This window comes from Seriola dumerili, unplaced genomic scaffold (assembly GCF_002260705.1).
Source record: "Seriola dumerili isolate Sdu_G_001 unplaced genomic scaffold, Sdu_1.0 BDQW01000070.1, whole genome shotgun sequence".
Classification (NCBI taxonomy): Eukaryota; Metazoa; Chordata; class Actinopteri; order Carangiformes; family Carangidae; genus Seriola; species Seriola dumerili.
In genome coordinates, this window is record NW_019174325.1 from 846,392 (window position 1) to 918,480 (window position 72,089).

General features: G+C 43.4%; 3 protein-coding genes across 3 annotated transcripts in view; all 3 read right to left on the minus strand.

The window, feature by feature from the left end:
* The window catches only part of met (MET proto-oncogene, receptor tyrosine kinase), a 67,692-nt gene extending 55,446 nt beyond the window's left edge, over nucleotides 1-12,246 (minus strand). Inside the window, exons 1-2 of the mRNA XM_022743607.1 lie at nucleotides 12,206-12,246; nucleotides 9,375-10,578 (exon numbers count right to left, since the gene is read on the minus strand). Of these exons, the coding sequence (XP_022599328.1) occupies nucleotides 9,375-10,577 (1,203 nt within the window). The 5' untranslated portion in view covers nucleotide 10,578; nucleotides 12,206-12,246. The remainder of the gene's footprint in view (nucleotides 1-9,374; nucleotides 10,579-12,205) is intronic.
* Nucleotides 12,247-22,000: 9,754 nt separating this feature from the next.
* cav1 (caveolin 1) lies at nucleotides 22,001-33,381 on the minus strand. The gene is made up of 3 exons (XM_022743620.1): nucleotides 33,108-33,381; nucleotides 31,984-32,151; nucleotides 22,001-23,998 (listed from the first exon to the last, which is right to left on the minus strand). Exons 1-3 carry the CDS (start codon nucleotides 33,141-33,143, stop codon nucleotides 23,657-23,659), a joined length of 546 nt encoding a protein of 181 aa, XP_022599341.1. The 5' UTR covers nucleotides 33,144-33,381; the 3' UTR covers nucleotides 22,001-23,656.
* A 7,290-nt stretch (nucleotides 33,382-40,671) lies between these two features.
* cav2 (caveolin 2) lies at nucleotides 40,672-43,309 on the minus strand. Its single transcript, XM_022743618.1, has 3 exons — nucleotides 43,068-43,309; nucleotides 42,598-42,785; nucleotides 40,672-40,903 (listed from the first exon to the last, which is right to left on the minus strand). The coding sequence occupies exons 1-3, from the start codon at nucleotides 43,215-43,217 to the stop codon at nucleotides 40,753-40,755; spliced, it is 489 nt and encodes a 162-aa protein (XP_022599339.1). The 5' UTR covers nucleotides 43,218-43,309; the 3' UTR covers nucleotides 40,672-40,752.
* Nucleotides 43,310-72,089: the final 28,780 nt, after the last annotated feature.

The following is a 72,089-nucleotide window of genomic DNA, read 5'->3' on the forward strand; positions in this document are numbered from 1 at the left end:
ACATGGCTGGGCTATAGCTAGCTACAGAAGAGTGTGTTTCCACTGTGAGATCAGTTAGGATATTGCACTCATCATACGCGTGCACAGACGTGTAGGGAACCTGTACTAGCCTATTAGAAACGTACTTTTCTTTCTGAGCATTAAGAGGCAACAGTAGCAAGAAAACAAGCAAATTACAGTGAGACATAGCGGCAGGGCACAGCGAGAGGAGTTCGGTTAGCTCGCTGAAGGAGACGGAGGTGTGCAGCCTGTCGCCTGCAGCTCTTCATCTTCAAACTCATCCGCTGTCAGAAAAATGCCGAAAACGGTTCATCAGCTCTGGTGTTTTTTCCCCGTGTGTGAATGTGCACGTGTGAAGATCTGTGCTAACTGTGTGTGTGTGTGTGTGTGTGTGTGTTAGTGTGTGAGACAGATGCAGCAGATCTAATCCCACACACTCACACGCGGTCTTCTTTATCAAAGAGGGTTACTGAGAGTAAAAGGACGGGGACAGGACGGGACAAGAACGTAGTATTTTCATTCTTTTGTTTATTCCCGTACTACGCTGCTGAAGGACCCGCCCGCCCGCTGAGCACCGCTGGGTTCTGCACCCGGCTTACTGAGGGCATGGGCAGGCTCGGGCATGTGTGACACAATCTGTGACATCTGTGGTAAAAAAAAACAAAAAAACAAAAAAAACACACCCTGCAAAGGGCAGCGGTGCCACTGTGCTATTCTTCATAGTTTACATGCTTATTTTCATCCTGCTTTGGAAGAGATTAGCTTCTTGTGTGGCGTGACACAGACGTAAAATCTGACAGATCATTTCCTCTTATCACATGGGAGCAAATTAAAAAAAAAAAAAAAATGCAGATGTTAAATCAGGGAACAGCTCTTTTTTTTCTTTTCTTTACTCCAAATACTTTTACATTTTGTTGTTTTAGCCACTTAATTACTTGAAATTATAATTATTTTTCTCCATTCTAATCCTACTATTACTGCTTCTCCCTCCTCAGTAAATGTGGCAGCTACTGCCTGCCTGTCTGTCCTGGGAGTGAAGTGGAAAATACTTTGAGAGCTAAATTTTCCACTGAATGGTTGATGCATTTTCTGGCCGCCAATAGCAGCAAATGTTTATATACTGTGTTTCATCATGCAAGTTCCAACTGTCTCGCCTGGTTCAGATTTCCAGAACGAGATAAAAAAAGGTTACAGGACCTAAAACATTATGCAAAAAGCTGCAAAGCGGCAACATAAAAAAAAAAAGACATGTCTTTATTCATCTTCTTCTCTGGGTGTTAGCAGCTTCTTCTTCTTCAAAAAAAAAAGAAATAACTGTAGAAAACGACTTGTATCTGCTGGTGATGATGTTACACGCGCCGGCCCCAGTAAAGCCGAGCCCTCGGTGCATCTGCTTCGTGCAGAGGGGAGAGTACAAGCGAAACAAATACCAGCTAAGTGATGGCATGAGCAGGCTCGGGCATGCGGGGCTCAAAAACCGTGGCATCCACAGCAGAACCCACTGAATCAGCAGCGCTACTAAGAGACTGAGAGTATTAAGTCCATCTATTGTCAGACTGCTGCGGGTCGAATCACACTGAAACTCTCACTGTGTGGAAAACTACAGCAAACGCACTGAATAACAAGAGCACTTGAGCTGATGATGAGTAATCGCGGTTATTACAGGGCGTCTGCTATCGCAGGAGGAGATGCAGGTTTTAAAGCTTTTTACATCGGCTGATGCACGGTCACGCTTATTCATACATTTCATATGACAGTTTCATGCTAAAGCTCACAGTGAAATATAGATTAGAAGAAGATGGTAACAAGTATTCTCTTGATTTGATAACTTTTCATAGTCAGTTAGTTTCGTGTGTTTATGACACTGACCATCTCTTCTTCTTTTCTATCTTTCTTTTTTCTCCCCTTCTTTAAAACTCTTTTGAAAGTTGCTGCTTCTTTTGCGGCTTTTAGGGGAAAGTCCAAGTTTAGATTCAAGTTGTTTTCAGGGAAAGAAAAGTCGCATCGTAATGACAGGTCAAGATGCAGGTCGTGCAGGCACCTGACTGCAGAACGTTAAAAGGGCAAAGCGTCTATGTTAACAGTGTTTCCTTTAAAGGTCCCATTCTGTATAAAGTCAGATTCCCATGTGTTCTGTGATTATAAAGCAGGTCTAAGTTCTATATCAATACTGTGAAAGTATCCAAGCGCTCAATCAGAAATGCAACCGGCCTGTATTCAGAAACTGAGCCTTAAAACGAGGCTCAGCGCCTCCTCTCATCTGATTGGCTCACCGACCTGTTGTTACTAGATCTCCAGAGAGACGCCCGAAAAGACGAGATGTTCTTAAAACCACAAACATATCTTCTTATGGTTCAACACTTTAAATAAAACAATGGAAAAGCGTAAAATATGGAGCTTCAACAAAGCAAGTCTCACTGCAATCACATCTTCAATCAATCACTGCCTTTGTGACAGAACTCTGGCAGGAATCAAGTATCAAATCTTCAGCCAACAACCTGGCACTTTGTCTTTGGCTCTTTTTGACTTTTCAAAACAATTTTATGTACAAGCATCACTCTCTCTGTCCGTGGAGTCTCTGTTTGAATCCGGAAAAACTCCAAAAATCCTTTTAACTGGAAAAAATAAAACTCAGCAAGAACAATAAGGATGGATCGAGTTACAGCATTTGCACACGATTAATTCTTTACCAGCTGCGGCTCTTACAAACAACCACAGACGTGTTGTTAAAGAGCTGCATATACAAGCTGTACATCATGTCATTAAAGCTGTATGAAGAATTGATTGCCCTGGTACAGACCTATAATAAACAAAACATGTGCTGCATTTGCCGTCGCTGCGTTCTTCCACTCGGCGCTGCAGTATGCAAATTTCTGCAAATAAAACGTAACCCGATCTTTCCCCAGTTACCACACAGCTGATGGACAGGAACTTGGAAGTCACATAACAGGATCTATCGTATTTCATAATCAGAAATGATTAGGAGTTCCTTAACAGAGTAACATCAAATCAATGGGCCTCTATGGCTGCTTGTTTGGCATTTCTTCAAGCAACCGTTTAAGGCGTGTTCATTAAAACAGGCGGGCTAATTAAAATGACTGTCGGTCAAAAGCGTCTCCCCAGCTGGAATTATATTACGACACACTATAATCAATCAGGCCGAAGATTCAATTTAAAAGCAATCAGCATTTGGTGGGTTTTCTCGAATCAATGGTAATCCGATGATAATTTTGACCTCGAATGTGGCCGTTCTTTATTTTTAGTCTCAAATGTTCCTGCTCCCTCTATAGACTTATGGGAATGGATGCCAGGCGTGCTGGGGATGCGCCAAATCCCTGCCAAGCCTTTGCACACTACATTACCCAGGAAAATGGTCTGACATGTTTTTGTTAAAGCCATCAAGCGACGGACGGCATTCAGAGGGTCGGATCAATAGTTTACAGAGTGTTTTTGATAACTGTGTATTTCTAACTCTGTATTTCAGCTAATGAAATACAGAAGAAAAAAAACATCACGTTAAATCACATTAAATCTTTTCTCTATTCAGTTCACATTTTGGCATACATGCTTAAAGCTCCAATATTGTATAAAGTGAGATTTCTCTTTTGATTATAGATCAGGTCTAGGTTCTATATTAATACTGTGACAGTATCAAAGCCTCAGTCCACAGAGAAATACACACAGCCTGTATTCAGGAACTGAGCCTTAAAACCAGCCGTCAGGACTTCTGGAACTTTGTGATGTCACAACAAAGCAGTCATCGCTCTCAGCCACGCCCCAAGCCCCGCCCAGATAAAGTGTTAGATGGTGGGTCCAGGTGGGCGGGGCTTGGTGACTGCTTTGTTGTGACATCACAAAGTTCCAGAAGTCCTGACGGCTGGTTTTAAGGCTCAGTTTCTGAATACAGGCTGTGTGCATTTCTCTGTGGACTGAGGCTTTGATACTTTCACAGTATTAATATAGAACATAGACCTGATCTATAATCACACTACACATGGACAGAGACCTTTACACTGTATGGGACCTTTAAAACCACAAATATATCTTCTTATGGAAATCAGAAGTGTAGTAAAAGAATGAGACTGGCTCCTTAAGTAATCAAAAACTTTAGCTGTATTTAATGTGTGCACCCAGATAAATTAAAGGACTGATATGAAGTGAAACTCAGTTTGGCTGTTTGATATCTGCTCAAATCAACAACTCAGTCAACTGAAGACTTTATGAGAGGCACCGCTATTGTATTTAAAATGCCTCTGGTTCTCTAAATACTGATTCATATAAAACTGAAATTATTAGAAAAATATGTTTTAAACTGCAACCTGAACAAAAGCATAATTAAAGAAATCTACTAAACCACAGCAAGCAGTAGTTATGCTCAACGTCTCATCATGAGGAATGGTAATTATTTCTTTAATTTCCTGCTCCTGGTGTAACTGAGGTGCAGCCTGAAGACACAGCAACAGATCTGCACCATCACGTAGACAGCGCCCGAACAGAGAGGCACTCATCATTACAACATTTATCATATCTTGCTGCTTAAACTGGAGTTAAGAGGCACGTCTGAGCTGACAACCGCCTCTTAAAAACTTCAAACATACTCTTACACTCAGCTTCTCAACCTCATGCAGATCCACACTGGCAGTTTTCCACCAGAAATACGCGGTTTGGTGAAGCAGAGGACAAAAATAACCTCCTGCCTGCTCAAGTATGCCTCCTCTGAACATTTACGTTTATGAATTTATGGCCGTGCTTATCTCTCCCAAACCTCATGCTAACAGAGAGTCTACCTGCCATATGCCACTGAATACAGGTCATAAATCTATTAAGCGGTACTATGATTAGCTCCTCCAACTCTCTTTCAGGTGGGCAATTGTTCGACGGTGTGTTGTTGTGATAGTTTTTTTTTTTTTTTTAAACCTGGCAGCTGAGGACAAGAGGATACAAGTAAGACTGTCAGCAATAAAAAAAAAAACTGGAAAACGGCTTCCCGCTTTGCACTGAGATAAAAGCTCTTTTGGCTGCAGCGACTCAGCACTTGACCTGCTGCGTCTGCGTGTTTGGAGACGGAAATATTTTGAAACTGCAGATTTTTTGTGCCATTTGTCTCCGATGACTCCTGCAGAGAAAGAAAATAAGTCAACGCTCTGGTTCTGAGTGGATATGAGTTTGAGTTTGGGGGTACAAAAAAAGGGATCTCTGAGTCTAGATAGTCATGCAGCTGCTAAAGAATGAAGTCAGTCAATCATGTTAAGATCATGTCGGTTGTAGATAAATCAAAAGGGCTACGTTGGAAGTTAGAAACAAAGACCCCGGTGATAATTATACAGCTCAGAGATGCTCCTGCACCTCCAGCTAAACTGATGTCATACTTCACGCCGACCCAGTAATCAAGTGAGTCAACAGGAAGGAATCCGTCTAATAACGGAACAGGACGCTCTCACTCAGGGCGATCAAAACAACAGCTTTCATACCGGCGCTGTCAAAGAGATGCAAGTGAGGAGAGGAGCTCTGCCCGGCGCTCATCGTCCTGCTGTACAATACAGCTCTTGTTAAAACTGTTTGGAACTGGAGAAGCGTGACGCGTTAAAGTTGTTTGATTTGCAGCAGGATGATTTTTTTTTTTTTTGCTCTGGTCCTGTGCACAACAGGCTCTGTGAGTTATCAGTTTACAGGAGAGGAATGCATCTCCGACTTCTGCACATTCCAAAAAACAACCACAAAATTTGTTCACTGTTAAGCGTTATAGCAGGGAAAACGTTCCACAGCTGTTCATCAAAGACGCCAGAAGGACAGACGGTCTGCGATTTGTTCGGCGGTATTCGAACGGCGAGCTACCTTCCATCTTTTTTTTTTTTTTTTTTGCATTGAAATGTGTGGAGGTGAGAGGTGTCTCAGAAGTGATGCAGCAATGTGCGAACAGCCACACAGACCACAGTTCTGTGATATGATCAAATCAAGATCTGACAAAGAATCACCAAATTATCACCGAGCCCGACGTCAACCCATCGAAAAAAGGCTCTTCGGTGCCACTGATGCGACATCCACTTTCCCACAGGTGCTGGTAACAGGTGGGGGGGTCGAGGGGGAGGTTGGGTGGGGGGGGGAGGCGCTTCGCCAGCGTGGCCGGCTGCCACAGCGGCCCGGGGAGGGATCATCTTCCGCCCAGCTGCTGATGCCCTGTTATCCCCGAGCCATTCATCACGGCTCGCTGAGAGTCAGATATTCACTGCCCCCCGAACCCCCCCCCCAAGCTCCCAGCATTCCTCACTTCCCCCTGTGGATCTCCACTGCTGATAGCTGTCAGGGCCGCGCCGATGTGCCCAAACACCTAACCCACCCACCCACCTACCACGCATTTAGAAAGCTGGTTTGAATCTGTTTTAACAGCTTAACCACATGTCACTCTTCATGTCTGTGTGTGTGATCTCTCCACTGCAGCACTGCGCCTTTAAAATCACTACAGCCTGAACTTAAAGGACCAGACAGCGTGTTTGCAAGTTACAGCTCCGTAACTATAAAACATGTCTACTGCACGCTTTTGCCAAAACAATCTGCAATGCACGCCACGCAGTTTTTGATTTTTATACTCTTTGCATGGCCACAGGGGCCGGTTGCTTAAGGTTTATTTTCTCCTTAGCTGAGGGTGTTGCAAAGAATCTCTGAAAAAGTTTTGCAGCAGTGAAAGACGTTTTACAGCGGTAAAATCCTTTAGTTGTTTTTTTCCTTACTTTGGTCTCTAATGTCTTTTGTGCAACGGTTTACCTGACTTTAAGTGATTCCTTAAGTATATGACTAAGACAAGGAGAAAACTTTAAATACTTAAGTGAACATTTTAAGGAAACTTTAAGGGTGTTATTTGTGCACCTGGGCCCTGGTTTCTATATGTTTCTGTTGAATATGAAAATCAATTAGTAAACACTTGAAACTTGTTTATGTTGTACAGTCCATCATAGTGAACATCAGTCGTGTTGTTAAGGGTACATTAATGCAGCTTAAGTGCAGTTTTATTTACGGAGTTACGTCTTTGAATCTCCAGTAACCGATAGTTAAAGGTCCCCTCTGCAGTTTTTGACTGGTAGTGTTGTTGTGGCAGATCCCTGTTTATTTTGTCTCTGGTGTTATGTACCCAAAGATACACAAGTGCAAAGGAGTGATGCAATTTCACTTAGTGCAGGTTGTTTACCAGGAAATAAAGCTATGCACAAAAAAAGGTAGGGAAGAAGAAGATAACTAGTTCATATGAACATGGATAGACACAATATAACTTTCTAAATATTCAAAGACTTGGCTTCGCAAATGTTTTACGTGAAGGTCAGTGTGTTTGTTATGCACACAACAGTCACAGAAACTCAGTGTAAAAGTGGCTGTTTTAGTTTACAAGAAAACTGTGATGGATTATTTTCATACCGTACAAAACTGAATGGAAACCAGTGGATGAAATTTCTCAAACAGCGCAGCCTGGTCTGTGACAGCTGCGATGCAACGTGTGCACGATTTGTAATCAATAATATAAAACATGCAAAACCACTGGTACAACCACGCTGAGATGCTTCACTACCGCACAGTGTTATGGTGCATGATTGTGGTTTGCAGCCGCGCTAATCACAGCAATAAATGCTCCTACTGTGGAGGCACACAGAGTGATGTTTATAGCACGCACACGCACACACACTCACACACACACACACACAATGTTTTGACAGAAGTCTTCCTCAGGAGTGTACTGGGTGTTTGCACACGACTCTTGCATTACTCCTGTATGTTATATATATATATATATATCCAGGAGTAATCCGCTGCCTGCCTGGTGATATACAGTGGTGACTGATGCTGCGGTTAAGTAAAGATGAAGTCACGGGGAGGGAAGCACTGGAACACATATTGACAGGGCGGTCGGCAGTTAACTTCATGTCACTATTGATCAGGTGATTCGGCGGATTGATCGGGGTCGATGTTGATGGATTGGAGGGGGAGCGAGCGCTGGGAAAGGTAACAACTGGCTCACAGCAGCATGGGGGGGGGGGGGCTATTCAGTGCATTGCATAGGAATTGGAGGAATCGCTACGAGGTTTAAGTGGCGACTTTAACATTTACATTCAGAGCAGATGATTTAATATTTGGTGTGAAAAGTGAGTTCTCAAACACAGATCTCGTCCCCCTGTGATGTTCTGCCAGGTCTACACTACATCCAGCTTCACTTTTGGCATCATGTCTTCTTTTTCAGCAAGTGAAACACATGATCAGCTGGACCGAGCTCAGGTAACTGAGTTGGCTAATGAAGAACATTCAGCTGTTTATCTTCCTGTTTGGAAAAATGTATCTACTAACACTGCACTGTATGAAGCCGGCCATTAATCCATGAGCATTAGAAGGGAATATAAAACAGACATTTAGGATCATCATAGTAAACTCACATGTTGCTGAGAGGCAGGTGTGCTGTGTACGATCCTAACTAGAGGGGGTCAGAGGTCAGGGGGACTAAGTTAAGAGCAGGTCATGCTTCAGCGTCCTGCTCAAGGACGCTTAGACAAGGACACAGTCGACGCACTGAGTGGCTGAACTGAGACCACCCAGTTACTGAGACTGAGTGTCTCTGGCCAACAAACCAACCTGCCCGCAGCAGATAAAACAGCCGCGGCCCTGCAGCTCTAGAGGATAAAAAGCAAGCCGTGCACACAGTGCAACAGATGACAGATAGAGGCTTATTTCACGGGACTAAAAGACGTTAGAAAACTGCATCATGATGACGCTCAAACTTGTTTTCTGATCTGCAGATTGTAACGTTGTCTTGACTCCGATTCAGATCAATGAATCGTCAGCAAGTAATGTAAATGTATCGTCAGCAAGTACATTCTTTTGCATCTTTCAAGTTCACTAAAGATTATAACGAACCTTTGAGGAGCCATAAATGTGTTAATTAGCAGTAGCCATTGTAGAAGTTGCCATTAAACATAACTGCAGCCACTTAAACTTGTTTATTCAGTCTTAAATGTAACAAAAATAACAAAAATTAAAACTGAATCAATGTGATTTGGGCTCATTAATTCAGTTTTAATTAAAAGAGGATTCTAGGAACAGATGCAACAAGACTTCTTCGAAAGAATTTGGTCATTTTTGTTAAAAAGAAAAGGTAAAAATTTGAGCAGAAAAGAAGAGAAGTGCAGGATTTATGTCTTCTTTCCATCTTCCTTAAATAAAGTCGTGGGTTTGAAAATTCATTGTGCTTTTTCTTGTTTTAACAGTTGAGCAAACAGCAACATTTGCATTTCCCTCCGACAAAAGCAAATGCAAAGTGGGAGTTCTACAATGGCTACCCCTGCACAGCCCCCCCGCCCCCCACCCACCCACCCACCCGCCCGGCGCCCGGCTCTTACCACATTGTAGCAGGACTTCTTCTCCGACCCAGTGAAGTGATACGGGTCCACCGTGTTGCACCTCTGCATGTACATCTTGAACATGTTGTTGATGTGTTTCAGCGACATGATGCAGACGGCCGAGTTCGGAGTCGGCTCCGGAGAGTTGGGTTTTCCTCTGGCGAAGGCGGCGAACAGCACGTCGTCGTCCTCCTCCACCTTCAGCTGCTTCTGTAGCTCGACATCGCTGCCCACCTTGGCGACGTGGGCCGCCTGCAGGATGTTGAACACTTTCACGTCTTCTGTGGAGCGTCGCCGCCTCTTGTCGGTGCTGATGCATTCGAGGGGCATCTCCACGTAGCGGCGGATCACCAGGTCTGAGGAGCACATGCGAACGATGCGGGTGTGGTAGGCCCGAGAGTCCCTGCTCACCCGCTGCACGGTGAGGAAGTAGGTGAAGGGTCCGCTGTGGAAGGAGTAGACGTAGCGCAGGTAGTACTTTCCGCGGAGAGGCGGAATCAGGTCCATGTACGAGTGGTTGGAGAAGAAAGTGAAGCCATTTTGGCTCGTCTTCATCTTCCGCAGAGAAAGTGTGTGGGGATGCGTTGCGTTCTCCGATACCTTTTCTAAACCGGGGATCTCGGAGTTCCCAACAAAAAACTTGATGACGTTGCTCTCCACATTGAGCACCTGAGAGCCTGAAGGGCTGACCACAACATCCGAGTCGCTGGGTTGACCCCTGCCTTGCCTCACCTTGTCAGCGAAGCAGTACACCTGTTCGTCCACAGTTTTCGGGCTCATGTCTTCATCATCCAGGACGTGACGGCGGCAAACGCCGTTGTCTGCCGAGCCGCAGCTGTACAACCCTTTGTCGTAAATGTTCTCCACCACCAAGGCGATGTTGTGGTTGTCCACCCTGCTGCCGCCCCCCGTGCCGGTCGGTGTCCGGCCGCACGTCTCGTTGGCGAGCAGCGGCCCCGTGTGGTACTCTGAGAGCTTCGTGAGGTTCGGGGCCAAAGCGAAGATTCGGTTCACAGTCCCGACATAGATGATCCCTTCCAGCGTCACCATGTTCTGGATGGGGAAGTCTGCGGTGAACGTCGGGAGCTCGTAAGTCACCGAAAGGTTGAGTTTGCCGGTCTCTGATGATTTATCACACTGACCTCGCGTACTGGGGCACAGGGCCCACAGCAGCGTGACTGCATGAAGCCAACCCAGATTCATCCTGTTCCAGAAACAAGAGACACGAGAAATGAGTTGGTAAAACATCCCAGCAGGAACACAAAGACCTCAAAACATTCATCACAGATACCTCTGAGTAGGTGGCCTTAATCGTCTGGAGTGGAAAAAAGGCACAATCTGTGCTGAATAGGGACTTCAGACAAGAAACAAGAGGGGCATCGAAATCCCTTTTCAGACTCATCAACAGGACTGTGTCGGGGTGTGAAACCAGGGTTTACTCACTTCACCACAAGCAGTGAAACCAGTCATACTGAAGTGACTGCAGGCTTTATGGTGACACAGAGCTTTAATATCAGCCTCCTAATCATCAGCGCCTCTACCCCTGAATCCACTGACCCTAGAAAAACCAGCGGCGAGACTCGGCTGAGCACTTCTGTGGCGCTCCAGCTCCTGTTCCCGAGTGACCACAGCGCAGGGCAAAGCAGTGAATCACCCGGAGAGGAGCCCACTGCGCAGGGAGACGCAACCACGGGCCTAAGTTTAGACAGCAAAAGCCCAAGGGAGAAGAGATAAACTCGATTAAAACAAAAAAGGTGGGAGGGAGAAGGCAAGAGGGAGGGAGGGAGGTGGGGGGGGGACCGTCCTGCGAAATGATAAATAACCCCAGCGACTAAATGGTAATCCACTGGGAGATGCTTTTAGTGGAGGGAGGGAGAGGGAAAAAGGGGAGGGGGGGGAGAGAAGAGCAACACCAAAGCATTTGCAAAATGCGTATTTGCATTCCTCCAATTTGGATGCGGTTTCCATACAAACCCAACATATAAAACATAAACCAAAACAAGGCAAAAACATCCAGCACACTGGGCTCAGTCTTTATATTCATGCCCGCGGTGATGCATGAACTCACTCGGATTCCCTGGGTGCATATTTTGACTGATTTATAACTGAAGTCTCCTTGTTTTTTTTGGCATAAATCTGAGGGAGAGAGCTCAGCCTGTCATCCAGCCACAGTGTTTCAGGAAGATTTAAACTAACAGGTGCTTGTAGGTAAAGTTTCACTAATAAGTGGCAAAAGCCATGAGGGTTTGAGGATTAAAGTGATGTAGGAGACAATAAAACCCAAACCAAAAACGCTCTTTAAGGATCTTTGATAGAAGGTTTCTCAATATTAGAGTCAGTTTTCCTTCATTATGGAGGATGGTGAGATGAGTGTCGATTTGTTTTGGTCTAAAATTATAAGAAATAGGAGGCACATTACTGCGCACCTGCACCAAACACATTACATTTACAGCATTGCAGATTTGTTTTTTTTTCCTTTTTCTTTTCTTTCAAAGGACAAAAGGCGGTGGAAAACAGTGAAAATGTTTTCAATTCGAGAGGAAAGTGACTCACAGCGAAAGGTCTCAGAAAACACAGATGGGAAGTTGGTGAAAAGGTGTTAGGAGCCAGTAAAAACATTAGTAAACGCGCTGTGATACTGTAATCAGGAGAAGAAGAAGAAGCGGAGGAGGAGGAGGAGGAGGAGGGAGAAAGGGGTGAGGAGTTTTTCAGTCTCATCTCATCGCCGCGTTTTTACGCATGAAAGTCACAGATCGAAGTTAAACTGCTGAATGAAAAGAGAGAAATGTCGAGAAACTGTGAGAAAAAAAAAAAGAAAAAGAAAAACTCACCTGTTAGCGAGCAACAGTGTTTCGTGTTGGTTCAAATCATATTCCACTGGTCTCTGCAGCAGCGGCACTTTTCTTTTTTTTTTGACTTTCACATCAAGTCCGAACTAATCTTTTTTTTTTTTTTCCTCTTCGCTTCTTAATTCTGGAGATAAAAAAAAAAAGAAGAAAAAACTCAGTCCGATATTGTTTCTTCTTAATGTGACTTCGCCGGTTTCCCACTCAGTTCAACTCTCCAGCTGAGACCTGTGAGGCTCCTCTCTGCCCGACTCACTGACTCACTGGCCGGACGCGTTCAGCACAAACACGCCGCGCGGCTCTCGCATCTCACGGCTCCTCTCGTGGCGCGCGAAGCTCCGCCCCCTTCTCTTCAAACTATACGTGACGTATCCAGGTGCTGCCGCTGCTGAGTGGTCTCCTCTGTGTGTGGAGTTCAGATCAGACAGGAAAACTGAAGCTGACAGTAAATTACAAGTTAGTTAGTGATTATCATGCGGCACAAACCCACCAATTACAACTAAATCACTGATTATCAGAGGAACACAACTTTATTTGTGGGTATTTATACATTATCACATGAGCTACGGCCTCACACAACTTAAATTAGCTTTTGTAAAGTTTGATATCTACTCTCATGCACTAAAGGAAGTTTAAATTAAATGGGGGGTGGCTTGGTTTGGAGGGAAAGAAGGTAAAACAGGCCACATGTAGAAAGAAAGTTCATTCTTCTCCAGCTTCCACCTGACTTCTCCTCCAGCACCCCCAGTGAGTCAGACCACTGGTTGTCATGTTAAAACGGCTCACTCGGCCATAAATAATGATCTAAGTTATAAAGGCTAAACCAACTGTGTGTGTGCCTCAGCCATGAATCACAGCGGGCAGCAGAAGAAAAAAATTCCTTTGTCCCACTTCCTGAAAAGGAGGTACAGTTGGAATGAAGACTGGAAACCCTGATAACAGAGTGTGGATGTAGAATTAATAGGTACAGAGCTGTTAGGAAGAGGCACAGCGGCTGTTTGCACTCACTTTCTGACAGGACACACACACACACACACACACATAGTGACATGTGAGGGTTTAATGAGACAGACAGACAGACAGACAGACAGGGGGCAAGTGTGTTGAAGTGGGCGGATGAGAGATGTGGTGAAGTCTGTGACATCTTCAACTTAGATTTTACTCAGAACACGGATGTAATGAGTGTTTCTGCGAGGTGAAGTGTCATTACAGGGTAATTTTTTCCCTCTCTCTTCCCCTTTTTATCTCTCCATATTTTAACAATACTCCACGAGGCTCATCTGCTTTTACGATCACTCTCAGAATCAAAACTGACCAGACTGACAAAATCCCACAAATTCATCTGCCTTTCTACTTTATAACTTCCCTGATTTCCCAAAGGAAAACACCGTTACCTCTGACACGACACCAGAGAGCCCTTAAACTGTCATGGTGCGCATCATCAACCTTTACTTCACCTTGATTGACTACTGCAGAGGAATCTGAGTCGAGTAACAAAAAAAAAAGAAGAAAACTGAAAGCAGCCAAACTGCATATTAATAATAAATGAAGAATGGAGCAGCTGTATTTGAACAAGATTTGGAGGAGAAGTTATAATATATTAAATAGCTGGGTACACATTTCTTAGAGGGATCCAAATTTAGATGTGAATTCCTGAAATTAGAGCTCAGACACACAGCCTGTTTTCAGAAACTGAGCTTCAAAACGAGCCGTCAGGACTTCCTGTAACTTTGCGATGTCACAACAACAAAAGCAGTGACCTGGACCCAAACGTCCAACTTTGCAAGATTTGGTTTCTCTGAGTGTTTACCTGAAATCTGCTATATTTTTTTCTTCTTGTTTCACTGTATATCAAAACATCCGGTAAAACAAAGAGAAAGTGTGTCCGTGATGTGGGACCTTTAAAGCATAAAGTCTGGAAACAGCCGGCCTGGCTTACACGAGCTTTAAGAAAATAATACAGCAGTTCTTGGTTTTATGGAGGTAATGTGCTGGACTCCTCGACGTTTTCACTCTCACAAGAAGCCACTTTGTTCACAGATGAATTCTGTGCTGTATCTCCTTCATCTGTACGTGATGCTGTTTTATGAAGCGATCGTCAGCTAAAAGCCCCAAAAAGTTCTGTCATAAAAGCTCATTGTTCGAAACTCCCAGACCGTCGACCTAGAAGTTTCATGAAGCACTCCTTCGCTCTGTGTTTGTCAGAGCAGCCGGAGTTTTGCCTTTCCCCAGGGCATTTTCTGACATAGTTGCCAAGGGGTGTGTCTGACACAGGGTGTGTGTCTGTGTCTTACTGTATACCCGAGGGGTGAGTATGTGTGTGTGGCTCCTGTGGTGGTAAACTCTGCAGTACTTTGGCTCTTGTCTTGACAGGGAGCAGCAGCAGCAGCAGCAGAATCAGAAGAAGAAGAAGAAGGAGAAGAGGAAGAAAGGAGAAGAAGAAAGAAAGGTTGGAGTGGTGGTAAGCATCATCACTGCTGGAATGCAGAATGTGGAAACCCCAAAGTGTGACACAAGCTGTAGGAATGATCTGCAACTTGCAACCACAACACCTGCAGCACAACAACAACAACAACAACAACAACAACAACTACACACTCTCTATTTTCTCCTCATGTGCTGCGGAGAGAAAAGATGAAGACTAGTAATTTGGTTGCACTGCATGCATCTGACTTGTTATGGCGCCATCTGCTGGTTCTCCAGTTACTGTTGTTCCCTTGAGACACGACGGGAGCTTCAGGTCCGAGCTATTGAGCAGAAAGTGAGGAGAGTAATCTCACAGACAAAGGTGAGGGATTATCAGAGAGGAGCAGGGCTGCACTCAGTCTTGATTTTACTGTTTCTGTCGACCACTCCCGTTCAGCTAAACCTAGTCCAAAGGAGGTTATTTATCACCTGGGGGGGGCGTCAATACAAACCCTGCTGACCAGGACAGTAAACTCTGATTAATGCTCTTGACCCATCAGAGGCCCCCGGAGCTGGTTTCATTCTGCAGATGGACTCTTTCACCTCTTACTGTTGCTTTAGCTCATGCACAGAGTGGTGATTAAGTGTGCGCCGCCTCCACCACTGTGAGCCGTGTGTCTTCATAGACAGGCTCCTTCAGCTGGATCATTACGGTTCATGACAGATAATGACAGAGAGGCTCATAAAAGGTCACATGAGAACGGGAGGTCGAGGGAGGGATTTTCCAGCCGGTGCTCTCGTTAACTCTTCGCCAGATGAGAGAGGGCTTCTGCTGACGAAGGCTGCTCGCAGGTATAAAGCGTAAAGAGGTATTACAGTTAGTGTCTGGGTTCTACAGTGAAAAAAGCTGCAGTGAGATTTTTCTAGGTGAGAAAAGTTCATGAAAAACTCGTCTGTCTTGATGCGACATTGAATTATGCTCTTGATGTGCAAACTCTGTCTAATTTATGAAAAAGATTGCCAAAAGAAACCACTAAGAAAATGCATCCAGGTGGGCGGGGCTTGTGGCGTGGCTGAGAGCGATGACGGCTTTGTTGTTGTGACATCACAAAGTTCCAGGAAGTCCTGAGGGCTGGTTTTAAGGCTCGGTTTCTGAGTACACAGTATTAATATAGAACCTAGACCTGAAAAAACAAACCTGTTTTAGGTGAATTTGACTTTTCTGTAGGAAATTCTTGTTACTGCAGCTGAAAGTTAAACAGTTGGTGCACCGTGCTGAATGCAAGCTGTTTCCTACCTTGACTGAACCTCTTGCTCACGGCCTCGCCACTGATCAGACCACCGCGCTGCAGCTCCATATTTTCATGCCTGGAGAGATCAGTGCTCCCGTCTTCCGTTACCTGTGTGCTAGATAAAGACACTCCTAATGAAAAAGGAAACCAAAAGATTACAATCTCATGCATCACGGGAAATGGTTACAGCAGCCGGGCGGACGGGAGCGCCGTCAATAAGATTCTGCTGCATGTATCTGCCGATCTGCCGGACCGAGTCACCGCGGCACGGCTCATATCAGGTCCCACTGAAGGCCATCAGTGGATGTTAGGAATATAATGAAGCATCAGCTCAGGTGAGAACACACAAGGCAAAATTCATCCATATCTCCACGGTGAGAAAAGATGTACGTGGTTAAGTTACAGTGTATTAGACAGATTTTTAAGACACTTAATAAATATGCATGTGTCTCAAAGTTTCACAGACCAGATGTCTTTGCTCTCTGGATCTATTAACTGTAAACCTTTCCTCTCCTTTAGTCTTCACTGCTTCCACTGTGCTGGAGCTTTCCTTTTTCCTCCTGTTGTGTCAGTGTCACTGTGTAAAACAGTTTATGTGAAGCCTTCAAGAGCTCTTAAACTCTCCAGTCCCGGGGTCCTGCTTGTTTATCTGAGGAGGCTTTGACTAAAATAAACCACAGTCAAGTGCCAGTGAAATCACAGCACGACATCTGAGCTTTACACTGCACGTACATGTACTTTCTTCTTTTCCTCTCCAGATACATTATTGCTTATCGTCCTCTGCTTGTGTTATTACTTCACTGCAATACAAACTGTAATCTGCTGCAGGTATTTGACACTTTTTTCATGTTCAGTTTGAGATCCAACTATAAGTTCACACTTTCATTTGATATAAATCTGATTTTAATTGTGTGGATCTTTGTAAATCGGAGAGGATGTTTCTGATTCCATTAACAAAAACGTAAGTCAAGACATTTTTCCTGGGTATCATCAGAACAGGCGACATTACTGATATTTTTGGAATAAAGGTTTTTCCACAGTGTCGATAGCACAACATTTGTTATATTGTGTTATATCGTCCCCGACGCGACAGACATGATGACACTGATTTAGTCACAGCCACTTCCTGAGAGTTCATGTATTCGCTGTTCTCTCGCGGGCAGAAAAACGATGTGTTGATGTTTCCAGTTTGTCTCAAAATACACAGAAGAGGAAGCCACTTACAGAGAAGTCAAATTAATCAGCACGGTGTCCCGGGAAAAGACGTCAAGTGTGTTTAACTGACGGGGTGATCTCAGCAATGAAGAGCAACAGAAGCGGGATCAACACATGAAGACGTCGCGGATTCACCCTCTGAGATTTATTGCACTGAGTTGTGGTAGAAGTGACAAAGAGTGCGCTGACTGACGGAGAACCAGGTGTGCTGGAGAGGGATGAACATCTGTAAGGAGGGGTCGGTGTGGTTGGTGGACACTGAGCCGGAGGGGATGGACCTGTGCCAGCAGCCTTCCTCTGGCTTGATGTCATAACACGCTTCATCACCTTCAGTATGCGCTGCTGCAACAGCTGAGAGAGCGAGAGGCCAAAAATGATGCAGATTGTTCCTCTGAAAATGTTGGATGGCGGTGTGTGTGTGTGTGTGTGTGTATGTGTGTGTGTGTGGCCAAAGCAAATTCAACAGACTGGAGTGAGAAGAATATTCTGTACAGGACAACAGAGGAGTAAAACACAGCAACGCATTACACATGTGCAAGAAAAATGAAAATTGATCCTTTTTGCTCAATAGAAATCACCAGAAATATTCATATTTAATCACAATCCCATGATTTACCAAGTGAGGGATTATATTTCTCAATATATTGCGTCACTCCTGGTCTTTTGTTGTATCTTACATATGTTTTGTTTGGCTGCAAGGATCATATCCTCTCAAGGAGCTCTAAAGAAATCAGTTCAAAACAAACTATTTCTCATGAGGAAATGCACGTGGAATTTCTTTCAGCATACCTGAAAAATCACATTAAACAAAACAATAAAAAAAAAAAAAATATATATATATCCATGCACAGTAAACACTATATCTTTTTAACTGATTTCAGTCTTCTGGACAGAAGAATTGAGACACGCTGTCCTGCAGGCAAACAGCCTCAGAGCTCATTGTGTGTGGGGTTTGGGGGCGAACCAGGACAGAAGCAGCTTCCCTGGGGGTTTGTTTATTGAAACCAAATAAAGAGGACATGCTGGAGAACACAGACGGTACTGTGTGTGTGTGTGTGTGTGTGTGTGTGTGTGTGTGTGTGTGATCCAACTCAGAAATGAGTTGTCTGTTAACAGATCAGCAAGGCCAGAGCTCCTCTGCACAGCTGACGAATGCACAGTCATTCAGCGCCCACTGATGGCGGTGAGCCGTCAGCAGCAGGCTGTACTCTGCAACGACACCTCAGACCGATGCACATGAGCACAGTAAACACAAAAGAAGTGAACACAAAACAAAGGATTTCCTCTGACTTTTTTCCGTCCAGGGATCAGGGGCTGAATAAAAGGTTTCACCTGAACAGAGCCTCAACAGAGCTGAGGTGACGTACATGTGAAAGCATCCTCTTAACCACCATGTTCAGGGAAGGTGAATGTCTCTGCTTGACGTATTTTGACAGCAACAAATCAAACAGAATGACTGAGAAGTCTCTGTCTAATCACCGCTGTGTGTGTGTGTGTGTGTGTGTGATCTGTCTGCTGCGAGAGAAAACAGCTGCTGAAGGTGTTTCCCTCCAGGTGGTTAAAAGCCACAGTGTCTATGTCACCTGGTCTCTTGTCTTTCCACTGATGAGCACAGCTGAGTCACTCTGACTGAAGGAGGAGAGAAGAGACTGAACGTCATGTTTGTTGTTGCATCTGTTATCTAGTTGCTGCCTCGCTGTTTTGTTTTGCGCTTGTGCAGCTAACAAAGGGATAGTGTAGTGGCACTTTAGAGAGGAGGTGTGTCCCAGCATGTGATGAGGATTCATCTGAGGTGAGCGGGTAAACCAGTCAGCGCTGACATAGTGCTCTAAAAATGAAAACATCAGTGATGATTTATTTATGTCAAACTGGCAGAACCTCTCTCCTCTGGCAGAGTTATGAGACACAGCACGACAAAGTTACAGTAAGTTAAAGGATTACTCTGTGGTTTCTGTTACTATACTATAACTGACTTCCCATCCTTCCCACGGACAAAGCTGCTGGCATCAGCAAGAAAAAGAAATGATTCTAGATGTGGACACCACCTGTCCATTTACTTTAGTGCACTTTTTGACTAAAGGGTTGTTCGTGGTTTGGTCTGTTTAAGGGAAAAGTAAATGCCGCAGCAGACCCCCCCCCCCCAGGTGCACAAAGCCAGGTTGATAAAAGGGAGGGATGCAGAGTGGAGGCTGTTGCAGAACTGTATTCATGCACACACACATACTAATGTAACGTCTGGCTGTCCACATACTATTGGCCACACAGTGCGCATATGCATTTCTGACGTTATTCCACTAGAGGGAGCTGTCGTATCGTAAGAGCTGTCGTGTATCTGAAAGGTGCAAAGGTTTTGATCCACAGGTAACATTATTCATGTTTTACACCTTTTACTTTCATTTCATTTTCACTGGATGCTGGAAAAAAAACACCTAATGACAGGTTTTACCCCAAACTCAGACTCATCACAGATATCCAGACACTAGTATTCATATTTATTGGTAGTTTAATGTTGACCTGCACATCTGAGACCATGCATTTTTTAATGTATTTTTCCCACTACAGGCTTTTGAAACTTGCTTGAGCTGCATAATCCATCCCAGCAGACATGAAGTCTACGTTAACATTTGTCACCAAGTTACAGAAATCAATGGAAGTCAATGGCAGGTAGGAAAAATACATTCAAAAAAAGCTAAAACACAACAACGATTGATTGTGTGATTAATTCTAGACCCCTCCTCCCAAGTTTCACTGTTTGAGGGGAAAGAGATTTGGACGTGCAGATGATATTAGACAGAACAGATGAACTCGCTGCCACCGCCGCCGCCACCGCCACCACCGCCACCACCGCCACCACCACCGCCACACAGAGGAGCACTGAGCCCAACAGCTTCTGTACCTTCTCGCCCCGGTTGTACCAGGTCACTGCCATTAGCTCACCGTCCAACCCTGTCATCTGTGTGAAGGTAACAGGGCCCGTCTCTGTGTTCTCTCATCCTGCTGTTATGTCTGCTTTTAGTCCTGAGCAGGTTTCTCTCTGCCAGGACCTTCTGCTGCATCCGGCTCTGTTGTGGTCCGGTTAGTCTGCGGTGTAATGAGCGGTCAGACTGTTGAGGTGCTTTCAGTGCTTCAGTTTTTTTTTTTGTTTTTTTTTGGGATGTTCAAAGGATTCCACAACCAGATTTTCCTTCGACTACTTTCTCTATTATCTATATATGGACATTATTTGGTTTTAATAGGCTTTTCATCAGGCGCGGTTTGTAGCTCCCATGAGTTATCTTTACATTACATTACATCAAACCTCTGGACACGTGTCTCCTTGACCAACGCCACTATAATTACAATTAAAATAACATTGATGTACATTAACTTCTTCTGATTCTAAGTATTTTCATCTTTTAACAAGTTTTACAAAAGATTGTCTTTAATGTGCAGCAGGAATATTTTTTTTTTACGACGCAAACTCACTGAACTTGTCTTTGAAGATTGTGGAAATGGCCAAAAGTATGTGGACACTCCACTCTACATTATTGTTGGTTTGAACCTTTTTTGTGGATTAATGTAGGCCCCTTTAGAATACAATGATATTTTAGCTTTTTCAGAAGAGTGAAAGTTGCAGAGAAATACCTGTAGTTTTGGACTGACATGTTTAATCTCACATGAATGTAAACCGTCCAAATACTTTCGGCCAACACGTAGTCTAGCTCTGTGACTCAAATGCTATGATAAAACATGAGAGGCACAAAGTAGGGCCAAGCTGCTGCCAGATTATCCTCATACACTGACACAAAATCCTGGAGTCAGCTTGACTTCTGCACCTTTTCTTTTGTATCCGGTGTTTCCTTGAAAATAACCTTCGAATGATTGAAACAATAAACCATTGTGAAGTCGACTCGACTTCTCAACGCGTTACTGTTACAGTTTATAGAACAGCCCAGGCTTGTATTCAGGCTGCGTAATTACGTGCCTGCTTTTGGTGTAAATTAATTTGAATACAGTCGAGAGACTTGACTCCAGCCTTGTGAGCATTACCCAACACTTTTATTTGTTTCTCACGTAACCATGGAAATGTTGTGCCAGGCTTGGAAAAAAAAACACACACACACACACACAGCTATGAGCAACACTGCAGGCATTAAGGCCTTACTAACACAGGCTCAGATACTGCAGAGGTTTTTGGACGGCACTGCTGCTGGAAATTATATTTCAGCTGCTCCAGCTTCAATATTATGTTTTTTTTTTTTCCACATGTAGCTTCGACTGGCTCGTCCCTGCAGTACACATGAATGAAACCAGTCTCCAAGTATCTACTGAGGATCATTACACAATTAGATTTGCTATGACTCAATATCACAAGTAAGAAAAAAAAACCGAACAAATATTCCTTTGTTAGTATCTGACTTTCATCTAGAGGCACATGCTAGTGATCCATCCTGGTCATGAAACTGTAGGCGAAAAAAACAAAACAAAAACAAATGAACACTGGATTATATTAAATTTTTTTTTAATGTGCACAGCGTTATATTATACAGTAAAAGCAAGGAAGGAAAAAACAAAATCACTTTTATAAAAATATCACCTTTCTGAGCTTAAAATACTCATTTCAAGAAACAGGTGCTATGATATTACCATCCCTGTGAAAAGACAGCAGGTAGACTGAAGGTGACGGAGTCAAAGCGAGCTTAGTGTCTCTATAAAACAGAACCCGCCCCCCCCCACCCACCCACCCCACTCCAACCCCACCCATCACTGGGGAGGGAGGGGTGGGGGGTGTGGGAGGCGTCGGTTTGATGCCTTTCAGCATCGTGTCCACAGTCAAGAAGCAGGGCAGCAGAACAAATCAGGGGAAGTACAAACAAGGGGGGGTGGGGTGGGTGCAAAAACTATGACCAGGTAACAAAACAAAACAAAACAAAACAAAAAATGCATCCAGAATCACACATTCCACCTCACATTGTCTTTATTCCAATGCATTAACCTGCGTAAGTACCACAGTGCCCAAGAAAAATCTCCACACACACACACACACACGCACACACACACACACACGCGCGCGCACACGCTCGTAACTGCACATCTGAAGTGCAAAGTGTGCAAAAGTAGCTGTTAGTACTCTACTACCTTTGCAAAATGAGTTATAGAGATTTTCATTAGTGCTATTCACTTACAATACTTTTCCATAGATTAGTGCACTGGAATGAGGCCATAGCTTGTGAAGCTGTATTTTCTGCACAAACACCCATACAGTACATGTAGGATATCAAAAAAAAAAAAATGGCACTGAAACTAAGCCCTCAAAGTTCTTCATTTTTATAGTGTAGATAAAAATTTTTTTTAAAAAGCATTCACTACGGAGCTGCAATGGTGCGCATCCAAAAGCACTGAGCTTCACTGAAAAATAAAAGGTCTAACGTGGAGTGAAAAAATAATAGTTTTAGTCAAATTCAAATGCTGACATTCTCTGTCACACGCTCATGTGATGATGAGGATGATGGTGATGAAACCTGCACTGAAAGGTTTTTGTTTGAGGCGAAGTAAGAAGCTGAGGCAGAGAGGGAGCGAGCCGAGATGCAAATCGTCGCTGCATCATCGGGCGGCGTGGCAGGCGCAGGCAGGCAGGCAGGCAGGCAGGCAGGCGTGGCGGTGGTGGACGGCGAGTTGCTGGCAAGGTGACGCAGGTGCATGCAGGAACGAGGGCAGGTTCAGTGTGTCAGACTGCTGGGGAAGCAGGGCGAAGGGGGTGGGGAGGGGCGGGAGGTGGGAGGTTGTTTTTTGGTGGCTTGGAGGTCATGTGGGGCCCGAGGGGAGGGGCGTTTGCCGTTGCTGCTCGGCTTGTGGGGTTGTTTTGTTTTGTTTTTTTTTTTTTCCGAGTCAGACAGAATTTGGCAGCGGCCTCTCTCTCTCTCTCTCTCTCTTTCTCTCTCTCTCTCTATGCTTTGACCCTCCCAACTCCAACTCTTGCATCCCACCATCCCGCCCCGCCCAGAGGCTCCAAAAACAACAAACACAAACAAGCGCAAGAGAAGACGGCGATACACTCTGACATCCCCTCTTCACGTGAATCAGTCGAAGTGATGAGCTCTCCACAGAAACAGTAAGAATGGAAGGACTTAACATCATGTGGCAAAACTAACAGAAGACAGATATGGAGCTTGGTTGCCTGCTTGACAATAACAGTGAAGAATAAAAAAAAAAAAACTATCGAACACAAACAAAACAACAACAAAAACCCAGGAGAATGACCCTTTGATTTCCTGTGTCCCCCTCCCCCCTCCCTGCCCCACCCATTTGGTTACGCCAACACTGGTGAGAAAGAACAGTTGGTGGAAAAGGGCGATGGCCACGCCCCTTCACCTCCAAACATGCCCCGCCCAGCTCTGGAAACGCCTCACTTCTCGTTTTCCAGAGGTCCATTTTTTTCTTCTTCCTTTCCGTTCCGACTTTTTGTCATTTGTGTTGCTCGAGCCCTCCCCTCCTCCCTCCCCTCTTTCCGTTAATCCTCCTCCTCCTCTTTTTATTTTGGACGTTACACCTCCTTGGACATGCGGACCCGGATGCTGCTGAAGCACTTGCCCATAGCCTCGAACAGCGGGTCGCAGAAGGTGTGCACGCAGATGGAGTAGACGCGACTGACGCAGTGGATCTCGATCAGGTAGCTCTTGACGCACGGCACCACGGCCCAGATGTGCAGGAAGGACAGGATGGCGAAGAAGATTCCCCAGATCAGCGCCAGGGGGATGCCGACCAGCGCCGTCAGCAGTCGGTAACACCAGTACTTGGTGACGGTGAAGGTGGTGAAGCTGGCTTTCCACACGCCGTCGAAGCTGTAGGTTCCTGCAGGCTCGGCAATCACGTCTTCGAAGTCCACCTGAAGAGGAAGAAAGAGAAACGGTGAGAAAACGACTGAAAGCTCTAGAAACCTATTAACCAATTAGCTTCTTACACTGCATTCATGTGGTGTCGGAATAATTGGAAAAATGTGGTTTCTGACTGAGAAAATTCACGTGAACAACCTCTCAAGTCGGAATAAGAACTCGTAAAGTCAGCGAAAATTTTCATACACAACTTGCCGAGTTGTGTACGTCATACACGCCAAGGTTTCAGCTCCTTTAAAGAGGATATTTGTAAGTTTACTCTGCCATCGAACACAGTTTCCTCCTGGGAGCAGGTGGTCTTTATTGTCACTTGACAAGAGCTTCAGTCATTGTTGTTTTTACAATATAATTGGTTAAAATACGTTCTCTAAGGAGCACTACTATTCCAGGGCAGATTGGAGGCTGCAATGAGTTGCTATTGGAAAGTGACGAGACATGCTGGAGCTAGCTAGTTAGCATGCTAACTTCAGTAGAAGAAAATGTGTGATAAGAGACAAGAGTTAACTTTGGCGTTACTTTCCACCACCGGCGAGTAAAAGAATGAAGTTTGATGCCGAACTCACAAAGTTTCTTCTAAACTGGTAAGTAAACAGCTGTTAATGCTAATGTTAGCTATGTAGCAATAGCAAAACTTAACAAATAGCTCCTTTAAATCTTTTTTATAAAGTCAAGGCTGAACTTGGCAATTAAAATGCAGGTCAAATAACATCTCAATCATTTGATTAATCACATTTCTTGGAATGGCTTTTATGTGACGGTTAGCGGCCCATGACCTCAAACGGCACAAGCACAAAAAGGAGTAAACTGGAGAAATGGCTCCCTGGTGACAAAAAGTATGATGGTCACGGGGGACGAATCAGCCTTTCATTTACAAACAGAAAGCAGGAAGATGCAAAAGCCACTGACAGATTTAATATAAAGTAATTCAGACAACAGTGACATCAGATGTCGGTTAAAGTTATACCTCTGTGGTTAGAAATTAGATTTTCTTCCACATTCACAGTATTGCTTTGAAGTATTTCTACTAAAGACGTAGTCTGAATAATAAAGAAGTGTAACCGTCATAAACAGGAAATAAATGGTACTTTCCAGTAAACAGAAAACACCTCCACATCATTATAACCCCTCAAACGCCTCCATCCATTGCAAACAGTTATTTCCCAACGGTCCTGATGTGGTCCACAGGAAACCATCACGCCAACTCTACAGTCCTTTAAATCTAAATGTATTATTTTCACCATAAATCAGCTGCTTCACTCACTGTAACAGTAACATGTCGGTTCTACCTCTCCCCTCGCAGTGACTGGTACACAGTCTAACTTCCAACATCTGCCCCACCCAAAATACTGATTACCACAAAACGCTATGTCTGGAATCTGTTTCGCTATTTGCAAATCATGTCAAGGATTTTAGTCTCCAGAGTGTCTTGAAAACTTTTCCCTCCACTATAGATAGATAGATAGATAGATAGATAGAGATGGGCCAGATGTAGCCAGTGAAACACTGTGAGGACTGTGGTTGACTGGTGGTTTAAGAGGACCGTGTCACTGTCTGATATATCTAAATAATTATCAGGCTAAATCCAGTTCCTGTAAGCTTTTATAATCGCTGCTCTAAACACTCAGTGTGTGGCACGTCTTTCTTTAGGAAAAAAATCCTGTGATGTGGTTCACATTTTCTGGTTTGCGTGGAGGAAAACTTCCAAGGTCAGTGTGATCATCAGTGATGGTCATCTGGTCCGCTGACAGTGTTTGATCAACAAGTGATCTGTGGGACCCCTCCTCCTCCTCAACATTAAGTTGAACCAGGACATTGTGCTTATCCTCACTGTAAACACATCTCTCAGGCCTTTAATGGGACGATCCCTGCAAGACTCCATGACCTGACCAGCGCAGTTTAAGAAATGGAGCGACAAATGGCAACTCACGCACTGTAAACACAATGCAGCCTCTCCCTCGCTCCCTCTCTCGTCCTCTCCACAGGCTTCGGAGCGCAGGTTCAATATTTATTTTACAGTTACTTAGAGACTGTGTCTTGTCTAACACACCAGTTGGGACTACTGGCTGTTAATGGCTGTAATACCAATAAGTCACGTAGATATTATCCAGTGTCACACTGATGGTCAAATGGAAAAGTGAAGTGCTTCGTCCGAGTGAGACTATCCACTGTTTGGAGGACGTGATGCCCACTTAACACAAACTGACTCCTGACATTCAGAAACAGCACATTATGGTTTATAAGCTCACCATCTTAGATCTTAATCAGTTTCTAATTTGTAATGTCATATAAACACATTTAAATAGAGATTATTCTCATTATTTAAATTGTATAGACTGCAAAGCTCTCCATCTTACTGAGGGAATACTTGCTTCTTTGCTTAAAGTTAGATGAGAAGATTGATGCCACTCTCATATGTGTCTGTTAAATATTAAGCAGGATCCAGCAGCTGGTTAGCTTAGCTTACATTAGCATAAAGACCAGAAGCAAGAGTAAACAGTCATCCTGGCTCTGTGCAAAGGTCAAAAAATCCACCTAGATACCAGCTAATCTGAAGCACAGTGATTAACATGATACATCCTGTTTGTGTTTTTACACTGTCTTGGCATAAAGACTATTTCCAGATTTTATGCTAAACTAAGCTAAGCTAAGATAAACATCTCAGTGTAGCAGTGTAGCATTAACAATAATCATTATATTGAAAACACATATATTTATTTATGTTAAGGCCAAATTGCATTTATAATATATAAAAAACTTTATTCTAACAACCCTTATATGTAATACACTATTTGTGATATAATTTTCACAAATAAGTGTACAACATATCTCAGGGCTTAATTGCATGCTCTTAGTAAACATCATGTTTTCCAACCCTGGATGTTTTACTTTGGAGCAGAGCTCTTCCAATATCCCAGCAGTTACATTTTTTTTTTTTTGCCTTGAAACAGCAGCTTGTAAGTGCAATTCTTTTACTCCCAAGCTGCAGCATAAAGCCTCTCTCACAGCACCGACTGGCGGGACTCACTGCAGCCTTATAATATAAATCTAACTGCAGCCACAAAACCAGTGTGGCGTCCATTTAATTTTTCCACAGCTACAAATTTTAAAGTGGACCCACTCTGCGCCAGTTTCCAGAACTTTGATTGAGACTAAATGAGAGCCTTCTGCAGAGCGGCACAAACACAACCACAGCAGCATGGCGGAGAGTTTCAGACTTCATGAAGTGAAGCTGTTTGTTGCTATTTTCTTTCCAGCGTTTTCAGTTTTCTAAATACTTGTTGGGTAAGTAACATTATGAGGAGACTCCTTTTGTAAAATACTATTTTATTCATTTGGATTTTTACATTACTGTGGTTAAAAAAAACAACAAAAAAAAAAATCACAGAAATCAAAATATACTTTTTATACTTTAACTACAGCAGCTGCGTTATGAGTCAAAGAGTGGACCTCTGTGGTCATATCAGAGGTTTGATATGAAACAATGGAGTCTCGGGGTCGGCATGTGACCAGTCGGCAAGGCAACTGTAGTATTGAGTAAATAAGGCGATGTGCTATTTCTAGAGCTCCATCTCAAGGCTGTCAACTATGCTTGAATAGACAAAGTGGGTCTCTGGAGGAGAAGGTCAGAGTGTGCTGCATTAATGGACTCTTTTGTTGCTTCGAGGGCTTTGGTAGTCAGGGGAAATGTTTGCTTTGGTTCAGGGGAGAGATTAGGATGATTGGCAGCAGAGACATAGATGACCAACGGGAACAGACAAAGGAACGTTTCACTAATTAAAACAGGAGTTGTTTTCCATCTAACACTGTCATCCTCATAAAATATCATATTAAATCTGTGACTCACTGACCTGGTAAACTATTTAAAGGTCCGATATAGTATAAAGGTAGACGTCCATATCTTTTTTTTTTAATTATAAAGCAGGTCTAGGTTCTAAATGATTATTCAGAAAGTATCAAAGCCTCAGTCCACAGAGAAACGCACACAGCCTGTATTCAGAAACTGAGCCTTAAAATGAGCCGTCAGGACTTCCTGTAACTTTGTGATGTCATAACAAAGCAGTCACTGCTCTCAAAAATGCCCCAAGCCCAGCCCATCCGGACCCACCATCCAACCTTGCAAGATTTGGTCTCTCTGAGTGTTTACCTGTCACCGACCTGTTGTTACTAGAGCTCCAGAGAGAAGCCTGAGTTAGGAGGTGTAAAACTACATGGAGATGGTTTTTGGTTCTTAAAGCCACAAATTACAGAGCAGCACTTCAAATAAAACACAGGGAAAGTGTAAAATATGGGACCTTTAAAAAAAATGCAACACAGCTTTGCATATATTTTTGAGATATACATGCATCATCAGTTCTTGTTAAATTTGCATGACATTTGGATGGAAACAAATTTCTCTGCAATGAGTTTCATAAGCACCAGATGTCTCAACCCACAGAGGAATGTATAATCGTTTAGTCCAGATAAAAAGACAGACATCATCAAAACTTTTTTTCACACATTAATAAATCGATAATCAGAAAAACATCCAGAATGAGGCAGCCAAGTAAAAAAAAAAAAGAAATGATTGGCAGTCAACCAATCATAAGCTTTGTAGCCCCAGAGGGAGTGTTTCATTCCTTACAGTTTGACCCTCAGGACCTGCTGGCTCTGATGCTGGAGCTCAAACTTCTCACAACTCCCTCTCAAAAATTTTCTCCAGTGGGGGCATTTTCACTCCACTCTGACTATTGGACTCAAGCTCCTCCTCTCTGCTATATAAAGACCCACGACTCCTCCAGAGGGAAAAAAAAAAACTCTCTTCGCAGGGCTGACGCCACATGCATGTCAGTAATGGAACTTGTTTGATGTGGCCAGGTGATTGAGGCCAGCTGCAGCAGCTACAGGAGAGCAGCTTGTATTCCTTTGATTGTAAGAATGCAGTGCACATGCGTGTGTATGTGTGTGTGCGTGTGCGTGCGCGCGCATCCACTCAATATATAATATTGTCTGAATACACACTACACACATTAACGTGTGAGCACCGTGTGTGGGGGGTGTGTGTGTGTGGTCACGGAGGGATTGCAGGATGAGGATTGCTGGAAGGGATTCCCTCTGCTTGTGCTTTTCATTGGGGCACACCAAACACACGCTTCCACTTGGCAGAACTGTTCCATTGACCTCAAAGCACCTCAAAGCCACTGTATGCAGCACACTGTAAAAACCACAGGATCGTTTGTTCTGAAATCCAGAGGGAGGCCCTGATCTATATGTGTCACAAGCTCCTCAAAATACTGTTGGAGTTTGTTAAGTCTGCACGAGGGGAATTTCTTTAAAAGGAGATATTTGTAAGTTTTGCGATTGCTACACAGCTAGCGTTAGCATTAGCAGCTGTTTGCTTACCAATCTTGGCAAGAGCTTCAGCCATTGTTGCATTTACGACACAAGAGGTTAAAATACACCTTCTGAGGAGCGCTACCTTTTCTGGGAAGCCCGGACGTTACAGTGACTCAGTATCGGAAAGTGACAAGACAGTCCGATCAGGCTAGCTGGTTGGCATGGTAACGTCAGTAGAAGAAAAGAAGTGATAGAAATAGAAGCAAAACATTAGCTTTGCTTTCCACCTCTGGAGACAGCTGTTGGTGGGTAAAAGAATGAAGTTTGATGCTGAACTCGCAACGTTTCTTCTAGACTGGTAAGTAAACAGCTGTTAATGCTAACGTTAGCTATGTAGCAATAGCAAAACCTACAAATGGCTCGTTTAAAGAACTGTCTCGTTTGTGGTATACAGTTATTACAAAGAGCAGTAAATGGAGTATTAAGATTCTATACAATACCACAATGTAAAACCACTCCATGAAACGCAAAGGTACATTTTAATGTAGAAAGTAGGTATCGGAAAGACAAACTTTGAGTATCAAAAGTAAAACTGTTCTTCATGAAGACACAATGGCCCCTGCCAGCTTTATTATGTATTATAATATTGAATTATCATAACTAATCCATTATGATGTAAGTAGCATTTTGATGTTGTAGTGCTTGCTAATGCTATTATTTAATACATATTCAAACCGTATTACTAGTAACTGCAGCTGTCAGATAAATCTTTGGATTGCAGTAGATCAACATTAAGTTAGTTAATAGTTTGCACGTCTTGCAAAATGTACTTAGTAACTTTCCAGCTCTGGTGACAAGTTTAGAGTCTCAGCCTTTCAACGTTTCCTCGCAGCAGTTTTAATTTTTACAGTGCACCCGCATGTGATTTCAGATAATTTCACCAGCGGTCTGTTGAGTTGATTAGAGAGGGGTGGGCCAATCATAAAGCTGCATTCTATTCTGAGACTGGAAGGAGAGTCTGACTCACTGTCACAATGGAGGAGAACGGGGAGGGAGAGAAAGCAGCGAGCGGTGGAAGACGTGGAGAGACAGAGAGAGAGAGAGAGAGAGAGAGAGAGAGAGAGAGAGAGAGAGAGAGAGAGAGAGAGAGGCAGAAGAAAATGGGGAAGTTCATTTTCTTAAAGAGTGCTTAAAAGATAAAATGAAGAAAATGAAAATTTCCACCAAATTCATATTCCCAAAAAGTCTTTGCTTCTGTTCAGGGAGAATAAGATAATCCAAACTCTCCTTTTTAAAACTGTTCATGAGGCAGAGATGGTGACCATTGGCAACACACTTTCCTTTTTTAAATACTACAATACCCAAACTGTACCTTTCATATGTTTATCTCATGTGAAACAATATGTCACATGGGGAAATTTACATATTGGTTTCACATGTGGTTTTCAATCATTGCACCAATGATGTAGGGCATCTCATGTGAAATAGCATTTCACATATGAGGAAGACAGTACACAGTAGGCATGTATGTTTGTAAAATGCATTTACTCGGTTTATGTCTTTATTTTGCCAATAAAGCTTCATTGAACTGAACTGAACTGAATCTCATGACAGGCAGCAGCCTTCTAATCACTCCATCTGCGAGGAGTATCTTTCCAATCAACAAAATCAATAAAGCCAGACTGTCACTTATCATTTGGAAGCGGACAGGGACCAATAGAAAGCAACACATGGATATTTGCTACCCTGACGCAACTACAGGAATGTAGGGAGGAAGGGAGGGAGGGAGCAGAATGGGAGGAAAGAAGGGAGGAGAGATGTGGGGAGTGGTGAGGGATATCCCCTCAGACTAACTAGCAACTTGGGTGTTTCACTGTTTTAATAAGGCAGAGAGTAAAGAGTTCAGGCATTTCAAAGAGCTCACCCTCCTGTCCCACGCGGGGAGCCGTTTGACCCCACTCTGATGTAAAAAACCTGCCCCAGCTGGAGAGGAGGGCGGCCGGGCTCAGACTGCTGCCATGCAGACGCGTCAGGTGGCTTCCAGCGCGCCACTACTCTGCTGCTATAAACTCTCCCCCTGTGTTAACTTTAAACAAAATAAACACTCGGTATTTATGCGGCCGGGCTGCTCTCTTCTGGAAAGAATTCTACTTTCCCAACAGCAAGGCGTGAGCTACAAGGACTGTGGGAAACGTGTGTTCCAACAACAGGAAATTCGTAATGTTTCCTCTGTTGGAGCGAGGATGTTCACGTTTCCAAGTCCGCTGCTCTGACAGACGCACAGACATTTACGCGTGTGAATGTTTGCCATTGTCTCGCCACAGTGAGTTTTAGTACATCTGCAAAACCTCTTCCTAATGGGGGGGGAAAGTAACACAACTGGAAAAGCAGCGCGCAACTTGTGCGCACAGAGAACCGAATGCGCCTCTGACGCGCACAGCCGCACATAACACCAGTTTGACAGCTCATACACTTCGGTGCTCCGTTTATTTCAGTTTACTGTGATTGTGAGGCGAGTCCACTTAGAAACAAATAAAGTGCAAACTCTGCAACAGGTGTTCTGTTGAAGTTACGGTTTCAGGTGCCGCAAAATAGACCGAAAGCTCGCACCTTAACCCCCAAAATTTAAAGCTCAAAAGTTAACAGCCATCCAGGTTTGACTCACCTTGACAACGTCGTCGTTTATGTGCTTGGGGTCCCGGTTGACCAGGTCGATCTCTTTGGTGTGGATATCCTCCATCGTCTTCTCGTTCAGACTGTCGTTGTCCATGTCTTTATTGTTGGGTTTGTATATGTTCCCTTGCTTTCGGATGAACGGCGAATGCAGAAACTCCTGTCAGGATCCGGAGGAGGCAGAAAAAGAAGAGAGTGAGGAGGAGGCGGAGGAGGAGGGATAGTGTGCAGTACGCTGAGAGGGAGAGAGACTGGAGCTGCGAGTTACCAGCCTGCCCTACAAACAGGGATGGGTTTAAATGAATAGAAAGTGAAGCACCACACCCCTCGAACCAGCCGCAAGGGGTCCTCACCACCCAGAAAGAAATCTAATATCCTGACAGTTTATTTAATAACATGTACCTGTGTGCATGGCAACAGTTTTAAGACATGCGTAAAAGCGCATATTCCAAATAAGAACAACTTCTCTCTTTTCTGAATATAAGATATTTTTTGTTATTTATAAACGAATAGAGTTTATCATCTATATTTGTTATCCGACTTGTGAATATATGTTCATATTTAATGCAGAAACATGTTTGGTTTCCGTGTCCATCGCTTTAAAAAGCGTGTGCGTAAAGACTCCTTTGGTCCCCACAGCCCTACATGTGAGTCTTTCACGCGCACTCGTTAATACGCACAACCATATGGCTTCATTAGTCGTTGTTAAAGCACGTGCGTGATTCATGACTGAAATCTTACATGGGAAAAAAGTTTGTGGGTTTATTCTTCTTTGCGCTTTTACGCACGAAAATGTGAAGTCTAATTTGATGCGTAAAACAATAACCGGTTACTGCGTTAAAGACTGTTTTAGCAGGTAAAAGCTCACGCTCCTATGTTAATGCGCACTGAATGGTTCTTCACATTCCCTCACTTGGTGTGGGAGACGCGTTCATGACTAGGTGCCAGAAAAGAAAAAAAAAACAAAAAAAAACAAAGACAGACGCTGGAACAAATATCAAAATTTCCTTCATGGATAGAGATAAGGAGCGAGAACAATCAGCTCCTTGATGAGGACAAATCCGTGTCTGCATTCACCAAAAACTAGGGCCAGCAGTAAAAGGAGTCATACTGTACCTCCTCTGTTTCGCCGTCCTTCAGTCCTCCTGTCATGCTGTTCCTCAAGTTTGAACAGATTACCGCGGTGAAACAAGACTAGAAGACAATATAGGAAGCTGTGTGGGAGGCGTGGAGGCAACACTGAGTGGACCGGGGCTCCTCTCAGGAACCTGCAGTGATCTAATTCCTGCCCTTTTCGGTGAACGTGAGTGGAATTTAATGCCAGAGCAGTGAGGGGAAACCTCCGGTGTTCCCTCTGGTCTCTGGAGCGAGCTCTTCGCAGCCCGGGAGTCACCTGTGAGCTGAGACGGCAGAGCCACAGTTTAACCTGCCCGGCTGGAGGAGAGACTGACGTGATCTCAGACTGAAAGGCTGTTGTAACTTGTGTGGAATTACTTTATTTGGGGATCATGGCAGAGAATAATAACCACAACAAGGTGTGGATCCTTACGTGCTGCACCTTAGTTCCAGTGAGACCAATTAAAGTGGTTATAACGGATTAAAAAAGCCATCAATCAATAAATAAATCAAATTAAAGGAGTTTTCAGGACCAACCAGAATTCATTTGGCTGTTTCAGCAAAGTCCTGCCTATCACCAGCTGCTTAGTCCAAACTAATACTTTAAACCTGGATATGGTTACTGTTGTTTTTAGCTTTATGAGGTTGGGAAGCCATGCTGGTCGTTCTGGTCTGTTTACATTCTTACTCACCTTGGAGTGACACCAGCTGGCACACTCAGCTGATTTTATGCCAGTAGATGCGATAGGTGCAATTTGTGTGTGTGTGTGTGTGTGTGTCTGTGTGTGATGGGTGCGACCCTGAACGTCTGAGAAGGTGTTTTCACTTCTTTTACAGACTGAAAACAATCATTTCATTTGCTTTTTATTCAGTACAAAGAAACATGATCAGGGAGTTTTGGCTCATGTCCAGTTTTTGTTTTCTAATACACTTGAAGTTGACTATTGTGTTAAGTATTTTATGCGTTATGTCAATTTAGGAATAACTCTTAGATGTCTTATGCAAGCTTCTATAGATTCTGTGATAAGATACCCTTTACAAATGCATTATTAGTTGTAATTAATAACTCATAACAGAAAACATAATAGATATAAACTATTAATAAAAACTTTTGTTGCCAGGTTGTGAGAAATCAGTTCGGCTTGGTTCGTTTCCCTTCTTTATTAGGCAATACTGCAGTTATAAATATTGCTAATCCATTATGATTGCTCATGATTTTCTCTGTATCTAATAATGTAATATAATATAATAAACACCAGCCAAAGGGATTTTTTTATGACCTGGTAAGATGTTCTTCATAACAAGTTATAACTGATCCATCAAGAATTGGTAAACGATTTATTAAGAATTAATGAAGTCATTAGGAACCATTCATACGAGCTGATTGTTAGTCCTTTCTGACTCCGACCTTCTATATCTGTGTTACCACACCTTTTCTTTGGAAACTTGCTTCACCTTTCCCATTTCTTTGTTCCTGTTCTATAATAATAATAAATCACTCAACCTGCACAGTGAGGGACGCATTAGCCAAAACATTTGTGCATGATATTCCATTCCTTTCTATAAGTAAATACACAGAAACTGAGGGCACAAGAAGGTTTATTGATTCTGCTGATTCTGATTCAAATATTAGATTAAGTGAAAGTGCAAGTGAATCTTTGCTGTTGCTTCTCTCTTTAACTGACGCTTTGTGCACGTGTGCTCTGGAAAGGTTAAATAAACCTAATCTTCTTTACTTCACTGCGTGTGGCGCTGAACACAGATCAAAATAACCAAATGAGCACCTGTTTCAAACAGATATGCCGCTGTCGAGGCAGCTACATCAGCAGTCCCTGACCTGACATAACTGTAAATATATTGTATAGTATTTGAAATATTGTTTTTGCAATAAATAAACAGCTTCAATGATTCGAAATTTAATGAAAATAAAGATAATCATTTGATACCAAACATCATTGATCCTTGCGTTAACGTCATAAGCAGTCATCATCAAAATCATCATAAGACTTGATGTTGATATAACAACATTGTGAGGTGTCAGGCTACAGGATGTGGAGAGTGCTGCCAACATGAGGCCTTCACCATCACAACACCACATCACTTTAAAATGAGAGTGAATCAAGGCTCCATGGCAGAACAGGATCTGTGGGAACGTTAGGTTGAGGTTTCAGTTTATGATTGGACCAACAGGTTCTAAAACAGCTGATTCTGTCCCCTGTGCCAGCGGAGTTTTCAGTGTGGATGACGCCACTGGAAAAGCTGTAAATGCTCAACATGTGAATGACACTTTTGTGACCTTGGAAAAAAAGATGACTGCTCTTTTAAAACAACCGAAACATCAAATACATTCACATTCAAAAGGGATAATAATGACTTCATGCAGCATGACAAAGGCTGTACGGACTGGATTCATTAAAGGCTTATGATGATGGTTAACTGCAGTTAATTGTGACTAATTTACTGACTGAAACAAACACAATGCAGACAAAGAACTAATTTGCACACAACATGTGATTTAGTATCAGGTGCACATTAACTGACACACAGGATGTGATGCATCTTTTACAGGTGCTATGTTTAGCAAGGGCCTGTCAAGCAGGGAGTGTCTGTATGAACAGCAGTAATTTAGCAGTAGCAAAGGCAGCACTGAGTGATGTATAATAGTGCTGTGTAATAACAGGAGTCATAGTAATTCATTAATTTTGTTGTAGTAGTGATAGGAAACAACAATAAGCAGCTGTTTACCCAATTTAACCACAGGGGCAGTGTTAGCAGGAAGAACTTTAGCCTATAATAGCAGTGAAATAACATTACTACAGCAATAATGGTAAAGACAGTTCAGAAAGTACTTGTAAAAACAAAACATCACTAATAGCAGCAGTAGTAACCATAGTAACAGTAGTTGTAATAGATGTAGTTCTCTGAGCTGCAACAGTATTTGCACTGTGGTGATAGTAGTTTCACTGTGAGCATTGGTAGCATTATAATTTGCATAATTTTATTATTATATTATCCTTACTATTACTACTTTAAGTCCTGCGTGCTTGCCATTCTAAAGGAAGGCCGGAGGTCAAAGGTCAGGGTCAAATGCTGAGCACTTTACAGTATGGACCATTGTTCCCTGAGTTGAGTGTCTCAGGGTGGTACTAGTAGGTCTATTATTGTAATGATAACACGTCTGGAAGTCATAGCAGCAGTAGTTGTAATTATTGTTTTCTTACATGCATTGGGAGAACTTAATAATGTATTAAACCCCCTTCAAACTTAGTAAAATGGTGAAAGACACATTTCATTGAATAATATACAAGTCTAGGTTATAGTATGATTCTCACTCTCTCTCTAATGACTACTGAGAGGCTAAAGGAACAATCCTGGCTTTAATAAGTCGTGGTGATGTTACTACAGAAATATGTGAATTCTTTTATCAATTACTCAGCATATACTGTGAAAAATCCCCCCCACACACATTTTTGCATTAAGGTTCGTTGGCGCGCTTAAACGGTGGAGCTCGTTGAGAAACAAAAACAGTCGCATGGAGTGAGATTGAACCCTACCACGTCTGAAGGAAACACATGCCGTCACACTCATCTGATAAACCGTCCTCAGCGTCGAGCAAATCCTTCCGTGAAGCCCGCTGAGGCTCCTCCCGAGTCCGTGCAGGTGGAGAAGGCGGCTGTCTCTCCCACAATGGCGGCAGCTCAGCTAGCTAATCAAGCTAGCTAATTAGGGGGCGACTGCTGAAGCTCCTCCCGAGTCCGTGCAGGTGGAGAAGGCGGCTGTCTCTCGCACAATGGCGGCAGCTCAGCTAGCTAATCAAGCTAGCTCACTCCACAGTGAAAGAAAAAACATAACTCGTTGACCGCTAACAGTCTCAAAGTCACACACACAGAGGAGCCAGTTAACTAGCAAACTGTCCGCAGTTCAGCATAACAAAATTAATCGGTAAACACTTAATAGTCCGTGTTCGTCATCAGGTGTATCTCCCTCGACCAACTCCTTTTTTCCGTGACCTCCTAGAGGTCAACCGGAAATCACACTCCTTCAGATTAACTCTCCAAATTAAACAAAATTGGTATTAAACCTTCTCAGTAATAAAGTAACATTTTATAAAATATATATTAACTGTGAAGTACATCACTTTCTAAACGACTATGAAAAATCGAATGGTAAATCTTATATAGATGCACAAAAAAATATTTAATAAATCCTAATTTACCTTAACATCAACCAAACAGAAACTGAATCTTATCAATAACTGGCAATAACACCCATTTTCCTTTTAAGATAAATAAAAAAAAACAAAACAAAAAAAACAACAACATGCTTGTCATATATATATATATATAAAACATGCAGCAAAGGGCCTTTGCTTTTCAGACTAAACCTTCATGTTATGTGCTCTGCCTGGTTGAGCCACCGGGGCGCCCCGGTGTAAGTATTTTTGAGTCAGAAGCAGCAATGCAAGTCAGAGCAGCTGAGCTTCACAGTGCAAAAATGACAAAAATGTTTTTTTGTGTTATTTTGTTTTTTATTTTGAAAATGCGAGTCAATAACAGTTCATGCTTTGGTTTGCGGTTTGGACTCAGTTGACCCTCGCAGGCAGCTGCTGCTTGTGTTCTGTGTCTGGCTATTGATGGTTAAAGTGAAGCACTGTTCACATATCGATAAATGAGCAGAAATATACTAAACCTTACTGGGTGGAGGGAAGTGTTAAGTGATAAACTGCAGAGGGGTTAGAGGAGTGTAACAGGTAGAAATGCTGTGCAGGCCTGCAGGTCCAAAAGCAAAGCCTCGGGTCATGTTCCATCGACCCACAGCTCATCTTTGTATAGGAAAGTGTCTTATGCAATCTCAGCAAAGTGATTTACGAGACCTCTCTGGCACTCAGCTGCACGTCCCAACCACACTCATCTTCTCTGACAGAAAGAAGGAACCACGTACAGAAAAATTACCTTGAGGAAAAAAAAAATGTCTTTATTCTGGTCACATCTGGCTTGTTGAAGTAATCCAGAGTCTGAGTAAAGCTACAGCTTAAAAAATGATTGAGTACATAACATGCAGACAAATAAAAGTATTATTTTTAACGGACAGATGCAGGTCACACTATGATTTATTTGTCTAATAAAGATATATGACATTTGAAGGATAGCTGGGCTGAGCGGAGGATGTTTAGTGCTACATGTCATGCTGAGGAGAGAAAAAGCTTTATCCACACACCTGTGTTTTTCCTCTATTGCGCAACAACTACCTCTAATTTCCTCTGGTTGGCTGTCTGGTGGCTTGTCAACAGTTAAACACCAGTGAAAGGATTAAAAAAAAAAAAAAGCTGTGACAGAGCTGCTGGAAACAAAACATCACCTCATGCAGTGTCAGACGTCTGTCTGACTCTCTGCTGTCGAGGTTCAGCTGGGTAGCTTGCAGCAATGTTGAGCAACAGGTTGGAATTATCAAAAATGCAAATATGAGTTGCATGAATTGTGCTCCTTTCTTTCTGGAAAATCTGGATGACAACCCAAAGAGTTATAGGTTCATATGCGCGTTCTGAAACAGTCAACATTTTAGTACAGTGATTTATTTCACCTTTACTTATTGAAATGAAAAGTTAGTCCACTTAATGTTGGAATAGTACAATAACACTTTCTCCAATGATCACAGCTCTTTGTTTTAGTGAGTAAGTGCACAAACAAGCAGATCCGGCCATGACGATTTAACCGTGACCAGTGTTAGCTGTAAGTTTAAAGCTCCACTATCAATCGATATTACTTATATTGGATCAAATACCTACATGTGCTGATGTACGGAAGCTGAGAAAGTCCGTACTAGCAAATGTTTTTTTATCCCAAAGCTTTGTTATGTCGAGATAAGGGAATAATTATCTTGCGATAACAGGACAAAAAAATATTTGCAATATAGCCTTTCTCAGCTCTCGTGTCATCTGTCAATTTTGCAGCCGTACTGTGCTTTTGTTTTTTAGCCCCTTTTAGCTGAATGTTTTGGTTTTACACCATATTTCCAGCACAGTTCAATCTCAACGCTCTCATCAACCCTGAACTGAATGAATGAATATTGGAACGACGACTCTCCATCTCAACAGAAACATGACTCTTAATGAATGATGAAGCTGCTCTGTATCTGCTGGATGTGATATTAGCCAACTGTTTGCTAACATGTTAGCCATAGCGGTTGTCTTTCAGCCTGCACTCAAATAAACGAATGCAGCTTTAAAATATTGATGGTAAGTTTTTATGGCTGCACAGGTTTGCATCCATCACATGAAACATACACATTGGTTCCAATGATTAAAGACAGATACAGTACATGGTATTAGAAATTACAGTATGTGTCTGGTTATCAGAGCTGGGTTTGCACTTGTAAGGACAAAATTAAAGTGCAACTTGGAAAAGCTGAAATCCCACTAGAAAGCACAAACCAGTATAAGCATGCAGCTGACACCTGTTACACTGATTCTCTCTCTATCACCTTCTAGATTTCAGATTGTACAGCTCGTAGCAAGAGGTGAACTGTGCAGGCTTGTACCTAAAACTCAACTTTATCAAATCCACAGCAAGGAAAAGGTAAAGATCATGTCGCTGTCTGATTCCTTCTGGCTGCAGAAATACTCCAAAACCCGGCCCACGACCTCACAGCAGTGCAGCAAACAACAAACACCTCTGAATTAAATATGCATGTACCAAAGTCTCAGTTCTACCGAAGCTTCAACCGAACGCAGCACGAGATGTGACGCGTCTTCGTCGCGCTGCAGTTACTGAAGTGAACGTCTTTGATGTCAGTTACCGCCAAATGTCAGTGTTTCCCAATCAAGAATCGGTCGTTGCATAAATAATAAATTAGGAAGCCGATCAGTAACGTGTGAAAACAGCTCTACTGTAGATGCATATGAAGGCAAATGCCCAGTATTATTGCCAACGCACTGCGAGATCAACACAGCAGATAAAATAAGCCTGCGAATGTGCAACAAGCTGCATCTTAGCATCTCTCTCTGACTATCTACTCTGATTCAGTTCATTACATTCAACTTCTAGCTGAATTCATTGCATTATATACAATATATATATATATATATGTCTAAAAAAAGCAGAAATATTACATCTCTTAGCGGGGTCAGCAGTAAGTTTGCCTTAACAATAAAGTTACACTCCTCCACATCTCCCTCAGCCACAAAGTGATGGAATGACAGGAATTTCTTTTGGTCACAATCAGCAAAACAACTCCATTTTGGGTGGTGCACATGAGCTCCTTATAAAGTCTCAAACTGTTTGTCATAACAGCTTATGTTCCTACGGTGATATTTAGGGTTCATTAACCATAAACATCCACGTGCATGTGTTTCTTTCCGTCTCAAACCTGGTTAAATTTGGTTTTTAAAAAAAGAAAGAAAGACATTTTGTGGCATCTAGGTCACAGGTTACTGTTGTTTCAATATGAATATTCAAATTGAAATAAAGGCAGTATGTAACTCTACACTTGTTTACAGGATTCATCAGAATTTCATATTTGACTTTATAAAAACTCATGTACGTATCCCAGTTGCATCGTTCACTCCTTTTTTTTTTTTTTCTTTTCTTCCAGTGACTCCCATCTGCCCCGTGTTTCCATCTCCTCGGGGGACAGAGAGGCGTCTGCGTCAGTTCTCCGTGGTTCTGACTTGAATGGAGGACAGACTCTTTCCCATGCTGTGGAAGAGCGGTCTGATGAACATGTCCGTCAGACTCCTCCACACCACCTGGATGGACGGCAACAGCATCATGAAGCTGTGGATCAGGGGCATCACCAACCTGGCAGGACAAGGTCAAAAAGGTCACTAAGTAACAGCTGCTAAGAAACAATAAGCTCAATAAATGTTTACTGTTTTCAATGGTTTTGATTTTTGGCTGCATTTCTTTTTTGTCTTTTGCTTGTTTTAATGTTTTTTTAATCATTCCAGGGACACGTGATTGAATTTATGTAGCATCTATTTCACCCCTCGCTTGACCTGTTTAGCTCCTGTGTTGATACCAGTGTTGCTCTAAAAGGTCTGAAAACACTTTGTCTTCACAGTAATTTAGATATTAGAAGAAAAAAACTAGGAGTCAATATATAAATAGGAATCATCCAGAAATGAATATTTATGTTTTGGAGCATTTGCACTAATTTAAAACTCACATTCCTCTCCTATTTTTATCTTATTTTTCTACAACCGCGTTGCAAATTCAAGTCTGATATCTGTGTTATCTTATCAGTAACTGCCACTGCCTCATCCGTCACGTGGTTCCCGTCTGTTTTCTTAAAAGAATTGCATCACATTGTTGCGTTCCTGCTGATTGTTCCGTTCTCTCCAGTGTGTCATATCAAATAAGAGGGTGTGTGGTGAAAGCTGCGTCCTCCTATTGAAGCAGCAGGCAGCACCCACCACCCACCCACCACCAACCCCCACCCCACCCCCACCCCCCCGCCTCTGTGTTGATCTCCCTTCCTGACATTCCAGATGCATTGACCAGCTCAGTGTCGCCGCTCAGTCCTGTATTGATTGAATAACCTAGGGTGGCCTCCTCCCTCAGGACACTTCGCGGTCGAGCTCGAGCTTGTGACCTCACCTACGGGGTGAAAGGTCATGCGAAAGTAACTCAGCATCGCTCCATGTGCATCTGAAGAATGTCCCACTCTGGTCTGAAAATAGGCTTCAATTGCCACTAGAATGCCGGCGATCTGGCAAAGGGCACGGGGCGTTTTTCCATTACTTTTTTTTTTCCACTACACAACTCAACATTCCTCCCAACTTTCCATCGAGCGCTTTGCTTCTGTGGCATAAAATGTTGTTTCATCAAGTTTTTAATAAATGGACTCTTTGGGAAACGTACTGCGTATGCACTGGGAGGCCTGGACGCACCTGGTTCAACTCACAGCAGCTACATTTAACCGACATAAGCATGACATAATTATCCAAATATAAGTACGCTGACAAAATATTTCAATGTTAAACGACATGTGACGTTAACTGTACAAATAGCTTGTGCCAATGTTTTCCTAAAGACTCAGAATGAGTCTGCAGGAAAGGAGCTGTGGCCCCTGACGGAGAGTCACCTCATGTTCCTGTAATGTTGCCACAGGGTTTTTTAACTGTTTCTCTCTGCTCACAACATGGTTTTAATAGAGATGATCGCACTTTAATGAAAATTCATACACAATTTTATATTAATATAATATTTTATAGGTCGATTGGAAGTTATTATGTGCACTTTATATCTTTCAGTGTCACAAAAATACTCCTCCAGTATTATATGTCTATTGTAATTTATAATCTCTTTCATTTTAATGTTTCTTTTCCACATTTTTGTTTATTTTTTGGTCTCGCGGCATCACTGTAATGCTCCTACCTAATGTGATGCTTGGATGCTATTACATAATTATTTCATGTAAAGGGCAACGTTTGGCCAGGCTTCAAACAGCACCAACCAGAGAGACCTGCAGCTCGAGAGGAACCTCTTCCTACCAGATGTGGATGCAGCTGAGCACCCCGAAGACCAGTCCGAGGAGGAAAGCCATGGGCACGGCCAGCAGCGTGGTCAGCAGGCGGTAAAAGATGAATTTGACCAGCTCGAACACGGCGTGGCTTCCTATCCACACTCTGTCGAAGCTGTGCGAGGAGAGGGGCTCCGCGATGACATCTTCAAACCCGACCTGTCAGATCACAACAAGAATATCGGGGGGGAGATTAGGCTTTAAACACATAGTAATGAAACACACACGAAACACTGGCAGGAAGCTGCATGTAGATGATGGGTTGACGCGCAGGCAGCGACTTCCAGGTATTCACACTGCGGGATTACCAATCTTAAAAGTTCATGACACGAAAACAATGAGGTTACACTGGTTGTAACAGTTGATAATTCCTCTTGGCGGCCGCTAACTTGTGTAGTTTCACTTTCAAAGACTCGTTCCGCACGATGCAGCAGACTTTACCTTCAAGTGCGCGTTGATATCGTTTGGATCTCGGTCCGGTTCCGCTGTGTACACCTTCCCCTTCTTCGACAGAATGGGCTCTATCGATCTGTTGAACTCATCCTCGTCCATAATTATACTGGTGTCCGATTTCTCCTTCTCCAGACCCATGTCGTCCGGTCAGACGGTGGCAGACGATGCTGGGAGAGCAGCTGGGTGACGGTGCGCTCTGCGCTCTGTGCGCCGGAGTAAGCGCCACCCCGCCCCGTATGGAAAGCAGCGCAGCGTGCGGCCGAGGAGACACAACAAGCTTTTAAGTCCCTTCCCCGCTGCAGCTCAAGAGCCCGGTGATGACTGACAGTATTGTGCAGCACTGTGCAGCACTGTGCAGCATGCTGTCCTGCAGTCCTGAGCCATGCAGACCCAAGAGTCCTCAGGGTTTAATGCCAGTTGAATCTGCAGCCATGTCATGGGGTGTGATTAGAGCTGTGATAAGAAGCTGCAGGATATTTTCTGTTCATAACTGAAAGATAATCTTTTTTTTTTTAGAAGTTGATGCATTCTTTTTTCTTTCATAAACTGTGATGTTTTGGAAAATGCAGCCACCTGTACTTTTGATTTATGGTGCAGAAAACATCAGTCAACAATCCCCATCCCCTCCAGGCCTCCTGTTGTGGAAAGAAACAGCCACGTTTCTTTCCACAACACTTTTGTAACTATAAAAGCCTGGTTATTATTGTGGCTGTAGCTGAACACACTGTTCTACCTGTTGAGTTGATTTACCACAATTTTTTCCTTCTTTCTTCCTTGGTCCTGGCTGTGTGGATTTATTGCGCTCCGGCTGCTTCATGCTCTGAACACACCAACACGCCAACATTGTTAGAATAACTGCAGGTCTTCAGATGTCTAAACAGGAACCTGAACAGGAAGACATTTTGCTCAGGCAGCTGGTGTTTTCGTCTCTGAGGACAGAGGTTTGACCCGACCCCGCGAACCCTCAGCAACATATATGTTTATGGTGTAAATCAGTCTAACTGAATTTAAATTAAAACAATTTTCATGTATGTGGTGGTGGTTTGTTCCCAACTTAAACCACCATAGGTCACCTGCCCCAGCACGACACTCCTGTTTACATACATAATGTCAAAATGTCTTTATGACATCACACTGTAACAAGGGTGTCCTTCAAGTACCTGTACCTGCAATCTGTATTTACAGGAAGTACATTAAAGCATGTCTATTCATCTTTTATTGGACAAAAGTGAATCGCTTTTTGGGAATTTAATCAGTGCTGTAAGAAAAGAGAGGGGTTGAAAATGTCAGCGTCAGCGGGGATTGGCTCCAGCCCCGACCCGCACAGGATGAGCGTGTCTTGAAGGTGCTACTTGGTGTGTGAAGTGTTTTTTAGAGAGCAAGTTTTTCACCTTCAAGCCACAATGACAGAGAAGAAAAATTTCCTGAAAATACACGACAAGTCAAGAGCACGGACTGCAGTGGCATTTTTATTCATGTCCATCAATCAACCAAACAAACCAGCGGGAACAAAGGAAAAACTTCTTAGAACTTGGATTGTCAGATAAGCTACAAAGCTAAGCTAACTGGCTAGATCACAAGAATGTGAAGGCTGCATTGTCTCAGCTTCCTCCTCTTGTGCCTTTTTTGTCTTTCCTCCTGATCTCCGCTCTGTTATTACGCAACCACATCTGTGGTTTAAGTTTAAATCGACCGGTAAAATGTAAATGTCACCAGAACACCTGCGCCTACTCAAAAAAGGTTTGTCTTACTAAAAGCCCAACCTGACTGCAGCTCTGCACTTTGCATCTCATTTGTTAATGCAGCAGCTCCAGCATCCTGCCCATTGACGGGCAACCTGTAAACAACACGCTCTTTTGTTTAGACACCGGGGACTGGAAATAACACGCAGAGGCGATAAAAGTAGGGCAGGACAGTGAGTGACAGCGAAGCAGAAACACAGCAGACAGAACAGAGGGATACTGGGCATTCAGAGCAATCAGAGCGATCCCTGGCCCTGAGCGCCGCCACCAGACAACGCCACAATCCTCCCGGATTAACGCACACAGGGCGATTCTGACAGACAAGCATTCAGCAGGGGGGGTGGGGGGGTGGGGGTTGGCGACCTGAGGGCGAGGCGGGGTGGGAGGACAGTGTTGACATGAGAGTGTGTGAGTGTGTGAAAGAGAGCGGCAGAGTCGCCTTTGGTTTGTGTTAGAGTTTGGACACCACAGACGTGATGAGACTTTTAGCAGCTGAGCCTAATAAGGATGTGGATGAGTGGTCGGTCACTCTGTCCAAAACTTTCTCCAGAACTTGATATTTAATCAAACGTTGGCCACATTGCCGTGACATTTGGAGCTGATAATAATGGTTACCGCCTGACCCTTTTTTTTTTTTGTCAGAATTTCATGTTCCATGTTCATGGTCCCAGGAGGATGTGTTGGAAAGTTTTGTCGGATCTCTTTCTTTTCCTTTTCGTTTTCCATCCTCAGACCAAAATTTTCCCCCAATACTCAAGAGACATAAGAATAATAATAAGAATAGGAAAAAAAAAGCCTTGAATGACACTAAGCACATTCACGCTCCCCAGAGGATCAGATCTTTCCAATTTGGCGTCTCAGTCTCAGGCCAAAAGCAAGAACAAAAGATTCTTTATATTCAGAGTAGGAGCACTGCAGAGGATCCTCACGCTCCGGACAGGACGAACCCTTCCAATCAATAACCAAGAGTTTTTTCCTCTTTGTTCTCTTCTGTCTCAGGACTAAGTTTAATCTCACTGCTGAGGTTTTAAGGATCGCAAAACCACCACAAAAAACTGTAACTGTTAATGTGTCCGTAACGAGACTTAACACTCGGCAGCTCTTTGTCTGATTATTTCCTGCAATGCAATATAAATCACATTTACCAAATACTGCCGCAGGTGTTACCATACACACTTTACCTCTATCACACCGTCACCTGAAATGCATCATATACTTTTGGCAGTTTGTACTTGTTTACGTTAAATCTTTTACAGGTGTTGTGTTTTGATGTACTTTAATTAATTAACAGATTCTAAAACAATAAAACACCTTTGTACAAAACTGCTTTAATTAAAAGTGTTTGGTGGCGTCCAGCTGATGCTGATGTCACCGGTTACAGCCACAGAGACGTGATAAAATGCACTTTGCATGTTATATTGAGAGCTGTTCACACACACACACACACACACACACACACACACACACACACACACACACATACACACACACCTGATGCTCAGTTCACCTCACTATTCTTTACATGTGTCAGTACACTGGACTGTCGCAGGTATTTACACCTTGAACATCAGAGTCTCACCAGCTGCAGGATTATGTCCCACAGAAATACATCATTAATGACCATTAATGGTGTCCACTGTATGAATAACACCAATCTGAGATGAATGAAATGAAATGATATTGTCTCACTATTATAAATAGAGGTAAAACCATCATAGTATTAGTATCTATTACTACTTATACACTTGTGGATGTGTCTATCTTTATTCGTCTTCTGCTTCTTCTCATTGTTTTATTGTTGTTTTTGTCTCTTGAAGGTTTGATGTGATCTCATGAGTCAGCTGGACAGTTGTGCTGGAGGTTGTACTGAGCAGCTCAGGTCAAGGTCAAGTAGACTTGAGAGTCAAGTTCAAGCAAACTCAAGCTCAAGTAAACTTGAACTTGACCGTGAAAGCTTGAGATAAGTAAACAAAGGTTGAGTTGAGGTTATGAGCTGGTTAGAGGAGACGGAGGAAGCGTTTATCAGATATGATGGTGGAGAATCCACTGTCATTATCTCACTGTTATCTCTCGTTGTATCGTGGACATTGACAGAGAAACAGCAGCTGCTCTGTGACCATTATTTCCCTAAAAGTGTCACAAAGAACAATCATGAATTCAAACAAAGAATAGTCAGTTAAACTGATTCATTTTCCTCCCTTCTGCTTCATTTCAGTAAAATGCACATATGCCAGTGTCGGCGTGCAGGTGTTAAATGTTTCTGCAGTTCCTCTCCAGGCGTCACCGGCTGCCCTTCCTCTGGCCCTGCAGCCCCCCCCCCCCGATCCTGCAGGTTAATATTTAATTAATTCACCAAACAGCCACATTCCAGGACGTTCCGGCCCCGGCGTTCCCTCGAGGACCCGCGTCCTGATGTGGAACGGCGTGGAACGCTTCCCTTCCGCTGACTTCATGAGGGATAAATGTGTATTTTGTCCAGGAGTTTTCCAAGGGGGAACAATGATATCAGTACACCCGCAGTGCACTGGGATTTCCTGTTACACCCAAAGGACCCTCAACCCAATGGTCTGTAACACACTTCACCTTAAGGACGCTGAGGGGAAAGGTGTGTGTGTGTGTGTGTGTGTGTGTGTGTGTGTGTGTGTGTGTGCAGGTGCTGTAAGTGAGTTAAAGGGAAACACCCAAACTTTCCTTCACTCTCTGTCTCAGAACATGTTTTTTCTTTGCAAAACTCAAAACGAATTAAAAGTGTTTCGACTCAAGCTCAGATTCCATCATACAACAGTTTAAAAAGAATAAAAACAAACAAAATAAATAGAACCGAATAAATCAGAATAGAAGCAATTCCACCACAGAGAACAGCAGATCACATCTACATAACCCGCCAATCTACGACACATTTTTAATCTAATCTAAAGTATTAATTCATCAGTTAAAGATGGAAATCGTTTCTACATGTTGATTTATTGATGAAATCACCTCAAATCACTCAAACATCTGCGCCACGATAATTTTGTCTGCAATAAATCACAGATTTGGATCGAGTGAAACCGAGTGATAAATGAGACCCAGACCATCGTGTGTATAACCCCCCCCCCCATAACGCCCCCCCAAAAGAAAAAGAAATTCCACCACTGTGAAAAGCGAGTCAGTTCAGATTTATTTAACTGTGCAGGTTTGTCTTATAGAGCAGCAAACACAGAGTTTGAGTTAAGGTCTGTGTATAAATACATGCGTGTGTGCATGTCTATATTTGTGTGTGGGAGCACACACACACACACACACACACACACACACACACACACACACACACAGTGAATGTGTTCGGCACTATATTTATCTTTATCTTTAGAGTGGATGAGGTTGTCTGTGTGGTGTAAACACAGCGTGCATGTGTTCTCTGTGTGTGTTTATTTCCATCAGTACAGGCTTGTGTGCAGCCTCCTTCTGGCTGTCCTGCACCTTCAGGGTCAAAGGTTAAATAGGATAAATGATATATGCTAAATGCACCAGATCGGCTCCTGAAAGGCTTTTGTTTTGTTGGGCGAGAGGTGTGTGTGTGTGTGTGTGTGTGTGTGTGTGGGGCATCTGGCATATCCAACAAACCATTTTCTCTCTGATGCCGCCGTCTTTGTGAGTGACTCATTCAAAATTCTTTCCAGTAATAATGAATGTTGCTTTCTGGCACAGAGCAGCTGGTAAAGAGAGAAAGAAACGTGTGTGCGTTGCTCACAGCCACAGAGATGCATGATGTACACAAATGCAATAATTAAACTGGAACCACGTGTGCAGGCCTGTTACAACTACACTGACATGCATAGAACATGAGCTCAGTTTATGACTGCTCGGTTTTTCAGCTTCTCCTCTTTTTTCTCGTAAAGTTGAGAAGCAGTGACTGAAGCCGTTCACCTGTCGAGCTGAGTGTCTCCATTAAGAGCAAGGTTAGTGTCTCTATTAAGAGCAAGGGCACTGAGGTCACACACATCACCATGAGAGAGGAGGCGCCGAGCTTTCATCAGCGACATAAATACTGACTGTGCAAGAAAACAGCTGTGAGGATGAGACCGATGGATAAGCTGCAGAAAGATCCTTAAAATAAAATACACTTTGCAGATGTTTTGTCATATTTAAAGACACAAACAGCAACAACAGCCACATCCCCCGACTTCCAGCGCCATTTTGTTGGTGCAAGCACAAAGTTATGAAGCATCTGAGATAAACTGTGAATCGAATTCCACGTAATATTTCATAAGACGTAACACAACGCTGCTGTGTGTTCATGTTGAAATGTGACTGAGCTGCTTCATAAAACCCAGACACTGTCAGCAGCAAGAGCAAGAACATTTTTTTTTTTTTTACCAATTACTATTTATATAGTAAAGTTTTGAAATGGGTTGAATTATTCAGTCTAAGATCAACAGGTTTGAACTTGTATATCTGTGTAAGTCATATAGTTCACGTAGTGATGCTTCGAGCTCTAATACACAAGCTGTGAAAACTCAGGTAAACTAAGCACAAAGCCAATACACAGTGTCAGAAATAGAAGTACATGAAGTAGTTGAAGTGTCGTCTCTTCACCTCTCCTCCGGCTCAGCCCTCAGATGTGGTGGACGGATGGAGATGAGAGCGGGAGAAGGCGGGGGGCGGGGGGAGGAATGTCCTGACAGGCCCCGGCATACTGAGGCACTGACTGTCACATTTGTTCCAAGCTAGTGGAAAAAAAAAATTTCACAACAAGCTTGAAAGCCCCTCAAACCATTTTCCAAAATAGCCCAGATCATGTCTCACAAAGTGCTGGACGCCATCTGTGAACCGTGTCACTGTGAGTCACTGTCGCTCTGATCCCAACCTGCCTGACGCGCACACACACACACACACACACACACACACACTTCTTCTGGCGCTCGACCCCGTACACACTTTGTAGAACGAGCGGTTCGTCTTGAACACAGCCTGATTCATTCTCTCCCGCTATCAGCTTCTGCCTGGATGCTCATGAGATCTCTAGGTGACACCGTTTCCTGTTGTTTTGTAGGAAGTGAGCCGGCACCATCTGCTGCTGCCATGACGAGTGCAAAAACAAACATCATAAAAACTGATGGCAGCAGTTTTCTGTTGCATTCGATGCTGATAAACCTGCATGTGTGTGTGTGTGTGTGTGTGTGTGTGCTGGATGAATTCTGCCGCCCTGCTGCCCCTCAGGGTGGTTTGTTCGTGGTCGTATTGCCGGTAGCCTGAGACAACCAAAACAAATTCACGTACAACCGTCACCGACGAGTCACCCACCTCAGGCCTCGATCATTTGTCTCTCATGTGTTCAGGTGAAGTCTGTTGCTCAGCAGTTTACAGCCAGACATTGTGACCTGTGGCTCAGAGCTTTTCCCCCTGAGAGTTTGGGATGTTTGTTGCAGCTGTTGGCGAACACACCTCTGGTTCTACCTCAGATCATCAGTTTGAGGTTTATGACTTTACTGCGAGAGGTTGAATTGGTCTCATGTGTTATTGTGTCGGTATAAAAATACATCCTAATGCAGCAATAATAAAAACAGCGTCATTTAACAAAAGTTATGTGTCTCTCAAAAGACTGAAGAGTTCAAGTATGAAAGTGTCATATGTCTTATTGTACAGTAACACAGTGGGGCAGAGGTATTTACCTTCATGTTTAACCCTCTACTATGATCATTTCAGTTTCTCCCTAATGTTGTTTTATTCTGTCTCAAAAAAACATCTGTCGCAGTAAGAAACCGTCACGGCGGCGAGTCGAGGAGCCGCACCTGGTTTGAGCCACTGAACGTCCGGCTCATGCACATGGTTTAAAGCCAGAGGTCGGAAGCGAAGAGCTCATGTTCGGCTGAAACGAACTACGCCACAGTCGCATGACTTCAACGCGGTCGATCAGGGGTTAACTTCCCTCTAAACTCCTCCGCTCCGACACCTTATGCATTGTTGTGAATGCAACAATCCACCAAACTGCTCTATAGAAAAGTCAGCATTGTTGCTTTGATCCAATAGGGAACCATTGTTGCGCAGGAAAAGACTTGAATGGCCTTTTGATCACATTGCAGTTCGCCGCCCTTTAGCTGGGAGCATTACCCATTAAACCGACTCTCGCCCTGAAGGGTTAATAACTCCGAAAACTGAGAAATATCACCTCATGCGGAGCAGGAGAACCGCCTGCACCTGCCACTGCGTTTTCTCCTCCACTGAAACACAAACGCTCAGAAGAAGACGACCCCTGGGGGAGGGAAAGAATCGCTCATGTCATTAGCTCTGTGGGTTATTATGCGCTTATTTAGCGAAACTACAAAGTCGCTAATGCAGCACGTATCTCAAGGAGAAAATAGCAACAACATCATTTGCGCTGCGTTCCCTCTAATCTTTTTGGTAACACCCTGTCATCCCGGGACTGATAGACATTTCATGCCTCGTGCCAAAGGGATGTAATTTCCTCTCATGGATGGCAGACAAAGAATTACTCTCTCAAAGTGATGAGTCTTGGCTCCAACCAGGTGGAAGACTCTGATGTTTTTCTCCTTTCCTTGAAAGTGATTTTGTGGCTGCGGATCACGGGGAACGTGAAGGATGACAGCGCTGGAAGGTATGCGGAGCAGCTGTCGGGTCATGCACAGTAACACACTGGTACAATGTTTCTAGTGTTGAGTCAGCCGGAGCCGAAGATCCCGCTGAACAACTGGCAACCCTTCTTTTTTTTTGTTTTTGTTTTTGTTTTGTAGAAAAGCATTTAAGCATGAAAACAAGTACGAGGAGTTCAGGGATCCAGGAAACATGAGATGTTGATCACTCGGTGTTACTTTCAGGAGAGGTAAACCCAAAATGAAAACAGCCTGTTTGGCCTTGAGGCAGCAGTAGCCGAAGAGAAACATCTTAATCCCTAATGAAGTAAAAACTAAGGTGGCTCTTAGAGCTCAACGCACTGCAACTTAAGGAAACTCATGCAAAGAAAACACAAGCAAATTCAGGAAACACAAAACCCCTGGAAACACTCCCGTTGTCGTCCGCGCTCCCTGCAGCTGGTCCTGCTGTCAGTATTTGCAGCTCGTCGAGGTCTGAAGTGAAGTACGTGTGGTGTATGAGGCGTTACACAAATACAATAAAACAAATAACAATCAGCAGTAAAATGTTGATAAATACAAAAACAGAATAGAATAAATAATAATGATGAAAGAAAATGAATTAAGTTTAAATACAAAAACCATAGAATTATAAAACACAAGATAAATCCAGACTGAATTGAAAGCAGTGTAGATAAACACAAAATAACCTGCTTTTCATGAATGTAAAGCTGATGAGCAATAAAACACACCGTTACATGGAAATGCTGCAGCTGCAGCCTCACTGACCAGTACGGTGGCTAGCGTTAGCGCTTGTTAGCAAACGTTGCTGTATGAGGAGCTGTAGCATTTTAAAGTTCTTGTTTTATCAGGTTGTTTAATCAGAACCTCATCGGGCCTCCGGCTCTGATGGAGCTTGTTTTCTAATGGAAAAGCCACGATGCCTCCGACTGTCAGACTTAAACCTTTGTGCAAATTCAGTCAGAGGTGAAACTGTTGTGAAACTGGTCGATAGTGCAGCTGCTCCTTTTCACAATACCAGGGACTTAGACGGACGGTGCCAAGTTTCCTCACTCGTCCTCCATATCACTCGTTATTTACACGTCTGTTGCCAAACGACTCTCTGCACAAGCTCCTCTGCCTCCACTTCGTCCTCGTGTGGCACAAAAACTCTCCTGTGGTGCATGAATTACAACATTTGGTGCGGCGTGTTCATTCAGGACACCACACGGCCTCAGGGCGGGAAATCAACCGGTTACAGGTGAAACAAAACTAACACTAAAAACTTTGTGTGTTAAAAAGATTCATTACACATCGCTTGGCTGTTTTTGTCAAGGTGTGCAGGTTTCATTTCTCCACAGCTGTGCCCACAGCAGTGCTGGTCCTGTTGGACATGGTTTAGCCAAGTGGTTCTCAAATACAGGCAGAGGATTGGTTCAATACAATATTAATATTTATTAAAAGTGTTACTGAAGTTTTCAAAGTAATCAGCCAATCATTGATTATTTAATCAGTCATATTCAAGTGTTAAAGTGTTTCACTCAGACTTCTCTATTTAATTTGTTGTTGTCTTTTAAATATTTTACTGTTTTTAAATCTTTTTATTTAATTTCTACATTTCTATCATTTTTGTTTCTTGTTTAGTCTCGAATTAGAAATTACCAGCACATGACTGTCAGGCTTGTGTAAAGCGCTTTCAGCTGCACTCACTTGTATGAGAGGAGATACCCAAACAAAGTAGATAGCTAACATGAGTAAAGAAAATAAAAACAAAAAAGGCCAAACGTGTTGTGATATCTGAATATATCTAACATTCACTTTAAGTTGTGTATTCGCTGTGCGTTCCTACATTTGGCCAAAGTTTGGAAAATCCTTTGAAACAAGGGAAATGGCTGTGGCCTTAACATGGAGATATTCTTCACATACTCGCCTTAGTGCAACGCGTGGATCCCTCTAGAGGGCGCACCAGAGCGCTCGCACCGTAAGGAAGTGCAGGATTTGCACTTGACTCGACGATGAGAAACGACACTTATATTTCCGAATTTCCACCAGGACGTGTGATGATTTGCTCCGTCGGATTACAACGACACACACACTGAGCCCGTCAGTTCAGCAGACCCAGCTCGCCGTCCCTGCACTGCCCCTAGTGTTCACGTGCGTGTTACATTTTGTGCATGTGTAGCATTCATTTCCGAGGACGCGCACAATCACTGCTCAGAAGGGATGCAGGATACGCAAGGCAGCCATCACGTGCACGTCCGCGTTCACCTGTTTCCGTGTCATGTAACAACAGGGCTGAAATGATGCATGAAGCTCGTTCAACATATCGAGTTTGAGTAAGAAAGAAAAGCTACCTAACGCGCCGCACGGTTTTACACGGCGGTTTTATATGAGCTCCATCGCTCTGGAGGTTCCTGCTTCTTCCGACCATAATGCCTTACTCATGCTTTCAACCCTGACACAAATACGGGCTGGGTCCGACACACCCTGCTGCTCCATGAGAATCAGCACATCCTCCTCAAGACGTACACACACACACGCACACACACATCTGCACCAGCCCACATTTCCCAAACCACAGCAGCTCTTGACTGGAAGCTCTGAATAACTGTTTAAAGATGTCTGCTTTTTTTTTTTCTTCTGTCTTTTTTTTTTTTAGCCCTGTTTGCTCCATCAGCCTCCATCAGGCAGAGGAATGCGAGGGCTCGGCTTTTCGTTGGCAAAAACAAGATTTTGCGAAACTATGTAACAAACAAACATCATCAGAGTCATTTTCTTGACAGCTGTGTTGTCATTCTGCTCGTTTATGCATGAAGTCTGGTGCAGATGCGATAGCCATCATAGAATATCATAGAACGACAAATAAAAGAAGAGCAAAGAATAGACTTGATTTCAGTGCAAAACGTCCCTCTACTGAGAGAGACCACTGCCCAGGGTCTTGACAGGCCGGAGGTTAAGGTCAAGGACTGAAACGTCGCAATAAATTGTTTCCTGCAGGTTACACAGTGTTTGATTGCCACTTTGGTTCCACTCATCCTGTTCCTACGCACCTGCTTCACAAAATAGACGTGCAAAGTTTCCTCCTGCTGTGAGGATGTGAAATCTAAACTCTTTAAGAATTAAGAATGAGGGTGTGTGTGTGGGTTTCTTATGTAATTATCTTGCAGGCTAGAAATGCACCTGGGTGGTAGTTTGAGACCCTTGAGTTAAAACGATAAAAGCTGCAGAAAAACATTGACGCTGTGGGGACAGAGAAGGGATCAGAGTGTCTTACTGGGGCAACGGTGAATCTGATAAACCTTTTCCAAATGCTGACTCTGTTTGTCTTTGTAGGCAACATCACTCCCATGCAGATAAAAAAAAAGTGATATGATAGTGATAATAATAGTGATAAAGTGATCATTTAATGCATATCTTATCAAGCTGACGACCGTTCCTGTTGCATTTGTGACCATTGTGTTGCTGACGACAATGGATCGGAGCGTCTTACTGGGTCAACAAACGCTGGAGACAAACCTTTAAAAACACATTCTTTATTGAGGGTGTAAAGTTCCCTGCTCTCAGTGCGCTGAGGTATTCTCATTCCTGAGGTGCTTCAACACCTGACACACATATGGAGGGTGTGGCGAACTAGAGGAGGCCACGAGCCAATAGGCATGTCGGCTCCCCGGTAGTTTTCCACAGACATCTAAACCCCCGGGATGTGAATGATGCTTTCACACAAAATGGCCACCGCTGGACGGTTTTCAAGACGGCACAAAGCTTTCTTTTAACAAGGAGGGGGGGGAGGGGGGAATCCTCCGGTTTTTTAATGATGCTACTTTGCGGGAGGGTTTCCCCCTCAAGACAGAGCATGCGGCCCAGTCCACTTTCACTAATACAGCGCCGCATTGTCTCCAGCTGACTGCACACACTTGGCCTCTCTGTACTTGACTTTTTTTCTTTTTAATTTTTCTTTTTTGATAGTAGAAACATTCAGAGCTGTTCTGAACTTTGATACTCATCCAGTGGATCCATGTGTCTTGGTGGAATTGATCCAAGGACACATTTCACAGAGCTTTCAATAACATGGTCTGGTAAGAGAGAGAGAGAGAAGAAGAAGAAGGTGGAAAAAGGTTTGAGAGGTTTGATTTCATACAGCAAAATCAATTTGAAAATAATGGACTCATTTTTTGTCCAGATTTGAGTTGCCATATTGCACCTCACAGGTCATGCAATTTAAACGTACAGTGTCTTTTAAGGACGGCGCTGTAACCTGAGAGGGCTGTGCAGGTTACACCGCTTTGCACCATAAACTGGTGTATGTTTCAGTGTGTGGATGTGAGGGACAAACACAACACAACAAGGTCTTATACATGAAAATGAATGGATGGCCTTGATGCTTCTTTTTTTTTTTTTTTTTTTTTTTTAAATTAAACTTTACCAACCAAGGTTTATTCAATACCTCTCTTCACTTATCTTCATCCTAATATCAACACTTGACATCCGAAGGAAAACACTGCGCTTGAGGGTTTGTGTGGATACAGCGGCGATTTTTTAAAAAAAAAAGGAAGTGGGTGAAACGAGAAACTGATGAAACCTCTCATCCTCAAAGTCCCGCGATATGAAGCTGCTGAATGGCACCAAACAAGACGTGGAATTTGATGCTTGACCTTTAAGGACGTGACACGCAGTGAGGCGGCTCCTGCCTCGGTTACGCTGTTTTTACTATCATCTGTATTTACACCTCCTCGGCTCCGGTGCATTTGAATTGGCCTGGGAAGCCCAGTCCGTTGCCCTGGTAACGCCGACGATAAAGACAAGTATCTGGTTTCCATTTAATCCAAATGATACGTTGCGCTGAGGAATCTCCCTGTGGCGGAGAAGTGGAAGGAGTGGTTGCTATGCTGCGAACAGGCGGTTGCCATGTTGGGAAGCAACCGCAGGGCCAGTCAAACAAACATCCCTTCTCTGAGTCATAGGCTGCCTCCCTCCCTCCCTCCCTCCCTCCCCCTCACCCCACCAGTCCATGGAGTTCCCTTTGCTAAAATCGTCCTGACTTGCAGTTAGCCTGTAATTATGCCTGATTTCTCACTCACTCACTTTCAGTTCCTCTCTGACTCTCTCTCTCTCTCTCTCTTCGACCACACCATCCAAGCCCAGACACTGCCCACTCTGTTACCTGCTCCCTCCGCTCACACACACACACACACACACACACACACACACACACACACACACCGTTGGGGCAGGTTTGACAAAACAGCTCCTGGACGATATTTTTAGGGGGTCGAGCCCCCTCCCATTTTCTTTCCACCTTGTTCCACAAACAAGCACTCCACTCCACTTCTGGAGGAGGAAAACTCAATTCGCTCACTCATTACAGGCTCATCTGGCATGCATAGCCGAGCCCGCTGACCAAACGCAGCTGTTTGTTTTGCCTTCTTCGTCAACAGACGACGAGATGAAGAGCAGATCGGAGCAGCGTGGAGCCAGGTTTAAAGAGAATCTGCTGCCGGCCTTTAGGATGGTCCCGTCTCTCTGAGTGTCAGTAACTGAAGAGGGAGATTCAGCAGGAATTTAAGAACTGAGGAGAGCAAAGGTCAACCTGCAATCGAGCATCATGCGTCCGCATCATCTATCACGTGTGATAGAGATATTTCTCCGCTGAGCAACATTTGTGTATTTTATATACTTATGGTTTTTACTGTGTTGCCAGGTTGTCAGACACAAATTTTATGCAAATCTAATGGACAGTAAAGTTTTATCTTATCTTATCTTGGTCAGTCTCTCACGGTGAACTGCTGATGACAAAAAGAAGACAACCAAATGAATGGATCCATGTAACCACCATCTGCTGCATGTTCGGTACATCCAGTGGTAACCCAAGTCAAAAGGTCAAGGGTTAAACTATTTTGCACACAGCCAGTGTTCCACCTCGCTGTCATCAAGCCTTTGTGTTTTGAGGGCGGGGCTGCGTCCTTTCGGGTCTCATTGTTTCGTGAATGTAGCCGAGGAACATTCCTGGAAAAAGAGGAGTGTGAGAGAGAGCTGCTGATATCGGACCACACATTTCCTCCATTTAGGAATGCGACCTGCAGCGCTGGTGGGAGGATGAGCTCGGATCAGAGTTCAAAGGGCGCACCTGGTGACTCCTCACCGAAGGAAAAATAAGGAGAAGAGAGAGAGAGATAGAGAAGGAGGAGGAGAGGGAGCAGGTCCGGGGTGTGTAAGGTGTCCAGAGACAGAAGCTGGAGATAAGAAAGAGACAAAAGGAAAAGTTTGGTTCCAAAATGACACATTTTGTGACACGCTGACGACTAAACTGTACGGAAACCCAAAATAAAAATAAATAAAAGATTAATACTAACAATACTAACAGTAAATCCAACTTAAGAAATAATATATTAAAATTTTGACTTTCAAAATTTTTATTTAAAAGCATTTTGACTTGGTATCTCATGATTGTGCTAGTATTTAAATTTTTGGTCATTTTTAACTTTAATGTTTTTATTTCTTCTGGAAATGTGCTTCCATTAAAGTGATTCACAGTACGACATAGAAAGAGGGAAATAATGTTCTTTTTAAAGGGGCTGTTTGTAAGTTTTCTCTGGCAGCTTGGAGGCTACAGTGAGTCGCTATCGGAAAGCGATGAGACGGGCCGGGGCTAGCTGGTTAGCGCGCTAACTTCAGTAGAAGAAAAGACGTGATAGAGACAAGAGTTAATGTTGGTGTTGTTCTCCACTTCTGGATACAGCTCTTGGCGAGTAAAGGAATGAAATTTCATGCTGGACTCACAACGTTTCTTCAAGACTTCAAGAGTTTCTTCAAGTAAACAGCCATTAATGCTAACGTTAGCTATGTAGCAATAGCAAAACTTACATATAGCTCCTTTAAATGATGGCAACTTAGAAGCTTAATGTCAAAGATGAATCCCTGTATAGTGTGTGGTCTTTGTGGTCTTGTATGAAATGAATTAAATAAAAACAAGTGTGACAGTAGAGTGAGTTTCATCTCCAGCGGTCGGGGCAAAGGCACCCGGATAACAGCTGCTGGTGGTCAGGTAGGAGAAAGAAATGCTGAGTAAAAAGAGACAGAAGAATAGAGGAGAAATCAGGAGGGAATTTGTTTTTCCTTGTCCCACAGAAGCCTCACTGTGTGCTGTGGCACGCCGCTTTTGTTGCGTCGGCACGTTTCATAGGTTTTGAATGAGGGAGCGACACAGTGGTTGAGCCTCATAAGTGGAAAAATCATTACTGAGGGACACGGGCAATTTGGCAGAAGTGTGCTGACAAACAGAAAGAAAAACTCAAGGAAGGGAGTGAAATAAAATTGGGTGTGACAGACTGGGTGGGGTCATTTACATAGAGCACTGTGAGGAGTATAACCACACTGCAGGCTGATATTACATGCTGTGTGAACTGAACATGTAGATAACTGCAGTTCTGGGATATTTCATTTAAGCAGTTTTTGCTTATGCTAAAAATAATGCCAGACAACCATCAGTTGTATGATTTAGAGATTTTATTATTTCCATATTGTTTCATCTCAAAAAACATACTGCAAAACTTTGTTAATGGCAGTTTTAGAAAGTAAATAAACTGATGAATTAATTTATAGGTAAAGAAAAATCTGACAACATGACACTGACTTGCACTTTTTAAATCAAATCTTGTAAAATAAATAGAAGATATTTTCTTCTTTTTAATGCAATTTTATTGAACCTGTTGATATTACTTTATTTAAATGATACTTGCACTAATTTTGAACTGTTACAGATGCAGACTCACTTTACATAAATCTGCCCACAGAATATTACTTGACCAAGCATATACACAAAACATAGGCTTGCTCCAAAACCCAACTCTATTAAATGAACAAAGTATTTAATATGACGGTTGGAGGATTATTTCTGGTGTGAAATGATTTCCCATCCTCTGAGTGAAGACACACGGAGAATCACTATCAGAGGTCACGGTGCCTCTAGTGGAGAAAAGGTGCAGAGGATCATCTGTTAGAAAGATGAGCAGAGAATCTGTCACCTGTTTTAAATGAAAACAGTGTGTGTGTGTGTGTGTGTGTGTGTGTGTGTGTGTGTGTGTGTGTTATCTGTACTGGGTTCTGTTCAGTTTAATAAAATGCCATTCAAAATCCCATTGGACATCTGCACCACCTCTCAGGATCTCAGGTGGAGAGGAAGGCAACAGAACCACCCGCCCCCTGACTGGACTCTTGCTTTGTGATTGGATGCCAGTGTCCAATCAGATTCAGGTGTGCAATGAGAGTCAAAATTAGCACACAGATGTTCACTAAAGCACTTCCTGCTTCACAGTGTCTTTGTGTGACCTCACCACTGATATCGTTTCTATGCACAATCTCTCTCTCTCTCTCTCTCTCTCTTTTGCTCTACGTTACAGGTTTATGAAGCTTAATTTAAAAGTACAAACTTTAAAATTATTTGTGCAAATCAATTTACAAGTGGAGCAGAGGCTAGCCTGTGACGCTACGTGGTTCTTCATAGAGAAAACAACATGCTGGCGAAGGTTTTTAAAAGGTGGTACAGACGTTGTTATACACAGTCTATGGTGCAGACACACTGTATGGACCGAGTATGAGTTAGTTTGATCGACTGCGGTTTGCTTTGGACAAAAGCCAAATCAATGAACTTAATCTTTCTTGTGTATAAACTATGTGAAGGAAATAAAAGCTTTTCTCTGACTTAAAAGAGACAAAGTGGAGGATCTGCTCATCACAGCAGCCAGACTCTGTGTGACTGGCAGCTTCCCCACATACAGGTCGTCCATGTTGTTTATCTTTCAGACCGTGGACGGTGCAGCCGCGGACTCGCTGTGTAACGTTGCTGACGCCTGGAAACTGTCAAACTGATTAGATGCAGCCATTTGTCTTGACACGAGTAGCACCGCACTGCAATTTGTACATGTGAGAGTCTGTGCATGCTGACATTTTGTGTGTTTACGAGTGTTGCGTGTTTATGTGTGTTGATTCAAACCACCTGACATTAATATTGAAAACTCTTACATGACTGTGGAAGGAGCGTGTGATAAAAAAAAAAAAGAAAAAAGGAAAAACAATCAGTGATCTTACATATCGGCATAAACACAAATCATCCGTTCACTTCTGATTCTCTCCAGTTTGACAGTCGGTGAGTCATCGTTCAAAAAGATTATTGCACTCGCACAAGCAGATGTAAAATGGCAGCAAACTAAAACACACAGCTCCTTTTATAGCAGACATTCTTTGTGCCTTCGTCACATGAAAAATGAACTCCAGCAGACATGTTGCACATGGACTCTGACATTCTACTTCAAACTGTGTATGAGAGAGTGTTTATTTTTGGGTAAGAGTTATATTTAGACTGAATGTTGCACTAGTGTCAAATTACATTTCTCTTTTTACCCAAAAGGTCAAAATGGAGAGAAAAAAAAAAAAAATCCGGGGCCCCTCCTGGGATCAGATGGAGCTGGGAGAAGAAATGCAATCGGTCATTTTCTGGGCATATGAGACAAAAACGCTCTGGTTCACATCCAAAAACTGTCCAACCCCAATTCTTCATGTAAACTGATGATTTTCCTCCACTAATTTGACTTTTCAGCCCAAAGGATGAAACATATTGAGCTTTTATCTGTTGTTTTGGCACGTAATGCTAGCCTCCAATAGCATCGTACGTCAGGCCTGGATGTTCAGCACAATCAAACACTCAGCAAACACAGCACATCATCAAGAGCACGGATCCATGGGATACTTGTGATAACATAGGTGGAAACTGGTTGTTGTGAAATATTAAGGAGTAAGCTATTGATTAAGTTTTAAGTAATACAGAAAATAACAAATGAGGAAGACATATGGAAAACACTGATGGTCCAATTATGTTTTTATATCGTTCATCTTTCATCATATTTATAACTTGTGTCCATTCATTTCTAGTAACCACACAGTGCAACCGGACGTCTGTGACGCAGGTGTTTGTTTTGCTTTCTAAATTAAAATGACAGCATCAAAAGAACAGCAACAATGATACGAACCAAGCTGAAAAAAAATGAAGCCAAAAACTGCAGTTCCTCTAATGGCCACTTGAGGCTGGCTCCATAAGTGAGTCAATCCCCATAGACTCCCATGTTAAAATGTCCAACTTTACAGCAGAAATAAACATGTTTACAGTCTGGTACAAAAAACAGTTTTGCTCTCTAAAGCTAATTTCCCCCTTCATGCATCTGTATAGGAAGTGTATTTTTAAATAACTCACCCGTTTAAGTTTGATTAAGGCTTTAAGTTACAGTTGGCTAATAGCAGTTGACAAATAATATGGGTTGCTGTACATTTAATTAACAGAACGTGACGATGTCTCTGCTCCTGTTGTTTTGAGGTGAGGTGAAATTCTAGTATTATATGTTAGCACTCATTAGCAGGTATTGGTGTCTGCACTCTCCACAAATGGCTTGTTAGCTTGTAGCTTACACACTACAAGACAGTGGAGCCGTACGGGTGAAGTCATGGCGGCTACGTCCAGCTTTATATAGAGTGTATGGATGCAGCGTTAGTCTTTGCCTGTAGGTTGAGTTTGTTCGAGATTTCAGAGCAATATTTTAAATTTATGGTCAATTTTAATACTCATAGTCCAGCTGTGTGGCGTGTACTCCTTCACAGTTAGCTCCATGCCGGTTCACAGGCTCTAATTGGTCACATTGACTCGTACAGTGTCAAACCGGTGCCAGTTTGTGGCTGCAAATCAGCATCACCACTCTAAACAGTGAATAGCACAGAGTTCATTTAGGTAGTTCAGTTTAAAACACTGTGAGGTTTGGATGACCTCACTCCTCTGGAATCTCACCTCAACAGAAACACACACACACACACACACACACACACACACACACACACACACCATCTCACTGTGCCAGGGACATCAACATCATGCCAGAGCGAGACAAGGCTTCCACAACATTCCACTCAGGAAGTGGTGTAAGGCAGATAACGAGCAAATGGGAAAGGGGAGCCGGGTGTAGTTGAGTGTACGTGCGTGTGTGTGTGTGTGTGTGTGTGTGTGTGTGTGTCTGTGTGCACATCAGCCATGAAATCTGGGACAAGCAACACTAAGCTAAGGCTAATTAATAACAACCAGGAAGTGCGAGATTTGTTTTCTTTGTGCGGCTGAACATGAAATTAGAGGCATTATCTCAGCCCTTCAGGCCCCCGGTCGCCATGTCTGACGAGATGTAACGCAAAGTTCTTAATTAACCCCTGAGGGGAAACTGAGGTCAGAGGTCAGGCTGCGGAACAACAGCTGTGGAGAAGGTAGAGGTCCGACTCCTCGGGAGGGAAAGGTAGCGATAACCGTATAACAATATAGCTGTGCAGTGATGTGGGTGGTAAAATGAAGCGCCCCTCCTCTCTCTGCTGAGGCCGTGGGTGTTGAGGGGTCAGGTGGTCTCATTCACCCATGGGTGGCTGACGCACACACTAGCGCTTTTCTTTGCGCAGCTTGTCAGTCTGTGCTCCGTTACTCCTCAATCGTTCTTCTTCTGTCATTTTTAAGCCTCATTGCTCACCTTGTCATCTCTCCACTTCTCTCCCTCCGTCACCCTTTCACACCATCTCTCACTCACTTGTCACACAGTGTCCTGCACACTCCCCCTTTATTCCTCTCCCTTCTTTCCCCTTTCTGTCTTTACGTGCCCTTTTAGCGCTTTAACCACTAAACATCAGCAGACCGAGGTGTAGCTGCATAGAAGTGTCTATATAAAGCCTCTCTCACCCCTCGCCCATCCCTTACCCTCCACCCCCCCTCTCTCTCTTCGCCTTCTTCCCACAATCCTCTCTGCCTCTCAGCTCAACCGACCGACGCAGAGTTTCCTGGCTTCAGTTCAGGAAATTGCCGCTCCAAAGAAGGAGGAGGAGGAGGATGGAAAGTTAGAGACGGCTGCTTTGCCTTGGATACAATAATAAAACACACACAAATATATATACACACACACACACACACACACTTACACACACATGCAGAGAGTAAAGAAGAGAGGATATACACACTGCCTTTGTGAGCAGGCAAACTGTCTGGGTGTCTCTGTTATCAGGACACAGTGTGGGAAATGAACAAAGGAATAAACAGTTTGGGGCTGCACCTCTCTTCTTCTTCTTCCCTCCTTCCCTCCACGTTACATGTTCCTCTAATCACCGGACACATGAGAGGGAGCAGCAGAGCAGCAGAGAGGTCTCAGTCCTCTCACACACTCGGTTCATACTTGATATGAATGATAAGCGACGGTCTCACAGCGCTTATGATTGTTAACTACTCTACTGTAGGTGATGTAAAGTGTGTGATGGATATTTATATTGTGAGCAGTGTGACGATTGTAAGGCCACATCCACACTAATAACTTTTGCTATGTTTCCGCCTGGCGTCCATACTGCTCGAGTTTTCAAACCCCTAACGGAGACTTCTGGAAATGCTGCTGGCCGTGTTTTAATTTGAAAACAGAAATGAGTCCCTTGGCGTCCTGATTGGGTCGTATCAGTCACAACGTACTGTCAAGCACCTATCGTCTGATCCTGTTGCAAATTGCCGTTTTCTCGTTGGTAGTGTTTTCTGCAACTAAGCAACCAACCGCAGAGTAGACCAATCTACTTCCTGTTTACACTGGCACGCATGTGTCCAGTGATATGCGTTTGCAGAGACGTGTTAGTATGGACAGAGGTTAGGTCTGATGTGCAGCTAAAACCCTCGTCTGGATGGAGATCTTTTCATGATGCACGTCTAAAAAAGGAACTTCTTTTCTCTTTTCTCTCTCTATCTCAGCTCTAATAACTTTTTCTTTTTGTGCCATTTTCTCCCTCTGTTTCTCTTTCTTAACAGTCTATTTGTCTTCCCTCTCCTTCCTTCTCTCCCTGAACTTTCTTCCTCCTGATCCCGCGGCTCTCGTCGGTGAAAAAAAGAAATCCTCTCTGGTGTTCCTCAGTTCTGGTGACTCAGTCTTGCCTTTGAATAACAGAGTTCCCTTCTTCCTCTCTGCATGACCGGCCAATGCAGTGTGTGAGTTGTTTTTTTTTTTCAGTGTGTGTGTGTGTGTGCACACTAACACCAGATGCTCTTGAACAAAGGGCAGTGTGACAGAGATTTCTCTGTGAAAGGTGCAGTGTTTGAGAGGAAACACGCAGCAACACTTCTGTCAAGACTACAACTCACAAGTTTAGGACGGTAGTAGCAGTAAATTTGTATTTGAAAGTTATAAATATTTCAGAAGAAGACATATTTGGGTGTAGAAACCCATGAGTTGTGGTTGGATGTTTCTTAGATTTTTATGTGCACAGGCTTGTTTCTGGCACATTTTATCAAATACCCTCGATTCTTGTCAGCGCTCATCTTTTGCACTTGATGATCGAACCAGAATCGTTTCATGCTAATCCAAGCTTTGGAAGCGCTCAAAGTCTGACAGTGTCTGGTGGTTGGAGGGAAAGTTAAAAGGAAAATCAGCATCATCTGAGTCTGTTCCTGTATCTGGCTGAAGGCAAGCGGATACAGAAACAGCTGAATGGGCATGAGACATTCTGCAGAATCTTTTGTTCAAATACGAGGTAGCCCACTGTATCTCATTTGTTTCAAAGGGGCTATTTGTATTTGTTCTCTGCTGCTAAACGTGGTTTCTTGCCGGGTCGCGGTGATAGTCGCTTGACAGTTGTCCTTATAATACAAGAGGTTATAATACGCCCTCTGAGCAGCGCTACGTCAGATTGGAGGCTACAGTGACGAGACAGGCCGGGGCTAGCCGGTTAGCATGCTAACTTCAGTAGAAGAAAAGACGTGATAGACACGAGAGATAACGTCGGCGTTGCTTTTGGTTCCCGCTTCTCAAAACTACAGACAAAGAAATGCATGCGCTCATGCAAACAAAAAGTTTGTTTATCCCCTTAAAAGATAAACAGAATCATTCATTGAGCAACTGGCACACACACACACACACACACACACACACACACACACACACACACACACACACACTAGCACTAGCTCACGTACACACATACTCACACAGTCATTGTAAAACCACGACGCAGCGAGCCAGGATACTCTGCAGATGACGTACGTCCTGCTCCGCCACAAACACCCCCTCCAAGCTCCTTCTCTGTCAACACTGGTGTCTCCCCTTTTTTCCTCTAGTTGTAACTTGTTGGCAGCAGGTTGCTATGACAACATTAGGTTGCCATGACAGCAGTGGCAAGGAGGTTACATAACTGAGGGATGACTGGCTTTTTCTCCCCCTCCCCCCCCCTCTGCTACCTCCCTGCTGGTTCTGTGGGATTGGAGGCAGGATGGGTTTGGATACTGTACTGGGCTCCGGGACAACATGGCTGACTCACGCCAGACAGGACGAGTTCCAATCCAAAAGGAGAGTTCATTTCCACAGAGAGAGAGAGAGAGAGAGAGAGAATAAATGACAAGCTCGCCACTGTTTTATAGCTTACAGGCTCGCTTCAGACCGGCCCGGCTGGTATTTTTAACAGAGCGTGATTCCAAAATGAGAAAAATGTTTGTCGGAAAAATGTGAGACGAGTACCAAAGCAGTAGTTTGCAAACTGTGGTGCACTGCAGAGACTTCCTTCCTTGGAGTAGATTTTGTTTCATCCTTACAAAAATGATGATCAAATTAATACAACTGCTATGTTTGTCTTGCAGGGAAATCCTAAATCCTTCAAGCTCACACCTGACAGTGAGATATTATCCTGGAAAACACCCACTGAGAACCAGAAGCGTGAATCCACTGGCTCATAACCCTAAAACCTTTGGGAACTACTTGAGATACTTAAAAAGCAGACAGGGGAAGTCAAAGACCTGGAATCAAGTACAAATTAGCAACTGGTCCAACTTGAAAACCACAAGCAGCCGAGTGAGAAGTGTGTTTGTGGAATCAGGAGCTTTTTTTTTTTCGCTTTGTGTCGATATTTAAAGCTTTTCAGTCATCAGTTAACGACGGATCCAAGCGCAAAGTGCTCGTGGTTTTTCAGCTCCATTATTCTGCCTCGCTCCCTCTGATGGGCTGTGTGTGTGCCAGACCACAATCAGCAAAGCAAAAATATTTATGCTGGCTAAATGAGGCTAGCTGTAGCCTTCATTTCTGAGTCATTAGTGAGAGCGCCGCAAAACAAGTGAAATCATCACCAAGAAATCCGACTCCCGACTCTTTCACCATCTATGATTGAATTTCATTCATGGCCCGACATTCAACAACTTAGCCCAAAGTCCAAATAGTGATGTAAGGAAAACAGTGGACTGTGGGTAATGTGGGACTGTACATGTACGTTTATAAACGGGATTCTGGATTATAATTTGGCATCATTTCAACTCTAAAAATGATTTGATGAATGATTAAACCAACTAAACATTTTTTGAAATGTGGCATTGTGAGAGTGGCATGAGAGTTTAGTTATTATTCTTTGAAATATTTTCCTCTGAAGGACACGAGCTGAAAGAATTCAGAAGGTTTTTTTTTTTTTTGTTGTTTTGTTGGGAGCTCAACAGGAAAAAAAAAAAAAAAAAGAAAAAGAAAAGAAGAAGAAGACAAGAGGCGGGAAAGCCCAGCGACGGTGTCCGCCGCATGCGAGGGAATTCCGTGGGATGTAGGAGAGTTTGTCAAAAGCCTGACAGGGAAACCCTATCATCCCACCAAATTCCTTCCAAAGCCTCTCACCACACACACACACACACACACACACACACTGAAATGTACAAACATATGCATCTCTCACGTACTCACACACACTTCCACGTACACACAATAGGACTCAGCCGGATCACATGCTAGACAGCAGATGTCAGGAGGGAAAACCCAATAAAGATAAATAAATAAAAAAGAGAGAAGATAGACGGCAGCCACTCAGCGAATGGGAGCGTCAGAGGACACCCCTGTCGCCACGTGGTGCGGTCCAGATGGGCGAGCGAGTTTGCGTGGTGGAATATGTTTCGTTGTGCTTGGACACATACGGGGGGTTTCGGAGCAGGGATTTCCTCGGGCTGTTAGCGGAACGTTAGCTAATGGTGCTAAGCCTGATGTGTCTTTCCCTGAGCCCGGTCCTGCAGGCGCACGCCCCTCGTCCTCTGGCTCGCATTGTCCCGTCTCAGAGTATTGTATCGCCTGCTGGTTGCGGCGAGGATATGACGGCATGTTTTTTGGAACCCTGGACGTGAAAACGATACCCCAGAGAGCCTTCTCCCGTTACACAAATAGGCCTCAGCTGGCTGCTTCCGTGTATTGTCACTACAGGAGGGGGAGGAGAGGGGGGAGGAGAGGGGGAGAGGGGTACAGTAGGGGGGCTTGGCAAGGACTCCCCCGATGGATTCTCCTCCACAACTTATTTGGGAGGGAAAATATCAAAAAAGCAGTGAGGGAAATGATCCCAGAGGACGTAAACTACACTTTGTGCTTTTTCCTTTGAGCTGACAGGGGAGGCTGTGTCATGGATTGCTGGGAAAATGTTTGCTTTTGTGTGTGTGTGCGTGTGTGTGTGTGTGTGTGTGTGAAAACAGTCATCGCAGAGCAATCAGTTTTCTAATGACACAGCTGAAGCCCTGCAGGGTTTCCACTTAAGGGTTCTGTAGATGCAATGCTCAAATGGATCTTTACCAGCCGTGACAGCAGGGGGCCGGTGTTGTCTCACCTTGTCAGTGTGTGTGTGTGTGTGTGTGTGTGTTTGCTATTGTAGCAAAATGTGGAGACACCTACTGTAGTGAGTACTTCGGCAGGTATTCATGTGCCGGTCGCCACTACAGCATCACAACCGCAAGATACAGTCACAACAACTTCCATGTGTGTAGACGTCATCAAACTGAAGGCAGAAGTTAAATCCACAACAAAACAACAAAACAATTGTTGTCTTTGTTAGATTCTGCATTTTAACACCGTCTGTTTCTCCTTCGTGGTATTTTCTGTAACTAATGAACTGCTGGAGTGGACAAGCTACGTCAGGTGTGTTAGTATGGATGGAGATTATTTGTGATGCCGACCTCCATTTTCCAATTTAGCTTATTTTCATCAAAGAGAAGAAGAAGAAGAAGAAAAAAAATCATCATAAGTCAAAAAAGATTTAAGAATCGAGCCAGTTAAAATGTTTTAAAGGAAAAAATGTGATGAAGTTTCTACATGTTACAAATAGATACGGTGCCTGTAATACCTGTATAACCATTAGGACGTGGCTGCAAACGTTTCCTGGAAAAAACAAAAAGTTAAAAACAAGAGTTGTTGGAGGATTCCAAGGTACGGCAACATCAGATGTGCTCTCTCTCTCTCTCTCTCTCTCTCTCTCTCTCTCTCTCTCTCTCTCTCTCGTTAGTGTGGCAGCTGGCTTCAGGCCCAGATCAGTCGTGGTTTCTAATTAATTAACTTACTGGGTTAATCTTGTTCTGCTTTATGATCAAAGTGTGGCCCACTGTCCCCAGTTGACCTGCTCATTCACCAAATGTTCCTCCACAGCTAACGATCAAACTTCTGGAGTTAATTTGCCAGTTTCCACTGCCGGGGAATGTCTGCTCTTTCTTTTGCGTAAGTGGTGGGTTATAGGAAATGAAAAGCTTGGCCTTTGCTGCCGCCATAAGTTAGACCATAAGTTAAGATGTGTGTTTTCACTTCCAGGCCAGGACACATGGAGCATCAACTTCTCCTGAAACTGATTTTGTAAGGTTTTCCATTTTGAAGTAAAGAACAACACAGAACTTTGAATATATTTCAGGCATTTTTGGGGCTGTTCTTGTCCAGCAGCATCGAGCAGTACAGTGTCTTACTGTGTGAGTGATACTACATGTTGTAGAAGACGACATTCAAAATTCCTTTATTACAATTTGCGTCTAGATCTTTCTGCAACATTTTCTCTACACAAAAGCAGGAAAGATCTAGATGCAAATTGTAATAAAAGACTTTTGTGTAGAGACAAATGTTGCACTTACTGGCTCCATCTAGAATTACCGCCTTCGTGGTTGTTTGCTCCGTTTGCAGGAAATATGGTCACAACCTCCTGTTTCTCCAGTCTCCTGAGTTACAGCGCTGAATACTGGCCAGAAATGATGTCCGCAGAACATTATGATGTCACAGGGAAGTTGACCTTTGACCTATTGGATATAAAATATCATCACTTCATCTTTTAAGACATTTTAGTTAAATTGTGTCATAATTAGTTTATGAATTCATGAGTTATGGCCAAAAAAAAAAAAAAAAAGTGTTTTGTGAGGTCACAGTGATGTTGACCTTTGACCTTTGACCACAAAATTTAATCAGTTGACCCCTGAGAATGTTGCGTTCACGAGAAATGGCGCAGAGGCATAAAAATACAAACTCAAAACTAAAAACTAAAACTAAAGCCACGAAAAATAGAATAAAAACTGACTCTATTTATATATAAGACAAAATACAATAAAAAAACAAACCAAACCAAAAACATATCAATCATAACGTTCCTGTTAAAGATCTTTATCATTGCATCTATGAGGTGTTTTGTTGCTGTTATACACATGTAAGGAGGCCCCTTCAAGTTAAATGGTGGGGCAGTGGAGCAGCTGTCAGACGGTGTAAACCTTCCCTGTGAGATGAGCAAACGCACCTGAGACAGACCTCGTGTGGCGGACTGAGGCGAACGCCCTCGACAGGCGAGAGTAAACAGCTCACGCACTGGAGTGGAGACAATATCACGGAGGCCAGCTTCAGTCTGGAGATGTATGCGCTTATTCACACATTCAGGAGAGCCGCAGACGTTAATTCCTCCCGCGGCTCCATGGTGCTGCGCATTGTGAGCAGATACGATTTATTACGGCGAGAGGGGCCAAGTGTATTCGCCAAGAGCCACACAGGAACACTGAGGCTCCTGTTCATGTGTCCTGTTGGAAGAGAAATGGCTCTGACTTTACAGTTGAGCTAACAACAATCCCATCTTTCTCCTTCTGTCTCTCTCTCTCACACACATACAAGTGTACGCCATGGGGGAAACACAGAGCGAGGAACCATCAAACAAGGAACTAGTTGGGTACATTTTTCCTCAAGTGTTGCTAGTAATGGATCTTATGTGTAGTTATAAGGTGGACAGGTCGTTCTGCGGTTACACTACATGTGTTGAGGTTACCATAGTAAGTCAGGTCAAACATCACCTTTTGGTCGACTCCGTTGCTGCTGGTGGTGCTAATCAGACAAAGAGGAAACAATCATGGCCGACACTGGACCAGACTGTTCTGAAGTGAATGATGAAAACCTCTAATGTCTCTCTAGAAATACAAATACACTGGTTTTCCAGGAGAGGATGACGTCTGAACCTCATTTCCCCTATGACATATGAAGCGTGGTGATTTAGAGGCAGCCGCACAGGTGTCGCTAAGTTTCCCTGATTAGACTTTTTCTCAGGTGCGTGTGAAGCGTGCGCCCGTTGTGCTTGATCGTTGATTGTTACAGCTTTGTTGCGCCTCAGTGGAAAAACTTTTTTCGGTTGATGAAGTTCAGTGACCTGAAGCGTATCTTTGTCCGTCTCCAAACCGAGCAGAGGTCTAGTTAAGCAGAATAAACGAAAGCACCTGTGAGCATGTTGGCAGTTACTCCGTTATCTTCAGCGCTTTGAAATAAGATTATATCAGCGGCATATTTGCCTGATTGTCTAAAGGCGTGTTCGGACTGTGAAACAAATATCTGAAGATAGCAGCCGTACTGGAGACATCTTCCTCCTCTTTTCTCTGCAGCTGCAGCTCTGCATGCTTTGTGACTTTTACCAGTGTAGATGACAGTTACATTGATACTACTCTTGGGGAAATATTAAAAATAATAATAATGATAATAACTTTATTTATATAGCTTTTAAAAACAGTTTAAAAAGCGCTTTGACTATTGAAGCAGTAGAGGATCAAAGGGCAATATGAAAACAGAAAGTAAAGCCAAGCAAAAGCAGGACAGAAATAAGATGAAGTTAAAGAGAGAAGAGACACAATATACTTTAATATAAATAAGGACAAACTAAAGAATGGACGGTAAAAAGACGACGTCACAAGTCTGTAAAAATGGGTTTTAAGAAGTGATTTAAAAGACTTTACTGATGCTTTAAAGAAAGAGGTTCCTACCAACATCTAAAGGTGACAAATACTGTCAGCATGTGGCTCACACAAAGAGAAAACGTAAAGCAAGTCGTCTTATGAGTTCTCTTTATATCAAACAGTGAATTCAGTGAATCCCCATCCCACACAAAACATACCATCTGCTCGTTAGTCCGCACAACAGCTGCATCTCGTCATCACCACAGCTGTCCACCTACAGGCGGTGATATGTTTCATTCCTGATCTGCCCAGACCATCCCCGAACCAGGCCGTGGAAAATACAGTACCACCTGGAGACAGGAGGAGGAGGGAGGAGTGAGGAGGAGGAGGAGGAGGAGGGAGGTACTGAAGATATTCTCTGTGTGTTTGGATTATGTTTTGAAAGCATGAGTACATCTGGGGAAATACCCTTTTCATAAAAAGTCAGAGGGAATACAGAGGAATTTTCCTGTGACCCTTGTGCTCAGCACATTCCAGCACAAACCACTCGGCCACTCTGAATCACAGGAATATTTTTTCCAAACAATTTCTCATGAGGATGAAGCCAAAGTACAACAGTAATTCACCAAGCGCGCTACTATAGGTGAACGTGTGTGATTTCCATGCGCCCGGGGTTGCGCTTTCACGCCTCAGCGACTGTAATTGAGAC

Bases quoted from the DNA above. Each gene is read 5' to 3' on its own strand.
- cav1 (XM_022743620.1), bottom strand. From the start codon at position 33,143: ATGACAGGAGGACTGAAGGACGGCGAAACAGAGGAG. The intron at 32,152-33,107 runs GTACAGTATGAC...GGATCCTGACAG, and splicing joins AGGACGGCGAAACAGAGGAG to GAGTTTCTGCATTCGCCGTT. The intron at 23,999-31,983 runs GTGAGTCAAACC...CTTCCTCTTCAG, and splicing joins TAAACGACGACGTTGTCAAG to GTGGACTTCGAAGACGTGAT.
- cav2 (XM_022743618.1), bottom strand. From the start codon at position 43,217: ATGGGTCTGGAGAAGGAGAAATCGGACACCAGTATAATTATGGACGAG. The intron at 42,786-43,067 runs GTAAAGTCTGCT...GTGATCTGACAG, and splicing joins ATATCAACGCGCACTTGAAG to GTCGGGTTTGAAGATGTCAT. The intron at 40,904-42,597 runs GTAGGAAGAGGT...TTGTCCTGCCAG, and splicing joins CTCAGCTGCATCCACATCTG to GTTGGTGATGCCCCTGATCC.